Below are 72,089 nucleotides of genomic sequence, written 5' to 3'. Positions count from 1 at the left end.
TTGGACTTGCCTTGGCCTTAGAGACTGAGGTGGCCACGGCAACATGCCCTTACCTCCCAGTTCAAGTGAGTTGGGTTTACTTATTAGGTATTTTGTTGTTACAACCTGGTCATTCAACATCTGTCTCTCCGAGTGTCCTGTGGAAATGTGCGTGGATGTGGATATAATAGGAATCAGTCCCAGGGGACGTGTTCCCAGTTAACCAATGTGGTGACTCTACATGGAAAACAGTTGAGAAGAATTAAAATTCTATCGCGGCTCTTTGGATTGCACTGGGACGTGTCTCCGTTGGTAGCCTCCTGTGTGGAAGCCTGCTCAGGGCTCTGTGGATACAGGATTCTGCCCCCATGACACATTGAGTCCCCAGGGAAGTTGAAAGCGCTCCGCCGGGGGCGGCGGGATGCTTGCTAGCTATGAGTCTGAGATGTGGGTGAGAAAAGGGTATTTGACTTTCTGTGCTTGGTTATATTTCGGTGTGAGTACTTGCATTATAGTGTATTTCAAACTCCCAATGGTGAGTACATCTGTAGAATTCCAGGAACTGTGAAATCTGCCTTCACAGCCTTCTCCCCTAGTCTCGAGCACCCCTCTGCAGTTCTCTGAAGAGAGGACTATGGATAGGGAAGGTGGTGGATTCTGCTAAAAAAAAAATACCAGGTTCTGAGGAGCTGGGGAGATAAAGTGCTTACAAAGCAAAATATGAGGGCCCGAATTTGATCCCCACGTGGCTATAGTTGTGCATCTGTAATCCCAGCACAGAAAAGGTGGAGACAGTGGATTCCTGGGGTTGCTGATCAGACAGCCTACCTTACTGGTGAGTTCCAGACCATTGAAATATCCTGGCTAAAAACTGGGGAGCAACATTCCTGAGAAACAGCACCAGTTTGGTTTTCGTCGTGTTTATTTTGTTGCTGTTCTGTTTTGTTTCAGATCAAGCTTGTCCAAACTGAATAATTCTCCATTTGTTAATGTTTAGGTCATAATAAAGAACTCAGAAACAGAAGTAAAATGGTTCGATACGTGGGCACATGTGTTTGGGGGTGTAGAGTGTAGGGGTGTGGACGTGGGTGTGCATGCTCCACCTGCCTATGGAGACACAACAGAAACCACATTGGGCATTAGGGGAGTTATGGCTGGCACAGGAAGCGAGAAGCCAAGCAAAGTTAAACACGGAGTATTCTGGTCTTTGCTAACAATCTCTAGGGGCTCCGAAGTCCTCCATAGCGCTGGAATCAGGATAAACAGAGCTGGCGAAGTGTCTAAGACAGAGAACCTGCTGTGAGCTTAGCAAAGAATGTTCTGGTAAAGCTGCTGGCACAAGTCAGGGCTCCCTGGTACCTTGGGGAAGAGAGTCCTCCCAGAAGCTAGAAATACGACGTGGGGCAACCACTAGGTGGGGCTGTGGCTGTGGGGACTCCAGGGGCTCTTTTTACCCCTGTCATAATTTCTATTTTCTTATTTTAGCTCTCCCCCTCCATTCTCTTCCCTCTCTCTCGGTACTTACTCCTGTAGCTGTCTTTGCTGAAGAAGCCTGGGTTAGCCATCTCCTTGTGCACAGATCACTACAGCTTGCTGTGGCAGGGACCCTAGCTAGGAACCCCAGCTTTCTCCTGCTTGCTAGACACTGGGTGGAATGCACAACTCCACTTTTTTCCACTTCTGCTTTGTTTCTTTTCTTTTCTCTCCCAAAATTCTCAGCTCCGTTTCTTCAGTTTGAAGACAGACAAATAAACAAATCGAAACTGAAATTGAACGTTGGCCCCAAAGTGAGGACATCTGGGAAGCTTGTAGGGAAATTTACATGCTTGCTGGGTTTCCGGTTACATATTTTGTGTTGCCTGGTAACAGAGCCCACAGTTCACTTCCATGCTTTCTTCTCCTACTATCCCCTGTTTATAGTGTAATTACTGCCGTGACTTCATAATCCCCCAGTGAACAGCTGTCAGGGGGGCCCAACTGCTGAATAAACAGGGCTTTATAATCTCTCTTCCACTGGTTGGTTTACTAAATAGATCAATATTTGGTTTGTAGGCACAGAGATTAGGAGGTGGAAGCTCTTTTGAAAAAGCCTGTTGGCTTCCCAGGGCCTCCCAGCACACCTGAGAATGTGGGAAAGAAAAACCCGGTTCACATAGGGAAAAAAAAGACTCCTCCAAGACTTTCACCTGCTGGAGATTTCCCAAGGAGCACCGTGTCTTAAGAGGGCAGCCTTTTTGGATGATAGTTTAGGCTCTTAATTCGAACTCCCAGAGAATTCTATTTTCTTCTCCCTCTACTTCCCCCCAACTCTCTCTCTCTCTCTTTTTTTCTGTTCCCCATCACATACTCTTTAATCTTTCTAAATGGATATTATAGCCTCAGGGACTCCAAGAAGATTTGTGGATAAACAGGAACTAAGCCCCTGAAATGTCCTTCACCTCCCACCATCTTCTCTACCCAAAATCCCAGGTTAGACACTCCATCAAGAAAGCATCCTCTGAGGGTTCTTTGTCAGATTCAAGGTCTGAGGTAGTACTCTGAGAAATGGTAGGGCACCTGGACTTTTTTTTTTTTTTTTTTTTTTTTTTTTTTGTATAGTATGACTGAAACGCTGGAGCCTGGCTGGAGTTCAGAAGCTATACATTCTAACCTGGAGCTTGCTCTGGGACCTGGAACAAGCCCTTTGTGGATTTATTTGCATAAGACACAGGCTGCTGGGTCTAAAGATTTCTTCCAGAAAGGAATGAAGCCATGTCTGACTGAGCAGGAGACAGCCAACTACAAAGGCCCAAAAGACAGAAGTAATGCCACAGAACCACCCTACCTTCGTTGTAGAGAGAGAGATTATCAGAGGGGACAAGGGATAAGCATACCGCATCTAGGTTACGGTCTTTGTGTGTCTCTTTAATGCTAGCATTGTTTAAAGCATTGTTTAATTTCTCCCAAAGCCAAACCGCAAAGAAGATAGGCTTGGATGTAAAAAGTGGGACGGAAAGAGAAGAGTAGCCATAACTAACCCAATGCCTGTGCTGTTCCTTCACAGACTGGGCACTCCCTTCCCATGTATGGTCCCGGGTGGTGCACACATCCACCCCCATGGAAGTTAGAGGTAGTTGTTCACTGTCCAGGTGTCTCGTCGTATTGTGTCAGATCATCACTTTCCCTCTGTTGCAAATAATTGATGTTCAGAGGTCATCGTGACTATTGTTCAGGGTCACTGTGCAGGCGACTATTGGGCCCTACTCATGTGGATCTACTTATAAATTTTGCATTTATTCTTTCTTTTCCACAGACATGGTTGATCAATGGGGAAAGAGAATCAGCAAACCAATGAGGTGCTCAAAGTCAATGACCTAGAGGAGGCAAGGGACACTCACACAGCACCTGATGCCTTTGCCACTGTTGTCATATAATTAATAGTCTCTGTGAAAAAGAAAACCCTATGATTGGCCTTTGTCTATGGGACATGATGAGGCTTCTAGGGCAGAGCTAGGAAAGACCCGTGCATGTACGTATGTCCCATGAAGACCCATAACCGACAATGGAAGGGTGGAGTACTGTGTCTTAGTGTGAGTAAGGTCAGTCTTAGACACTCTCGAGAAATTCAGCTTTGTCTTTGCGCATTGCTGGGTACTAGCATCCAGGCACTCCACGGCTGTCGCAGGCTGGCAGCTTCCTCTCTGCTAGACGGCATGGTTTCGCTTCAGTTTCATGTAGATCCGTGTGTAGATCTGCACCATGATAACATGCTTTCGTGCTAAGTCGGTCCAAGACAACTAACCTGTTTGCAGGATCTAATTTTGTACGTGGGAATCTTGCCTTGCCCTGATTTCCAGACCCATAGGCAGGCTTGGCAGGCTGTAGCTAAGAAAGGCCCGTGCTTTACCCTGCTGCCCCGAACTAGGCAGCCTCCTCCTCCTGGGTTAGGTGAAAGCACCTGTGCTGTCACAGGTGCCGTGTGTGCTTGTTTGTGAAGCTCCTTGTGATTGATGGCTTACTGGATAGCTCAAAACCTGTATTTATTTGCTAACAAATAAAATGCACAAAGAGCCCATTATAACAACTTGTGATATCTATCTATATAAATATATACATATGCATGCACAAATGTATATACAAATACACACAGGCATGTGTATGTGTGTGTGTGTGTGTGTGTGTGTGTGTGTGTGTGTTTGAAATCCTCCAGCTTACTCCACCAGCCAGGACCTTCAAGCTATAGCGCATATCCAGCCACGGATATATCATTTTCCTGAATACATCCTTATAATTCCTGATTAATTGTGACTGAGAACTTGAGAATCTGCACCTTTAACCTGTCCCTGGATGACCGTTTCCATATATGAGGAGGCCTTGTCTTCAGAGTCCACCACAGCCACTTGAGTTCCCGCAGCCTCTGGAGGCTGATTTTTAAATCCTCTTTCCACATCAGTTTTTGCTATTTGCTGTTGGTTTGGTCCCTTCTGCCACCACAGGGGGCCGGGATTGCCTATCTCCTCATTAAAAATATGGAAATTGGGTGGTTTTGTCTGGTGCCGTTTTCCATATCGCACTGCAGTCTGTACCATGGCAGCCAGGAATGGTTTCTGAATTGTAGGTAGAAACAAGCAGAGTGGGCCCCTGGAGGACCATCTCTCCGCAAGACAAGCCAAAAAAAAAAAAAAAATGATAGTTTGTTTTCTCTTTCTATAATCTTGAAACTTCTAGAATAAGCTATCTCTCTAGGATTTTGTGATGTTGGGATCTGTTCTTAAGCTTTCTCTGGCAGCAGATAAAGGGGAGCATGAAGACAGAGACAAAGAAAGGTTCGTTGAAAAACTCTGAGTACAGCGTACGGAGGTATGGACTCAGGCTAGGCTTGGAGAAGTACCTGAGGGAGATGCGTGAAACTAGTATTTCCGCACACTGAGATCTCATCAAAAGAAAGCTATGATGGAGACCTGCAGATGCTGATTTCTTAGCAGGAACGTTCTGGTGGTGACTGTTCCATTCTGATTTTGTGCATTGGCTGTTCTGTAGCTTAGCCAGGAGGCGCACAGAATAGAGATAGACTTTCCGCTTTATAAGTGAAGGAAGTGCTCTAAGACAAAATCATTTGTGAACGATCTCAGAGGCTCATTGGCCATTTATTTATTTATTTATTTACGCATTTTTTGTAGTATTTACCATGCACATGTGCATATTGAGAATGATAATTTATATTATTGATGTTCAGCTTCTCAGTGAGTTAGATATATGCTATAGGAATATAAAATCACATTCCCAATAAGGGCTAGGAAGGACTATTTTGCTCAAGGGAGAGCAACTGAGGCCATGATGGGTTGAATGAATCTAGAGGCTAGGAACAGCTATCTTGGGAAAGGCTGGATATATAGATCAGCAGGACATGTCTTCTGGGCTTGGAAACAAAGAGAAAAAAGCAGTCTCCAGGAGCGGCTTCATGAGCATCCAGGTCTGGAAAGGTAAGTGGTGTCAATGACAGCGTGAGTTCACACACACACACACATACACACACACACACACACACACACACACACACACACGTATGTACAGAACCAAACTCACACCTCACTCATACATGGAAACACACAGAGATAGAGAGAAAGGAAGGAGGAAGAGAGAGAGAGTTAATTGGTTAATTGGCTTTGATCAGAGATGAATTCACTCCTTAGAGCTGTGCCTGAATGCTGCTACCCAAAGCTCCCTTTCTTCCAAATGCTCAGATGTTAGCAGAGGCTGTTCTTTGATTCCCAGCTGCCCAGACCAGAAATAATCACAGAGGAACTATATTAGTTGCAATACTGTTTGGCCAAAAGCTTAAGCATATCTCTAGCTAGCTCTTACATCTTAAATTAACCCGTTTCTATTATTTTATATTTTACCATGAGACTTGTGGTTTTTCTGGCAAGGTTCTGGTGTGTCTGTCTCCTGTGGTAGCTCCATGGCATCTCTCTGATTCCACCTACTCCCTCCTCCTCCATCTGCTTGGAATTCCCGCCTTGCTCTATTCTGCTAAGCCACTGGCCGAAACAGCTTTATTCATTAATCAATAAAAGCAACACATATACAGAAGGACTTCCCATACCATTCAGATGCTTTAAGAGTGACATTATATTTGTCTATTATCTTGTCACAAGAGATTGCCAAGAGTCTCCTGACAAAGGGTGGTCCTTCATCACAACAGCATAGAGGAGACTGGAGAGTTCTGACGGTGATTCCCATAATGCAAGATTCCAGAGCCCAGACACTTCGGTGCCTTCACCCTCTCCTGGCCTCAGTCAGGTTCTCACTTTTCATGTTTGAAAAAGGCCAGAGGAAGCCTTTAGATGCTCTTCTATGCTGCGCTAAGCCTTTTAGTTTGGAATCTTTGTGGGACATTAACATTCTCCTTTTGAGAACACTCCATTTTAAACAGTAGGGGGGGGATCTGTTTTATCCCACATAGTATATCACCAATATCAACTCGAGTGATATCACCAATATCAACTCGAGTGATACCTTGAGCATCTGTACCAGTAACAATTTGTGGATAGTATAGAGAAGTCACCCACTCTCATCCGCATGTTAGTCCGTCTCCTAAGCTTCTGTGTTGTAAAGATTTGTAAATTTAATTATGTGCTCTTGTGTATGATTGCGTGTGGGCAAGTGCCCGTGAGCACAGGTGCATGAAGAGGACACTAGCATCCAATACTCTGGATCTAGAAATACTGACTGTTGGGAGGCTCCCAGCCATGGACTCTGGGGAACAATGTGATGACCTCTACAGAATCAACAAGTGCTTGCAACCACTGAGACACTCTCCAGCACATTTCCCAGTGTTTCTGATGTAACATATGTGGAGTCGGGAACTAAAAGCAGTTGAAAACTGCATATCCTGATTGTGCAGAAATAGCAGAATAATGGAGTACGGAATGTTGAGGCAGCTAGGGGTGAAGCAGACTTCGCTAAGTACTGATAACAGCTACTGTTTGTTGAGGTCTTGGCATCACCATATAAGGTGACAGGTGTTTTACTTATTGTACCTGGGGACTTTTCAATTGTAAAGACAAACACCAGTGCTCAGGAAAGATGAGTACCATCTTTCCATTAGCTAGTGAATGGGATTCAAGGCTCCTGAATCTGCAGATCACAGCATGTCCCAGCATTTCGGTGTAGCGAGGCTCTGTGCTCATCTGTGTTCCCACCTATGAAAGGGATAAATCAATATCATCTGAAGGAATGAGGGCACAATAACTGTTATTAGTCATAATAGTATCTTCACTGTGTGTTGGACTTCAGCCTCCAAAATGTGTTTTGTGTACATCCAGAGTCCCACGTGAGGGAAACAGCAGCCGGGTGACATGGGATATCCATCTTCCAGGTGAGGTACCTGCGGCTCAGGGAGGCGAGGGGATTGGCCCAAGGTCACAGTCCTGAACATGGTCGTGCTAGAAAATGGATGCCGACCTCAGTGTTGGGCCTGCCTCATGTCAGCTGCCTTTATAATTACTAAGATAACTGTCGTTCACCGGAAGTTGCCCATGGATAGGAAGAACTTGCTACATAATGACTCACAGGTGGTTATTATCTTTGATACCATGCTTGTCATGAGTCTCCGAAGGACAACTTTGAAGTTGTCCTTTTGACCTTCAGCATAGCTTTTTTCTCCTATGAGTTCAGCCACTTTCTTCATCTCTTGGCCACTGTGACCACATCATTCTTCTCAGGGCTCTCCTGGGCTACTATGGCCTTGGCATCCATTAGGTCTGAGCTCTGTCAGCTTAGTTCTCTTCTCTCTTGAGTGGTTTGAAGGAAATTGGAAGTTTAATTGGCATCTTCGAACAACGTAGTGCATATGTTCATTACATTGTCCTCTTACACAGCTTGACACAAGAGAAAGACCCTGGAAAGCTGGATAACAATTCATGATCTTCCTGACCTTTGGGGTGAGCCAAACAGAGGAGTGAAGGCTATCAGAGGAAACATAAAGTCATCACTCTGGGGACAGGAGAGCTGTTTACTGGATCTGGTGAAAACGAGAACTCAGAGCATCAGGCCCAGCGTGAAGAAGGTTTTTCCATCGCTGGACAGTCTTTCTGAGTCTCACAAAGTCAAACTTGGACATAGAGGCTGTTTGTTAGGACTCTGTGACTCAGAAAATAGAGATGTTAAACAAGATTTAGGAATGAGCTCATTAGGATAGTCAATGGTTTCAAAAAGAAAAAGAGCGCACAGAAGAAATGAAGAATGCAGTTCAAGTTAGAATGGGCATAGGTGGCCATGGTCTTGGCTAGATTCTACAGGATTGTACTATACAGAGCATCTTCTCAGGGGAAGGAGAATAAGTGGCATCATTTATTGCTGCCTCTGCTTTCCAAAAGTTAGACTAAAGGCAGAGCCATCCCAAGGCTGCCGATCCTTTTCAACAGGTTATTAAACGAAAAGGATGAGCAGTGGGGAGGGGACTGTGAACATGTCATGCTTACAGGAAAACTGTGACAGAGGGCTTTCCTTGCATGGACACAGCAAAATCTTGGGCGATCATGAGGTTCAAAGTGAAGGAAACCATGGAGCTGAAACAGTTCAGAGAGATTCTCACAAGGTAGGAAGTGTGCTTGTTTGCACCAACAAGAAAGGAACAGGGACCATGTGCAGAGCGATCCTTTTCAGAGGCACTGAAGACAATCAACATTTCTGCCTCCATGCCCTCGCACTTCTATCGAGCATCGCAGCGCTGTGTTCCCCAGTACAGAAGGAGAAAGACGAGGCCACGAGTCAGGCACGTACCTCCATCTTGCTTAGTCCAATGTGTAGGGGTGTTTTTTTTCTAGATTACAGGAAGGAAACCACAGCTTAGCACAAGCAAATTGCTCTTGATTAAAGAACTTGCAAGTGGCAAAAAAACAAACTAGGTTCAAGTGCAGATACCCTGACTCTGAATTCCATTCTCAACTACCCTGAAAGCCCCCCAAAGTCTGTTTTCCTGTCTCCGACTCTTTTCTCTTTGCCTGGAATATCATTCATCCACGTAGTTTCTCATCCAACAAATATTTGCAGGACACTAACCGTGTGTCTGAGAATTGGCCTAGTGCTAGGAAAATTCTTCGATAGGAACACGTGGCTACCCTCCAAAAGCAGAAAATCTGGGGAGGGACAGGTATGGGCAGGAAGAGATCAGCACTGTGTGGCAAGTTCTCTGACTAAAACCCAGGCAACACACTGCAAAGCCATAGCTAATGAAGCAATAAACTCTAACAGCAGCTGGGAAGACAATGGAAGATGAGGTGGAGATGGAGAAAGGACATTGGAGGAGGTGTTTTGGAAATAATATGTGCCAACGTTTATCAGGTTGTCTGAAAAGTAACCCTCAAAGAATTCACCATAACTGATGTCCATTGGGAGGCTTCTGTATACTAGTGCCACTTTTGAGAAGTTCAAGGGCTCAAGTCCCTAACGCATAAAGCTTGTATTTTGGTGCAAGAGTTGGGTACAAGATAATGAAAAAGTCTAAAACACAATGGCGAATCGTGAGGAACACACTGATGAAAGAGAAAGCCAACTGGGGAAGTGGTGTGTGAGATATCTGTTCAAAGAAGCCCCTGTGGAGGCCTTTGGGATTAGAACAAGGCTTCAAAGACAATCACACAGCTAGGTGTGGAAGAAGAGCGAGAACAGAAAGTTTAGTCACAGAGGAGTATATTAGCCAGAGGGATGGAGTGGCTGGACTCTAGGTGAGGTAGGGCTTTAAACGTTGTCTAAGACATGGGGGAACAAATGAATCTATTTGTATACGTATCATTTATTACAGAAATACGTTACTAGGTAAAAGTTTGTTCAAGAGACATATATCACACAACAAATGTAAAATAAAATTCATATTAAGTGTGATTTAATGGGCTGGCTTTTCCCGTCCTCCATTTAATCAAAATGAATTTCTAATCTCGTGCTGACACATTCTGAAGAGCCTGGCCATTCACAAGGAACTGATTGTTTAAAGAAAACCTGAAGTTGGGAAAATATGCAACCGGTTATTTTAGGTGAGACCACGGGAAAACAGTTTGACATAGGTCAGAACCAAAAGCTGCCGTCAGCTGTTCACTTTAGCTTCTTTTCCTGATTCACTCGGAAAAGCAGATGGCATTAGCCAAATATTCCTGCCTTGAATTTGTCTACTGAAGCCTGGAACTAAAAGGCCTCTGTTATGGTTCAATTCATTTTTTTTCTTGTTCTGGAACATTCCATGTGGCCTTTCTAGGTAAAACCATAGCTTATGGAGATAGCTCTGGGGCCATTCACAAATGTAGAGAGGCCTGAATTCTACAACTCACATGAAGTAAGTGTATTGGTACCCAAGTCTGGTATCCACCCATTGTGAGAATCTTCTCCTGGGTCTTGGCTCTGGCACTGCTCCCTAGCAGTTCCAGAGACCTGGATACTACAAGGACCTAGACTTCCTGTTATCACTGAGGGACTGAGCCAACATGGAGATGTGGCAGAGGCTGTTTTGGTCCTTTGAGAACTATTAAGCCAGGCCTCTAACAAAACAGGAGCTAGGGGAAGGGAGCAAGAAGGGAAATCCTTATTGTTATCCAGTGGAGCCGGGAGCGCCAAACAGCGTCCATTTCCCAAAGATCAGGAAATGGTGGGGGATGAAGGTACCAGCCACCTGACTCCCAATTAGCCTCATTAGCCTCATCATCCACGTCAGAAGCTGGTCTGGTCAACTGGTGGTTTAAAGGCTTTCCACAAGCTGGCATCCTCTCCTCTTGCTACTGAGGATAAGGAAGGAGGATGGGCCTCAGCTAAAGAAAGTAGGTTGATTCCTTGACCAAAAGAGTGAGCTCAGCCTTGTGCTGGAATTTGCCCTTAGTGTCCTCTTTTGATGTTCAGAGTCAAGTGGGCTTGTTGCTTACAGCTGCAGTTTCTTCCCGGCACTCAGCCATGCTGAGTATTCAGTGGGTCAATTATTTTCCTCCTCTTTGGGGGATCTCTCTCTCTCTCTCTCTCTCTCTCTCTCTCTCTCTCTCTCACACACACACACACACACACACACACACACACTATAAATCTCCCTAGCCAAAGGTGTCCACTCTCATCTCTGCAGTCTCTCCTTTTCCCCAATGCTGAATATTGCTCCCGTTGACATTCCCATGCTCGTTCATAAAATTGAGGCTAAACACTGGAAGTGACCCATTCTAAATTCCCAGCCAATTTCTCCCCCACCTTTCCTTTCTTTGAGGGAGGGGGTAATTGTCGGAGGAATGCTATAAGCTAGAATTCGTCTACAATTGTTTTCCCACTCATATTTGAAGAGACAACGCATGTACTGGCTTCTTCTCATGTGCTCAGAGATGAATTACTCAAGCCGCAGCATTTCCTTTACCCCGAAGTCTGCTCAAGGGACCCTCACGCCACCCACCAGGGAATCACCCTACTTCTATGGGAAAGAAACAACAGAGCCACCCCTGTGGAGAAGGAATTCAAGGATGCAGAAAGGTTTTGAAATACTCTAATGGCATTTCAGAATTGATCTTGCCGAGTTGCCTTCATTCTGAGTTTTCCTTGAAAGTATTAGTATAATTTTAGACACGTAATCACAGTGAAAAGTTTAAATGCCTTCTGACTCATTTTCTTAATATTAGACAAATGCATATGAGCTGCGTGTGTCCACGCCCCCATCCTCATAGCCCTCACACACATGTCTTACTCATTTCACATGCTAGATTAAGTTTTACTGCTTCTTACACGATCTTGTAATTAAGAGCATTCTCTTTGAAGAGACAATTATAGTTGCAGATGGCAGTGAGCGGGAAGCTCAAAGCTTGCTTCCTGGTATTAACCAAAAGCCACTGCATTACTGCTTAGAAATCTCCCTGAAGTTTCAAAATAATAAAGTAAGAATGCTTATAAAAAATGCTGAGAACACTGCCTGAAGCTGTTGCAATTATTCAAATAATTGGTGTGTTTCCATGGGACTTCAGAATAGGTCCCCTCTCCCCATCTACCTCCACATCTGTTTGGAGAGCATGAAGCTGTCCTGGTGGACAAAGTCCCTCTATCTAGTTCTGTCGTTATTCACAAGCAGGGAACCCGTGTGCCCAGGGATAAAACTGCCTTGGCCAGGATCCTACAGGCAGCTGGGTGCAGAGCTGGATTAGGACAGCTGGGCTCTGCCTCTCAGTTGGGTGGTCCCATTATCCACCCACCTTCCATTAACTCACGCTATGAGGTGGTTTTGTAAAAGGATGCTTCCTTGGCCCAACTGAGCTCTAAACTGGAGAAGGCTAGCTAAGGTCATATAGTTATAGAAACAGCATGGTGTGTTGAGATAGTCAGTCACCTAACAACAACACTAAAAGGAGTCAGTGACCTTCAGAGGAGAAGGTTTCTCTGGGGCAGGGCTCATGCCTTATTTATTTTGATAAATGTAGCACTAGGTTAGCGTTTTTTAACATGGAATGAGTTCCTAATGCATACCCAATGTTTTAGGCATTGTAGTGCTTCTAGGAGCTATGGTATCTCCATTTAAATATTTAAAGAATATTGAGGATCTGGAAAATTGGATCTTGGAGAAAATCACTCAGTTAAGATGTGGTGGGGATGTAGCTCAGATCTGGACTCATCTCCAGCTTGTTTTTTTTTTTATGTTTTTATGCTGATGTACTTTCCACCAGGGCAATAAATGATAGCGACAAACCGGTAATTAGCTCAAGGCAAACAGAACTATCTAAAACCAGCGCCAGGTTCCTTGTTGCTGCTAGTGTAAGCGAAGTCTATTTCTGCCTGTGGTGGGTGTTTTGAGAAATCTCTCTCTAGAGGAGAAGCACAGGTGGTCAGTTAGGATGGAACTTTTTAAACTGTGTGCCGTGACCCTGTATGGGGTCATGTATGTGCATGGGAGAATCTTAAAGTCTTTGATATTAGTAAAAGGGTTCCGAAAGTGTATATAAAACTTAATTCAAAGCCGAATGTGTAATTATCCCAAGGCTTGGGGGGGCCGTACTCACCCACGTTGCATGTTAGTATTTCACTGCCACCTTGGTTCTAGACAGACAACACAATGCAGGTGAAAATATTAGGACTTGAACTATGGTAACACTAGCAGAAATATTTTAACAGAAAGAATGAAATACAGAAATTTGAGACTCAAATTAAAGGACTCAGGTTATTTTATGTAAAGATTAATCTGGAGTATAAATATGCTAGTCTGGGAATCAGAAACTTCAATACAAATCCCCCCAAGTCTCTTTTCCCCACCCCATCCACCATTTATCTACCTTCATAGTCTGTCTGCCCGTCTAACTATTTACCATCCATCCACCATCCACCTACCCATCTACCCACAGAACTAGCAATCGTTCTCAAGATATTGCTAAACCTCAGCCACTACTTTTACGAACACTGCAGTGAATATGATAGCAGCCACCAAATGTATAGTATACTCAACAGTGAAGGCAGACAGGGTCCCTGCAAACACTAGAGCTACATCATGGTGAATATATTGAAGAAAGTTCAGCAGGAAAAAGAGAAAGAACTTTAAGTTTCAGAATTTCCAAATTCCTTCCTTGACTTTAGTATTTGTAGACACCATGAAGCTAATTCTTCTCTTTTAAATTTTCTCCACAATTCAGCCACCCAAGTAACTCCCAAAGAGAGAGCAGGATATATTAAGCCCCAAAGTGCTCTAAAGACATTTTAAAATGTACTATCTCTTAATTTTGATTTAATAAGTAGGCTTTAATTTAAAATTAATATCATTTAATTTGAACAATTTAAAATCTAATAAAATTGTGACAATAAAACAACTTTAAATGCTTTGTGTATGGTTTAAATCAACATTTATTGAGTACCTAGGAGGTGGCTGGCACTGGGCTGGATGCAGGAGTTGCCAAGAGGGTAATAGATTCGCCTTCCACTTGAGAGCCTGGCTATCTCTTGGGACTGCAAACAAACAGGGACAGGAAACACAGCCAACTGGCAAGATCTTTCAGATAAATGCTCTCTGAAGTGCTAAGGAGAGAAACTGACTGACTTGGAGGCGGAAGAGGAGGTCGGAGAAAGCCCAGCAGCAGAAGGGCTGTTTTGAAGCTGAGTCTTAAGGAAGGAGAAGCTCTCGCTTTTATTTACAATCTGTCTGTAATGGAACGAAGTCGAGATGATGCAATGTGAGCATCAATCACTCTGCAATGTTCCTGATATGGGAATGGGTTAGTGGAGTTTGAGAAGAACACCGTGGTCGTTCAGCCACCCAACAAGCCATGGCACGAGAGAGAAACACGGCAGTTCTGGAAACATACAAGGAATGCATGCAACTTCCTTTTTGGAAATCAGTTTTAAAAAAGTTGAATCTCATTACAACTCTTGGGAAAGAAAAATGCCAAGTTCATAAACATTTAATGAATGCCCTGCAAGGGGCTTTCAACTTTGGGAACTGAAGGTAACCTCTGCCAGAAGGGACTTACAGAGTCCTGGGTCCTTTTATGGGGGCAACACCTTTTTTATCTCAGCAAACCCTGGTCAGAGGCCATTGTGGGGTGGGTGGTGGAGCTCGCTTGCAGGCCTTGACACAAGCCTTCCTTTGAACCTAAGGATGGTAGCTCAGATTCAGTCCATAAAGTTAATCCCTGCTTAGTTCCTAAGATACCACAAGGTAGAACCATCTTGTCTTTCATTTATGGACAAGAGAGCTGTGAGGAGGGCAGAGGAAGTAACTCAGCCTATTTATAGAGCTAAATCTGAAATTCTGAGTCTTAAAAAAAAATAAGACAAAACAGAATTCATTGGGAATTTCAGAGATATTTCAGAAATAATTTATTTACTGACATCAATATGCAATACTATGGGAAGGTAGGTATGCAGAGGAACATTCCTAGTTCAGGGGAACTAAAGAATTAAATTAGCTTGAGGGTAAATAAAACCACAAGAAAATGTGATTCCAGAGAGCAAAACAAGCTCACTGCATCCTGAATCTCCCAGTCCCATAGTCTTTAATGGGCAAGACGGACAAAGTTTAAGATAGAAAGCCTGGTCACAGTGGCATGTGACAACAAAAGTTATTAATTTAAGAATTGCCCAACATGTCCTAAATGTGAGACCTAAAATAAAACCTGTTCCACAGAAGAAAGGAAGAGTTTTTTGGACCATTTTGGCCTCTGTTCATGTGGAGTGTCTGGGCAGAATGGAGGGAGGCAATTGAGTCGCCAACCACAAATCTGCTTATGCCCCAAAGCAAAAATTTACTCTGGTCCTCATCTAGAACCAGATGCAATTTTTAATCAGTGTCCTATAATGAATAGAAGGCAAAGCAGATATTCTTATCATTGCTGTTACAACATGCACAACAAAAGCAATGTATGGAAGGAAGACTGGAGGATATAGTCCCTCCGGTGGGGAAAGCATGGTGAGAGGATTGGCTCCAGCCAGTGTATCCAGAGCCCAAGGGGGCAGGTAACACTGCTGCCGCTATGGGAGGCAGCACAAAGGGAAGATGCTGGTGTGTATGCATTATTTAGTCTGGGACTTCAGCGTGTGGGATACTGTCATCCACATTCACGGCTGGTCTTTCTGCCTCAGTTCAGCCGCTGTAGAAAGCTCTCACAGACATGCCTATGGCTGTTTCTCCTGGGTGATTCAAAACCCAGACACGTTTACAATGATGATCACAGAAGATAAACAAAATTTGCAAAGATAGTAGATGAGAACTCTCTGAAGTTGACTAGTGAAAGACACAGATCTTGGAGGAGCTAATACATCTCAAGAAAGGTAAGTTTCCATTTTAAATACCAAGTAACCAAGAAAAAAAACACCCTAAAAACAGTGAAATAGACCAAGTTGCACAACCGATAGAAGGCTTCAAGACCTTCTTCTCGTGACAATGACATTATTGCTACCAATGTGTTTACTTCTTGCTTCATCAGTTGTCCTCTTTGTTTGGAGTTCTGGAAGGACAAGGAGGCAGCCAGAGCTCAAACTGCAATGGGATTTTCCATGCTTCCAGGTGGAAATGCCATCTCTGGGGGAAACAGCAGGATTTCGGTATCTGAAAAGCATCGACTTCAGAAGCCAGAAGCACGACTCTTCAACTTGGGACCCTAGGGACCATGATGCTTGTATTCACTTCTGTTTCTTTTGCCTTCTAAACACATGCATTCACTTACTGAGAATTTATCATCATGTAGAGGATGTGGACTACCTTCCACAAGGTAGTGTCTCCATTTATGATGGTATACTCTCCAACATGCTAACTTCGTTGCCTCTTCAAAGAACCACTCTTCTATTCTATCACATAGTGGGATTTTGGGTGTTGTTCTTAATTCTGCGGGTTAGACGGTAGAAACATTACGCAAGGAAGAAGACACAGATACACGGCGGTCCCACGTGGGTGCACTTTAATGGGGGAGGGGTAACAGACAGGTAGGGGGCATGCAGACACGGTAGGAAAGGCGGGGAAGAAAAGAGAGGGAGAGAGGGGGGGGCTCGTGGCGGCCCCCGCTTTTTAACGGGGAATGCAAAAGCTTCTGGGAAATGTGTCCCGCGCTTGCGTGCGCTGGAGTCCAGGGGAACGCTGGGAGTTGTAGTGTTGCAAGAGAACAACACTGGGTAGTGTTGGTTAAGAATGGATGGAGTTCCCCTGACCTTACTGTGCCCACCAGCATATTTATTCTGCTAGAAAATGTCACTTTTATCTAAGACACTATTTCATGAGGTCTTACCCTTGAAGATGCTCATTCCGCATACTACAATTTTTTAAATCAAGTAGAATGAGATGGGGAGCCTGCCTGGGACCGAACTAGACCCTCTGAATGTGAGTGGAAGTTATACATTGGAGGAGCCCCAGGCAGCCACATCAGGACCTATCCCAAGTGCATGAACTGGCTTTTTGGAGCCCATTCCCTTTGGTAGGATACCTTACTTGGTCCTGCCTCAAGTTGGTATGCTAGACCTTGCTGACTCCCCCAAGGAAGGCCTTACCCCCTCTGAGAAGTGGATGGGATGGGTATCAGGAAGAGGGGAGCTAGAAGAACAGGAGGGGAAGGGAAGGGAGGGGGTTATTGGGGTTGGTATGTAACATGAAAAGTAATTTTTTTAATAAAAAAGATGAAAAAATAAAGTAGAATGTGCATTTTCCTGATGACTAAGGATGTTGAGTTTTTTCATATGTTTCTTGGCTATTAGTACTTCATCTTTTGAGAACTATAACTCCATTTCATTTGCCTGATTATTAATGGGTTGTTTGACTTTGGATGCTTTTTGTTGTTGTTTATTTAGTCTAAGTGCCAATCCCCTGTCAGATGTATGATTTGCAAAGATTTTATCCTATCCCATAAGTCGTCACTTTGCTTGATTCTTTCACCACACAGAACTATTAATACAATCTCATTTGTCTGCTCGGGGCAATATCTTCTAAATTACCTCAATAGAAATAACTCAGACATAGGTATGTCATGTTGTCTTTCATTTGGGGATCCTAGGATTCTCTATAGACAGGCAGACAGACGCATATGAAGAGAGACTAGGAGAGAGACTAGGAGAAGCAAGGATCCTAGTGGGAGGAAGAGGGTGCTAAGGTGAGGGAGTTGGAAGGGTGAGCAGGGGTGAAGATTGTCACTGTGTATTCTATACTTGAAAGAAATTATCTAATAAAATCTGATACCGTGTGTGATGAATATGGAACAATTGAAGTGTCTTGAGAAAATGGACCTCTTTGTGTGTCTGTCTAGCCTGCGTCCGGGTATTTGTGTGATTCCACAGTCTGATCCTCTCTTATTATTTCTACCTAGACCTTTAAGGAAGACTTTCTTTCCCTTGTAGCTCTGTTTGGAATTTAGAGTGAATTCCCACACCAGCCAGATTTGTTTTACTGTAGGACTGAAATAAATTTGCAGCAGGAATGCAATGTTTAGTGAGCTGCAGAACCCATGTGATGTTTATTTGTGACATTTCTTAGTAGTATATATAGCACCTCAGTTTTGAAAATAGGAAAACCATTTTGTATGGACTGGGGATGGGAGTGGTTGTGATGCTAGAGAGTGGAAGAGCTGAAGTTTGGGGAATAACATAGACACAGGAAGAGATAAGACTGAATGATTTCCATGGAAATTGGTACCCTGTAAGCGCCAGGCTGACTCATTTGCTCAAGCTTCTTTTGCCCGTTCGTGTGATTTTTGTAATATTTTCAAAGATAGCTGTTTGTAATCTGTGACTTAATTTCTTATTGTAAATAAAACCTAACTTTTATAATGTATGCTGTATTTGAGCTCATCCCCTCATATCCATTGCAGAAAAACTGAGTGCACACCTGAACCAGAATTTGAACAAAAAGAAGTTGCCCCCTTTTCAATGTGTTTGAGCTCTATAGAGAGGCAGGCAGGCTGGTACATGCCAGCCTGAGACTGCCTAGGCTGAGTATTTCAATATTAAAATGTTTCCAGGCGCTGGCTGACTCTGCTTATATAATAGCTCATGTTCCGAATCAGAACTGTGTTGCTAACGACTTACATATGAGTAGTGTAAATACTCCTGTCACTGCAGTTTGAGTCTGTGGACAACTTACAAATTAGATATTTACAGACAAGGAAACTAAGAATTAGGGAGCTTCAATAACTTACTAGATGTCATAGTGTTAGGAAATGACAAGCTGTAATTCAGCAATAGCCTGATTCCCCACCCACGGGCTGGTGGCTCTGCCCTAGTGTGTGATCAATAATTCATCTATCTAGATTTCCACGGTAGTGTTTTTATGCCTCGTGTGGTAGTTTGAATGAGAATGGCCCTCATAGGCATGGGTTTGAATGCTTGGTCTCCAGCTGGTGGAACTCTTAGTGTAAGATTGCAAGTTTGCCCTTGTTGGGGTAGATTTGCCATTGGAGGTGGGATTACAGGTTTCAAAAGCCCATGTCCTTTCCAGTTAACACACTCTCCTTGCATCATGCTTGTGGATCAGGATGTAAGCTCCCAGTTATTGTTCCAGCCCTATGCCTGCCTACTGCAATGCTCTCTGCCATGATGGCCATGACTTACCTCTGAATCTGTAAGCCCGTGATAAACTAGTTCTTTTATAAGTCGCCTTGGTGATGGTTATTAGCACAGCAATAGAAAAGTAACTAAGACGCCGCTCTATTAAAATAGCAAAAACCCAAACAACAACAACAAAACTCAACTAAATAAAATACTGTGACTCTTTGAATGAGCAATGTCTCCAGTGGGTTTAGGCATTTGAGGACTTGCTTCCAGCTGATCACACTGTTTGGGGAATGTTAGGAGTGTAGCCTTGCTAAAGGAAGTGCTGGGAGGCAGACTCTCAGAGTCACCACTTGCCCATCTTCCATTTTACTCTCTGCCTCATGCTTTCAGTTGAGAACATGAGTCCTCAGTTTCCTGCTCCTGCTCTGTCCCTTCATGTCGTGTCACCCCAGTGGACTCTCATCCCTCTGAAACTATAAGTCAAAAGATACTCTTCCCTAAGTTACTTTTGGTTGTGAGGTTTTATCAAAACAACAAAAACTAACACAAACTCCAAAGCATCCAGAGGTATGTGTGTGTCACACACACACACACACACACACACACGAGAGAGAGAAAGAGAGAGAGAGAGAGAGAGAGAGAGAAGGTGAGACTGCTTTGCAAAATCTGGTGATGATCAAGATGTTAAAACTAAAGAAAAAGCCAAACCCTTCTAGAACTCTAGTAGCCTGGGTAACCAGGTCAAGTATAGGGCCATTACTGAACAAGCAGACATTACTGAACATAGAAGACAACTAACGTGTCTACATTTTACTTCTTGACACCTATGGGATTTATCTTCCATGCAAGAGGGACTTTGAAGATACGGTTAAGTAAAGACTTTAATGCAAATAATCTGTAATAGGGTTCTTTTACCTCTCCTGTCTCCACTGTGCTTAAGTACTAATGCCAACTTTAAGGGTAGATACAAGGAATAAAACTCACCCAGTACTGGAGAGGCTGGAGCTCTGTAAGTCTAAAGCCAGCCTAGTCTAAATAGCGGATTCTAAGCCAATCAGGATAAATAGTAGTACCCTATCTCAAACAAAACAAAACAAAACAAACTCCAGCACATATGAACAGTTTCTGTTGGGGGCAGTAGCAAAAGTTTTATTGTAAATGGAGACTGCTTTTTTGTTTCCCAGCCAGCCAGACCTGAAATAATCACAGAAAAACTATATTAATTGCAACATTGTTTGGCTGGTGACTCAGGAATATTCAAAACAAAAATATTCTTTTTGTTTTGTTTTGTTTTGGTTTTAGCTTTGGTTTTGGTTTTTTGGTAGTTTGGTTTTTCAAGACAGGGTTTCTTTGTAGCTTTGGTGCCTGTCCTGGAACTAGCTCTTGTAGACCAGGCTGGCCTTGAACTCACACAGATCTGCCTGCCTCTGCCTCCTGAGTGCAGGGATTAAATGCCTGTGCCACCACTGCCCAGCTCCTAGATAGCTCTTATATCTCAAAATAACCCATTTCTATTCATCTGTGTATCACCACAAGGCTGTGGCTTACTGGTGAGGTTCTGACTTCTTTCTCCTTTGGCAACAACATGACATCTGCCTGACTCTGCCTTCTTTCTCCCTGTGTTGTTTAATTTACCCGCCTACCTATATTCTGCCCTGCCATAGGCCAAAGCAGCTTCTTTATTAACCAATGTTAATAAAACATATTTATAGTCTGCAGATGGAAACCCCACATTATATAATAGTGAGTAGTGTGTTTCTTGCTCATTTACTCATTTATCCATCATTCAACATTATAGAATTGTAGCACTTTTCTTACTCAAAGAAAGGAAAAATTCACTTTTGTTTTCTCAGAAGGAAACGGGAATCTCTGAGTCCTATGAAAACAGGGTCTTCTGGGTCCCATAATCTGACAGTGAGCACATGGAACTGGGGAAATGAGCCTGATTATGTCTTTTCATCCACTTGACACTACTCTGTTCCTTATAGTTGTCTTACAAACAACTCATATATTCAGAAGTTTCTCTCCCCTTTGGTTGGTTATGTTTTCCCTCCATTCCCAGCACCAGCTGCTCTGAGCCCTTCCTATCTGCATTCCTGCAGCCTGGTCACAGTAACTCCCAAGGGTAGTTCATCCCTCTCTACAATGTCCTTCATGTTTTCTTCTTAATCTGAAGGGCTTAATCAGTCTTCAACTTGTTTAATCTCAGAAGGCTCGAGCAAGGATTCAGGACTATGACAATTCTTTCTAGTCTTTAAAAAAAGTCTGATACCAATTGTGCTTGACCCAAATGAGCAGCAGAGCCTGGCAGCATTTTGGTTCTGAAGATTGGGAACAAACATTTTGTCATTTAGGCCTAGAACAGGGATGATTCTTAGTATGAAAACTTGTTGGTCTTTTTCAAACTTCAGAATAATCAACCCAAATTAAGTTATTTCTTATGACCAGGGTAAAAGTTTAGTTTGTAAAAGAAACATGTTATTTGTGTGTATGGATTTAAATTTGTTTGGTGGTTGAACTTATCCACTGTAGAATGTTGCTATGGGTATTAGTGGGACCAGTTCTAAGAGGTTTGGAGCCATTGCTAGAGGGGAAAAATCCTGACTAGGCATCAGGAGAGTTTTGGCCATATTGGTCACAATTACTTGGACAACTCACTTTACCCCAGGTTCTAGTGCCCAGTATGATAACAACATTGGATAACATTAGAGGTGATGTATCTCAATCTTCAGGGTAGCAAATGCCTAGCATAGCAGAAACATAATGGCAGTTACCGAAGTGACTTCAGTGATAAATCTACCTGGTCCCATGCATTCCTTTTATTGCAGAGGAAACAAGTGCAGAGAGAAAGAATTGCCCTCCATCAGATCTGGATTCACTTTGATTACTTAGAAACTGCAATGGCACTCCTTATAGCGGGAAAATGAACTGTAGACATATTCAGAAAAGGATTACTGAAAAGCAAGATGTGCTTGAGAGATCAAAGCTGGACATAGTATCATTAGTGAGGTATCCTGAATGGATCTTGAAGAAAGAGATGTTCCCAGGAAGAGAAATTGTTAAGTAGACATGCAATCTGCTAGAGCAGTTAGCACACTTTCTATATGCTACTGTTGTAGAGTAAAACCAACCACAGACAATGCATAAATGAAGTGTCATGGCTGTGTTCTGACAAGTATTCATGAGAGACTAAAGTTTGAATTTTGTACAATATTATATGTCCTGAAATAATGTTCTTTGTTTTTTTCTCTCATGGTTCTGAATGTTGAACTTAGGGCCTATGTATTCTATCAAGTGCCTTACCACTGGGGCATGTCCCCAGTTTTTTATTTAACCATTAATAAAAGGAGTTTCACAGGAGTGACAGTTAGCAGAATAAAGTCTCCAGACCCCCTTCTAGATCCTTCTGGAGTTGTAGAGGAGTATGAACCAGCCGGGTAAGTGTAGCTCTCACCCTACATGTAAGGAGCTTCATTGTGTAGCAGAAGTAAGCTATTTCAGAGACATACAACTGCTCAAACTGTTGATAATATGTGACCAAATGATCATGGGATGCCCAGACCCAATTGGTTCTATATTGCAAACTCTACACTGAAATCTTAGAGAATAACAGAGGTAGAAAAGTCATGGAAAGAGATAAAGGACCAAGACTCCTACTATAAGAGTTTCTAGACATGACATGGATGCTGCACACATGAAATGTCAAGAATATGACTGCCTGAACAAGGCCTGCATGATAGCAGCACTAGCTGATGGGTCAACATGAAAAATGATAAGGAACTTTCCCATGCCTCCCCCATAGATAAAGGCATAGAGGTGAAGGATGGCTGCTGAAAGGGGGAGAATTGGTTTTCTCCAGGAGTAAACACTCTAAGAGGTTATCTAATACCAGCAGTTAGCCCGAAACACACGTATCTGTGTGTAGACTTAAATGTATAACATAAATGTGAGCATCATAGAAGGTCATGGATTTGAGAAGGAGTTGGAAGACACAGGAGAAGGTGGAAGCGAAAGAGGAATGGGTAGAAATGATACAGTAATGTATGTAAGTAAATAAATACAGTTATCATGTATGGATGGCTCCAAAAAGAAATATTCACATTTAAAATGAGGGAGATCCATGCTAGCTTTATGTGCCATATAAACAAAGCAAGCAAGCAAATCATAGTGTAGTGACACCTAGAAAGGCAGTATGGTGACCCAAAAGACCCAGAGTATCTCTCAGGCTGGCCAGACATTGACATAAAGAAGCTATTGGGATTGCTGATGAGAGAACACACCAATTTGAAGGGGCTCTAGCTCACTGAAGAAACACAGAAGAAAGGCAACGTGTCATCTAAGACAGTCAGAGCTGGCACTTGTCCCTTAGTGACTTAAGCAGAATTATCCCAGCCAATGATCTCAGACTGGCACTCAGTTCTCTAACGCTCATTTTGGAATGGAAAAGGATAGCTGAACCTAAACCCTTCTTTAAGATTACAAATATGTCCACTTGCTGGATGATGCCGTACATGTCTATAACCCCAGATTTTGGGTAGGTGAGGTAGGAAAATAGTTAAGTTTGAGGTGGACTTAGGCTACACAGCAAGACCCTGCCTCTGAAAACCAATACCCCACCACATTTATATGTGTATGTACGTGTACTAATATACATAAAGGCTACATAATAATTGCTATCATAGTTTATTATTTATTTGTATAAATAATACAAATACATAGTTATTTATTTGTATAAAACCATACTCACATATATGCTTGCCTGCCCCAAGGCAATATTTATTGCTTTAGCTGTCTCTCCACGTATATTGCTCTGACTTTGGAGACTAGATGAACCAAGGGTGAAAGCATGGCTTTCGCATCCCACTGCTGGCCTGAGCCTTGGCTCCCTTATTGTCAGAGCTTTGCTAAGTCATTTCAGTTGTAAAGGTCATGGGCATTTTCTTATAATATGACGACAAAAATCGGTATCTACTCCACAGAGCTGCTGTAAGGACTTAATGAGAAAAACCAGTGGAAACCCTCAGCACACGCAGGCCCGAGTCACCAAATGAAATGATTCGCACGTGAGTCAGCTTGTAAGAGGTAACCGAACACTGTCTAACACCAAAGGGTTTATGCAAAAGAAATTATAGTGATCTGGATTATTTATTCAGCTTTCTCACAAAATTCTTAGCACGGCAACACGAGAGAAGACATGGAAAATAAATCTGAGGAGGAAAAGAGTTGCTGCAGCTTCCTGCAGAGGCAAAGACTCAGGAACACATGCAAGGTTGTCACTCCCCAGTGAGGTCCATGCCCAACAGCGCAGCATAGTCATAGAGAAGTTTCTAGAAGTGATGCTTTTGAAAGACATTCCTCAGCGTGCACTGGACCTTCTCCAGGTTGGCATGCTAATTACACCGTGGAAAGGCTTTCAAATGGTGACTTAAGGCCGATTTCGATCATAAATTTTCCACTTTCGAAGTGATCTCCCTAATATATGGAAATTTCTTCACAACAAAGACTCACCATTCCGGGTGATTTATGAAATCATCTTTGAAGTCAAAGCACTGGTGGGTTGATTTATTGCCGCTTGCGTTCTCGCTGGAATTTAATTTGTGCCTAGGCAATGTGAGTTCATTTCAGAAAAACGTGTCTGGAGGTACAACACAAGAGCAAGCGCTACTGTCACCAGAAGAGTTTGTCAAGGGGAGAATTTTAAATCATTCATCATTGGCCCATGGGTATGTGTGCAACGCTTGGGGACTGCTGGGGACACATTTTTCATGGAGATGAATTCATTAGCTCGAGCGATGATGGCAGTGAATGAATGGAAGGCAGCTCCAGTGAGTAGGTGCTTAATTGTGGTGTTCCTATCGGCTGTCCTCCAAGGCTTTGTCACATTTCAGAAGCTTCCAGTCACTGTGCAGGTTAATCTAAACCCACAAAACCCTAGGAGGACGGTGACGTCATCGCACTAGTACAACTGGAAAATTCTGCAGTCAAAAGACATTCCTCCGGAGATCACAGAGATGGAAAAGGGATGAATGAGTTCTCTTCTCTTCCAGGGGAGGAGGAGGATCAAGTTTGATACACTATTGTGTGCTTGTGTGTGTGCTGTGCATGGGGGTACATGTTCCTTTTTAATGAAAATGCCAACCCCATAATGAGGCTGATGAGTACATTAATCTCTATTAAAAGCATTTTAAAACACTCATTTTCTTCAAAGAGAAGTGAAGGGAGGGAAATGTGTGTAAATTCCACTGTGCGCTGTACTTATTATGTCAAAGATGCTTTTTAGATTCTACCACTTATTAGAGAGCAAGCTTCATTGAGTGCCATTTTTATTATATCCAAGATGCTTTCCAAACTGCAGTGCTCATTAGATTTTTCTGGATGTTGGAGGTACTTAGTCAAACATCTTCTTCCTGGAATTACCTATTTAAGTTGAAACCCACAGGGGTTTAAGAATAGGCTGGCCTCTTAATAATTCACTAGGTTCCAATTCTAACAGATACATTCTTTCTGAGTTCTCCTGTGGATATGCAGCCAAGACAATAGCGCACATAATACAGTAAGAAGACATTACTTTCCATCTGAGGAAGCATAAATGTTTGAAGTGAGGATCGTTGATGAGGAAAATGCTCACACATAGGTAATAGGCCAAAGTTTGGCACACAGTAGGACCGTGGAAAGCATATTCTGAAGCTAGGAACTCAGCACTAGGTACATGGAGTATCCTCAAGGAGCCTTATTATTATGCTTGAAATAAAAACGGTGTGTTGAGATTCAGACCAAGGCTGACTCAGTCTACCCATCTATACTGTTCCAAACATGAAACAAAAAATGACTGGAGAAAGATAGTTCATAGATAGGGGCAGATTTCTAATAAAGCAAATAAATATCCAAAAAGGCCTAAAGAGAAGAGAGAGGGGGGAGAACATGAGAAGGTAATAGGAAAATAAAAACAAATTATCATGTTTTCTATCATATGCAGTCAGATTTATTGATACAGGTGTGTATATATATGACAAGAAGCAGAAGGAGAAGAATGAAGACTAGCAAGAGGGACGTAGAAGTCTTGGAAGGTGGTTCAATGAGAGATTTACATCTACAGAAATATATATGTGTATGATGATATAATAATAAAAGTAGTATTTTATATGCTATCTAAAAACAATAATAAATCATGGATTTTTAAGGAGACACAATAAAAACTAAAATATTCTATAGTATAAACATAAAGTTTTAAAGTCTTCATAGGACCCTGGAACTCAGACTACACACCACTCCCAAATTCGAAAATATCTTCTACCCAAATCAAAAACTACAGAATAATAAACATAAAAGGTCTGGTAAAATACAGCAGCAAACACAATTTAAAAGGAGGCAAATTTACAAAAATAACTATGCAAAATAGAAAAGGAAAGAATAGTGATTAGAAAAATAGTCTCAGGGAAAAGTAGAGAAATAGAGTGATAATTCAGAAAGAAAAGAGAAAAGCCATCATGTCATTAAACATGAAAAAAGAATTTCTGCTTTTAATGTTTTTCCATATGATTTAGAGCTTAAATGATTTTACCCTCAGTGTTTTGAAGAGAGTCTAGTTTTCTAGTAGTTCTACATTTATGGCAAAGTTCCAACAGGAAGTAGGAAGTAGACATTTCTTACAACTTTCATTCCCACATGTGCTTGTTTACCTTGTTATCGTCATCAGATTGGTGTGTTTGGACCATTGGTGATGCTACAACAACATGTCTTCATTATGTGAGATGCATAATTTCCACTAGGGCTCACTCTTGATGTCATATGAACTTGGACAATTTTATAATGCCCTCTATCTATCCAATATATATTGTCCACATTAGCTTTATGCTCCCGAACTTCTTCTGTGGTGGATATACTCATCTTTCTCCTCTCTAACTCTTGGCAAATGTCCAACCCTTTAATATTTTCTGAAATTTTGTCTTTTCCAAAATGCCATATAGTTGAACTCAAAATGTATACATTTTCAGACTGACTTCATCCAGTAAGCAGTGAACATTTAAGTTTCCTCCATGTTTTTCCATGGACTAATTGCTCAAATCATCTCAATGCCAAACAGCCTTCCATTGTCTGTAATACTATCATTTATGATTCATCTACTGTGTAAAGATACAGTGGTTGCTGACATGTTAGCCCAATTACAGCTAAAGCTGCTATAAACCTATGTGCAGGTGTTTTGAAGGCATATGTTTTCAACTAGTTTGAGCAAGTCAGTGGAAGGACAGTCCATGTTCAAGGATAGAATGGCTCACTCTAAGGTTTGCAGGTATATAAGTGAAAAAAAAATCCCAGCAGGTTATTTTGTGATTAAAGAACAAAGTTACTATGTGTTTTACTATAAAGCTACAGTAAGCAGGACAAAAGTACTATTGGTATAAATATTCAGAAATATGTCAAAGAAAGAGAATAAAGAGACCAGGACTCAACTCACATGTACAGAGCCTTAGTTAGCCTAGGTGAGTTCCCTTGGCAAAGAAATAAAGGCAACACAATGGAGAAAATTGTGCATGCTCCTCAATAGATTGTTCTGGAACAACTGGATCGGCCCGGAAAGATGCTGTAGATGGAAACACACAAGCTACACCAGCTGGTGTTGCTGTTTGGTCGGAGGTGTACATCTCTGTTTGCTGGAGGAAGTACATCTTTGGGGTGGGCTTGAGAGTTTGTAGGCTTACTGCACTTCCAGTTGACTTTCTCTGCTTCATTTGTGAGTTTGAGAAGTGAACTCTCAGCTTCCTGCTCCCGTCAATCATGACTGCCTGCTGTCCTGTGTCCCCCACTATTACGGGTCCCTCCCCCCATCTAGAGGCATAAGCAGATGAACTCTTTCATACATTGCTTTGGTTCTTGTGGCATTTTTATCACAGCAGGAGCAGAAGTTTCTTCTACATTAATTAAGTTATATAACTGAGAGACTGCTTTGTGACGGAAGCATGGGTCATTGAATATCTACCTTCACTTTCATACCTAACGTAAAATTGGAGTAAAATGTAAAGACACACTAACAGCTAGGTCCAAAGCAACTGCGTTTGCTTTATGGTAATTTACACTATTATTCAGTACCATTTGCCGTTGAACTCATCTTCCGGAGCTTCTGAGTGTTAAAACAAGAGGACCGTGTTGCTCATGTTCTTCTTGGTACCCTGCTTGTGGTCCAGCTCTCAGAGTTCTCATAGTTGTACCTGTATCACTGTAGTCTTCTCCATGGTCTGGTCCTCATGTTGGTACCTTGAACATCTCTTGTAAGTTAACCAGCTTGTCTTCTGCCTCTGTCTGTCTGTCTGTCTGTCTGTCTGTCTGTCATCCCTCTCTCTGCATGTGTGTGTTTGTACACGTACACTAACATATGAGTGTTCAGTAGATGATATTGGGTGAACCAAAAACTTTGCCTTTCTACGTGCCATATTATTACTTAACATAAAAGACTGAAATTTTTATATAGATAATATATAGAGAGAAAACATATATTTTCTTCTGATATACACATATATGTATATATGTGTGTGTATGAATATATGTATGAAACAATTTAGGCACAGCTGTGAAAACATCAGAGGCCAGACATCTCTCTCTCTCTCTCTCTCTCTCTCTCTCTCTCTCTCTCTCACACACACACACACACACACACACACACATTCACGCACATTCACATACATTCTCAGAGAAACTGATCACTTCTTTTTTGTTAACGATTTATTTATTTTTGTTTTGTGCATATTGGTGTTCTGATACTCTCCAATCCTCTATAACTGGAGTTACAGACAATACAGACAGTTGTGAGCTGTCATATGGGTACTGGGAATTGAACTTGGGTCCTCTGGAAGAGCAGCCAGCGCTCTTATCCATTGAACCATCTCTCCAGCCCTACTGATCCCTTCTATATTAAGATCTTTAACTGAATAAATGAGTCAGGTGTGTTAAACTATTCTTTAAAGTTATTTTTTGTTTTTCAATCAATTTTATCAAATATATATTAAAAATGTATTAATATCAGCCCTATGACTGTTCTTACCATTTACTATTAGCCAGCTCTTCATTACTGCAACAAAATACCTGAGGAGGAATAAGTCCATAAAAGAATATTAGTTATAAACTCTTACTGCATTAATTAATTCATTAGTTAATTAAGTAATTGAGTGTGCACGCACTGAAACAATACCTTAGCACACCATGGAGGTCAGAGGACAACTTTGTGGAGCTGATTCTCTCCTTCCATTATGTGAGTCTCTAGTCATCAGGTTTGCTAGTACCCACTGAACCTTTACCCACTGAACCAGCCTCTGGCCCCAGGAAGTTTATTTAATACACAGTTCTGAAGATAAAAGGTTCAGAGCAATGCACAGTTATAAAGATAAAAGCTCAGAGAGAGAGATCACATCTGCTAATGTTTTTGTTGTTGGTTTTGGTTTTGCTTTTTCCCCCATACCAGTATACCAAGGCAGCATTGTGGCTCTACACTGTAAGAGACAGGAAATCTGCATGTTACCTGTGATCTCCCTCCTCTTTCTTGTAAAGGAACTGAGACCCCATTGTGGGAAACCTATTCCAGTGACCTTATCTAAGCCTTATCAATTCTTAGAAGGCCCATTCTACACACATTACCCTCTGGTGACATTAACATATAACTTTGGAGATTAGATTTCTATGTGAATTTGGGGGGCACATCATGGAGACTCTATCACCACAGAATAATGACCAGTCGACATTATAAATAGGTCTTGACACTCCTTTGTCTCAGAGTCTGCATCTGGCCTCAGACTCTTCTAGGAAGGAAGTTCCAGAAAACTGCTAACAACTGACCAGAGAGACTTGTAACATGAAAACAGTTTCTGTCTTTGTTTTGAATGCCATCCACATCTGAAATGAGTCACTCCGTTTGTTAAAGGACTCGCTCTAGAGACTTCTTCAGTCTTGGGCACGATCCAAATGGCTTTATAAACCAATGGCACAGTTCTGCTTGATAGCCTGTTTTTCTTTTTGTGCTCACACCTCTTACTTTGAGGTTTCTCTTATGAGACTTCTAGACTCGCCTAAAGAAAGCCAGATTCAGGAGTGTCTGGTAGTGTTTGGTAGTGTTTGGTAGTGTTTGGCGATCCCTACCAATGTAATCAGTGCAGACACACTTAAGTGCAACTGTGCTAAGCCCCACCCATTTAACAAATGATTATTGAGCACATAGGCCTTGCTGCCTTACACTTTAGAAAGAACACAAAAGATTGAGTTCTGCCTCCCAAACTCTTATATTTAAAGAAAAAGAAAAATGCTTTTATGAAATTATCTATTTGGTCTTCATGAAATCTGTGAGCTGTTAAAAACTCCTTCACAATTTTTACTTTTTGGCTAAGTCACAATCTGAGATATGAGATTTGAAACACGCAGTCAGTTGGCAGCATGTGTGAGGGACACCAACTGCTCCAGAGCTCTGGAACAAGGCAGGAGCCTGTGCGTGACGGAGAACCGCCTATGTGCTCTGAGTTAATCCACTCACTCATAAAACAGAGCCGATGTTTGCTTAGTGCTTGGCAGTACATTTTCTCCAATTTCAGAAAACATTAGAAATCTCACCCACTCTAAAACGTTTTTTTTTTTTCCTCTTAAAACTCTTCAAAGTATTCTTTGTAGAAGAGAAACTGCAAGCAGACCACGTGACCAGGACTGAAGCTCCTATCAGCGCTTGACATCTTTGTACACATCACAGTCTTTGATGTCAGAAGGGCCTGCCAGCCTCTTTCAGGTGAGCCTTGGCAAGTCAGTGGACATCACTGAGCCTTGCTTCTTTATCTCTTCGGTGGGGGATAATGGTATCCTTGTGACCAACCACGTCACAAGGACTGGAGACAATGGATACTAAAGTTGTAGCATATACTAAGGTCCCATTCTTCTCTTTATCAATAGTATAATAACACTGTTAAGGAATCCAAGAGCTTTTGTTTGTGCATGACTCATTTGTCTGCCCATCTGTCCATCCAGCCACCTGCCTACACAACCCAAAGTATTTACTGCCACTGGTCTGCTGCGCGCACTATGGACTTAGCTCTATCACAACAGAAGGCTTTTTCTTTGCACTTGGGAATTTATATTACATACGTAATGGGAATATAAAGCACCAAGCAGAGACACATTGTCCAAACTTGCTTTCCATTGCTGGATAAAACATTGACCAAAACAAGTTGGGGGGCAAAGGGTTGCCTTTAGCTTTTGCTTTAGAGTCTCACATCAAGGGAAGTCAGAGCAGAAGCTCAAAACAGGAGGCAGGAGGCTTGAAGGAGGCTTGAAGTTCCATGGAGGAACTTCACTTACTGGCTTACTCAGCTTGAATTCTTATCCAACCCAGGACCACCATCCTGGGTGTTGGCACCCCACTTCCTTCACCACACGCAATGGGCTGGGCCCTCACACACCAACTACTAATCAAGAAAATGCCCCCACAGAGTTTCTTACAGACCAGTCTGATGGAGGCAGTTCCTCAAGAAAGGTTCCCTCTTCCCTGGCTTTCTGGGAAAGATAAATCTGTGTTCTTCATAATCTCTAGATAAACTGGTTCTTCCAGGGAAGATTAGCAAATGAGGCCCTGAAATCTCTGCCTGCCTTGTTTTCCAGGACCTAGCCTTTCTACCTCTCCTGGACCCCCCCCCCCCCCCCCCCACTGAGCTTGCAGAAGCAAAATACATGAAAGATGATCTCCTCACTCCCTTTGAAGGATTCGATAAGCCTGGAAAAGTTAGTTTTGAAAGCAGCTGTTGCCTTCTTTCTGAGTGACGGAACAACAGCCTAGCTCTTACCTGCCCAGGACCTTTGATATTTTGATTTCCCATTAGAAGCCCCTGGGACAATGAGGTTTGAGGTTTTACACATAATTAGTTCATATTTGTTCAATTTCATGGTGCTCATTATGGCTTTCCTTGAACAGTTCCTATGTCATCATTCATTTTTTTATTTTAAGTTCCCTGAAGTTGTTTCTGTAACATGGTTAATACTGAGAGCCCTGGAGATGTGTGTTTACAGAATTTAAAAGAGATGTGTGCTTTTCTGTTACAGGCTTTGAAAACAGCATAATCAAGGTTATTCTCTGTGAGTGCGCGCTCGTGTGTGTGTGTGTGTGTGTGTGTGTGTGTGTGTGTATGTGTGTGTGTGTGTGTGTGTGTGTTTGTGTACATCTGTCCATATTCACAGGTCTATGTTGGTCACAGGTCAACCTCGGGTGTCCCTCTTTAGTTGGACTCCATCTCGTTTCTTTTTGCTGGGGATACAGTCTCTTGGTTTTAAGTGAAAGGCACTGATTTGGTGAGGCAGCTGGTCAGCAATTCTCAGGGACCTGCTTGTCTCCCACTCCCCATCTCTGGTGTTACAGGTGTATGCCACCATGCCACCTTTTTAAAAATGGATCCTGGGGATAAAACTGAGTCCCTCATGCTTGTGTGGCAAACATGCTGCCAACTGAACCTTCTCTTTAGTTCTATCCTCTTTTGTTTAGAAACTCTGCCAAATAAAAATTCAGTTGCAGGAATGAATTCTCCGTGATAGGTATCAAGATGAGATTTACAACCTTTTCTCTTAAGCAGAGAAAAGTTAATATGTCATTTTCTTTTTGTGATGAACATACATGTGTACAGACTTTTGCACACATTACCCTACAAACACAGTTCACACAAAGTATGTGACTATTTACATCACCAATATGTAATTTGGTTGTAACTACTTTGTTGCAATTATCCATAATTCTGGAAAAACTAGCCATGCAAATAACCAAAAAGATAAAGAAACACTAATACAGAGAAGTCATTGCCAACTTTTTCAATTTCTTCAAGGCTCTTAGATGCGAAACTCAATAAGGCAGTTTGCTTGAACAGCAATCAGACAATCTCTTTTTAGGTTTTTGACTCAGGCTGAGTTTGAGAAGGGAATACAGAAGCTCATAGTTACCACTGAATAAGGATGATCAGGCAGGAAATACAATAGAGAACATTTCAATGTAGAAATATGGGTTAATACAAAAAGCAACTTGGTAGAAGCTGAAAAAGTAAAGATTTGAGGCTTTCATAATAATTATTAAACTCCTTTGAAGACCACGATAAATGAGATCAGGATCTGTCCTCAGGAACATTCATTGATACTGTTCTTTTCACCAAAATAATTTTAACACTTGAAGTTTTTAACTTAAATTACCTTAAATTCTTCTTGTAGATTATTGACCCTAACTCACACCCTAACAATATCACTTTTGTGTAGAGCTGGAGCAGGTTCCTCTCTCACACACTGCCTGGCCAACATGTCCCAGAGTTTGTATTTCAGCATCTTTCATGGAGGGACCTCCCTCAGCTCATGCCTTGGCCCTTGTCTCCCAAAGACTCATATCTGGACAATGAGACCCCACAGGGAACATTCTTTCTTCTTTTGACATCTGCTCCTTTTTCTCCACTTCCTCTTCCTCATCCTTCTTCTTTTTCTTTTTTCTCTCTTGTTCTTCCTCTTCATTTTTCCCTCCCCATCTTCTTTTCTGCTTCCTCTTCCTCCTGCTCTTTCTTTACCCAAACAATCCCAGCACTCAACTCATAGCGATGAGTCTACATGCACCATCTGTCTTCTTGATTGGTTAGCTGTGTTGGGAAGCTTGTAGCCAGGCTGGGATTACTGTTATTTCAGTGAAAAGCCAACATTCGTGTGTGTGTGTGTGTGTGTCTATCAAATTAATGAGAATTCTATAGCTGAAGAGTGCTCCCAAAGGATCCTTCTTACATCCTCCCTACAAGATATACTGATGGTTCTAACTCACATTTCTTAACAGGGAAGTAACTCCTGCATGACAAACACACCCTAAAATAAAAAACAGATGAGCCTTATAAACCACTTGGCACTCAGTGGTTGCAATAACTGACAGATAGATTTGATAAGGCAGGTAAGAATGAAAATAACAGAAAATGGTGGCCAAAATTCACTTAACAGAAATTTTACAGGAGAAAGAGAGAGATGGCTGAGTTAAGTTCATAAATAAAGGATGCCAACCCAGGACAAGTTAACTTGCACTTGGTGACGTTGTAATAATACATGTGACCCATATTTGTAAAATGTGCATTTTCAAATCCAGCACATCAACTTGTTCCCCCATACCTCTGAAGCTCCTTTTCCCTTCCCTCCCAATTTCTCCTATTTCCCTTGCCATGATTTCGGTGACTGTAAGTATTGTCAGCAGGTTACCATGCCCCACTGAGTTATTAGCACCTCTTAGGATACTTCGTGACTTCATCTCCTCGCTATGTGTTCTCATGGAAACAGAATACAGTGTAGCACAACTGAGAAGAGGCTGTGGCTTTCCTGTGTATATCTTCAAGCTCGATATTAACTAGGGGAGTGGGGCAGTAGGTATAAGGTTTTCTGTGGACTTTCGCAGCGATTTCCTTTACATCTCTCAAAAAGTTCTGTTTTTAATAAACTTTACTAGAAATGTAACATGACCAAAAAGGATAATCAAGTACATTGTATATGCATGAATCATAATAAATGGGGATTAGATAATGCTTTTGCTTATATGAATAGGCTGCTTCACAGTTGATATTTATTTCTTAGTGGGAAAATTGTTTTGATGAAGCAAGCAAGTCAGGGTAGAGTAGAATTTGTGCTTATCCATGCAGTTGACCGCACGGTTCTCTCGAACCACGAAGGTTAACTTGGTCTGAGATGCATCAGGATCTGCTTGGGCTGAGCTGGGATCTCTGGCCTCTAAGGATGACATTCTTCTGAAGCCACAAGGATGATCCTCCTCAGAGGTCTTTCCTTTCGGCTCTTAGCCATCTGATTCTGCTGAGCCCTGGGTTTCTTCTCCATCACACACAGTGGAAAGGAAAGCACTTGAGACAGAGAGGCTCTCTGCTCGTGGTGAGACTCTCTTCTATGTGACATATCTCTTCAGTCACATATGTGAAAGGAATAGATAATAATAGATGGAGAAAAAGAAATGCAGACAGTGAACATTTTCCCACAGACACGTAAGTGAAAAAATACTTTGCAAAATAAATGGAACAACAAATGGATCAATTTGGAGTATTTGTAGACAAAGGAAAACATATGGACAGATAATATGACAGTCTCTCTCTTATTTTGAATCTTCTACAAATTGCTCAATAACTTTATCAAACTTGGTTTTCTATGCCTGTTTAATTTGGTAGATAGCTAAACTTTTCAATCTATCTTTCCTCTATGCTTGGTCAATACTGAATTATTTTATTTGTATTAAGTTAAAAAGTTTTCTCGCAAAAGAACAGATATACACACTAAAGTATTAATATGCAAATGAATTTTCCAAATTCATAAAAATCCTAAAATGTATTATTTCACAATTAGGCCTATGGATTTTGATGCAGTTTCTGGCCATGTCTTTGTTTCTTTGAGATTAAATACTTCAGATTTCAAAGATGTTTTTCTAAACATTAAATGATTTTTTCCCACCAATCTACCCTTACCAGAAATATTACCTATTTACCTATCATTTCTCATAAAATCTGTTTTAAACATCAGAGGGAAATAGCTTCATGATAGCTAATATTAACACCACCTGACTTATGGCTTTAGAACAAGAAAGGATCCAGTTAATTCCCTGTGTAAGTGGCAGGAAGCTGAGCATCCTGCAGCCTTTGGCCTTTTCCTGGTAGCGTAGGCCCCGAATCTTTGATCATTCCACTTAGCACAGCCTTGAAATTTAAATGTTTCACATTCTATTGCTGACTATTTCTCTGCTGAATTTTGAGGACAAACTTTAAAAGCTGTTACTTTACTGCTTTGTTTTAGAGGGCTGATTCTTATTTTATTTGTTCATGGAATTTTGAAGTCCATTAATATCATCTAAAACAGCACCACATCAGAAAACTCAATTTCAGAATATCTTGCTTATGAACTCATAACTTGGGCCTCAGGGGCTGAAGAGATGGCCTAGTGCCTAAGAACATTTGCTGTGCTTACAGAGGACCTGGGTTGGGTTCCCAGCACCCACATGGTGGCTCACAACCACCTGTGACTTCAGTTCCAGGTTATCCAAACCCTCTTCCAGTCTCTTTAAGCACTAGGCATGTAAGTGGTACGTACACATACACACAAACAAAACCCTCATATACAGAAAATAAAAATAAATAAATCTTAAAAACATCAAACCAACAAAGAAGAACATAACATTCTGTACCTTTCATTCTGAGTCACTGTTTTCAATTTTAACTGCAAATTAATTACTCAGTTAGTCAGACAATGTCAGGAACGAGCTGTCTCTATTGCTGTTGTTTTGTGTTTTCCAATCACTGGGCTATCACTTTCATGCAGAATCCCCTGTTGCTTATCACAAGTATGGGCACCTGACCTGCACTTAGAGCCAGCTAGGAGGGGGTCAAATTGTCATGATGTATCAGTTAGCAAGAAAGCCCATAGCTGACCCTGTGCATGTTGGTAGCTGATGGAATAACAGACACTTCTCAGAGTTAACTTCTTTCTGTGTAGGGTGTGATGTTTGCTAAAGAATAAGTTAAAAGCGTATTTATTTAAAGTCACCCGATTATCATTAAAAACTCAGTCATAACCAAAATAATTGTTGCCAACTCAATACTAATAGTAACATGTTTTTCTTGCAGGTGTTATTTTATCCCAGACATTGTTTAGAATTTCTACCCCATAGCAATAATAAAGACCACAGTAACATTTTCTTCTCTTGTCAAGTTCTCTATGTGCAGTAGAGCCCTCGGTATCTAGGACAGTATATGGCTCATACCAGCCTTCCCTTGGCATCAAACTGGTATGAGAAATCAAAGACTGGTTGCTCTTATGCTCTCAGTGAGTTCTAGTTGTTCTTCTCTTAACTCTGGGCTGGATAACTCCCACGCAAACTTTACCATGACATTTCCCATGTAGATATATACATACATCTGCTTCATGCATTTGCTGAGTTTTATGATGATTACCTCTACGGATCTTGGAAGAGAAATTCAAGTATGAATGATGGAGAAGGCCCTGCACTCAATGAAAGAAAAAAAGGTCCCGATAACAAGTAAATCCTTTCTCAAAGGTTTTGCTATCAGTGAAATTTTCTGTTTATTTTTAAAATAGAGTCAAATACAGGTAGCACAAATTCACACAAAAAATGGCTCAGACTTCAAGATTATTGTTGTTAGACCAGTAGGCTGTTTAGAGGTGTGAAGATCCAGCTTTGATCTCCAGTAAACAATGCCATGCAGGACACCAGTTCCTTTGATCTTTTGTCTCTACCATCTTCAGTTAGTTGGCAATTTATTTCTCATCGTCACCAAATGGCTGATGCGACTCTAAGCATTGTGTTCTCACAGAATGACTTCAAAACGAGGGAGGAAGCAAAGATGACGCAGCGAAATGACACTCTTCCTCTGTGTGCCGTGTAGATGGACGTGGGGGATTCTTTTCATGGACCTTCCCGGAGACCACTTGCATCTCACTGACCGTAAATGGCTTTTGCTTACTCAACTCTGTATAAATCATTCCTAAAAGAACATGGGGTTGTAGTGATTGGTTCACACCGATCATGTTCATCTGTGCTTAGACACCTGGTCACAAGAATAGAATCAGTTTTGTTACCCAAGAGCTGAGCTATGATAACTGGCTTAGGCAACCCCTACTGTTGGTGTTCTCTATATCTGTGTGGAAAGAAACCTAGTGAGGAACTACACGTGGGAGCCTTGCTTCAGTTACTGTTGTGCCTATGAAATGCTTACCGGAGTCTACAGAGTCTGGGAAGTATTCTGAGCCAACACTTCAACTTTGGATGAGGGAAATTCCAAATTGCTTTTTCTGAAATTTATTGTTATAATTTACACACAAAGTTCTGCTTTGTATAATAAATTATATATTGTATATAAAATAATACACAATTCTGCAATATATTATTATTTAGGATATATTTAATGTCAACATACATGTCAGTTATACAATACACATTAACTATGTATGGTATGTAATGTTATATGTAATGCTAATTACACAATATATGGTATCATGCACAATGTATGTAAAATGATAAGTATATTATACCTCTAACTAATAAGATTATGGTATATATAACTATAAAAGTCTATATGATAAATATAAATAAATTTGTATATATCTCTTATAAATCTTTCATAATCTTATGATCTACCCCTTACCCAGTTTATAACTGTGATAGTTACTGTCTTAGTTAACTTTCCTATTGCTGAGAAGAGATCATGACCAAGTCATCCTATAAAGGAAAACATTTAACTTGTGGGCTTGTGGTTTCAGAGGGCCATAGAATCCATGCCCATAACTGTGTAAACATAGCAGCAGGCAGGAATAGACCTGGAGCAGTACCTGAAAGCTTACCTCTTATCTGCACGTTGGAGGCAGAGGAGAAAGAGATAGAGAGATAGATAGATAGATAGATAGATAGAGCGAGCAGAAAACCACTAACAAGGAATGGCTTGGGATTTTGAAACCTCAAAGCCCACCCCCAGTGACATACCTTCTCCAAGTCTACACCTCCTAATCCTTCCCAACCAATTCCATCAATAGTGGTCAAGAATTCAGACATATAAGCCCACGGGGGCCATCCTCATTCAAACCACCACATTTGTTTGACAGTATAATCATCACACTGTATATTAAAGCTAAGATTTGTTCAAACAAAAATTTGATTACTTTTACCAACATCTTCCCATTCCCCTCACCCCTTGGCTTTTGGTTGTGCAGGCTGACCCAGAGCTCATTGTATAGCTCAGTGCTGGAGTGAAGCTTGTGATCTCTGTCTTCTCCTCTCTAGAACTTGGATCCCAAATATACACCAACAGTCACACTTCCAGCTAGCTCCTCTCCCTTTGAAGGATTAGTACTATTCCATGGGTAGTACAACCATACTCCCTGAACCATTTGTTTGTTCACATTTATCTTGAGTCTATATCTAGACTTTTGTTCAATGGGAATAGGTGTGCAGCCCTCTCTTTGCCATGCTAACTTCATTTCTCTCGATTATACATCTAGTAAAGGTTCTGACCTGCAACCTCCATTTTTAAATTTTTAAGGAATTGTCATGTTATTTTCTACCATAGCAGCACCAATTTACATCTCATAGGCAACATTCAAGGATTCCTTATCTCCATTTTCCGAGAATATTTATTGTCACATGGCCTTTTGAGCACAGTCAATCTCACCAGTTAAACGGTGGTTTTGATTTCATAGCCCTGATTGTTAATGATCTTTCCACGAATCTGTTGATTAATTGTATGTGTTTATGGGGAAAATGTTTATCCAGGACTTTCATCCATTTAAAATCAGATTATTTTAGCTTTTACTACGGAGTCATCTGAGCTTCTTATATATATTTTGAATATTGCTTCTTATTGCATATGTGGTTTCTCAATATTTTCTCCCATTCTGTAGGTTTCCTTTTCATTTTGTCAGCTTTGTTCTTTGCTTTGCAGAAACATTTTGGTTTGATTCAGTCACTCATGTTTAACATTTGCCTGTATCTTGGGAATCATGTCCAAAAAGTCACAGCCAAGACAGATAGTCTGTGATTTCCCCTTTATTTCACAATTTCAGGTCTTCTCCTTACACTTTTAACATAGTTTCTGTTACATGCAGTAGGAGCATCCAACTTCTTTGTATATGTGTAGTATACATGCATCCAACTGCTCAATAGCATTCATCCAAGAGCCCATCATGATCTTGTTATAGATCCCTGGTAACCTGGTGATCAGTGGATCATCTACTTGTAGTTTTTCTTTTTCTTTTCTTTTTTCTTTCTTTCTTTCTTTCTTTTTTTTTGAGGCAGGGTTTCTCTGTAGCTTTGGTGCTTGTCCTGGAACTAGCTCTTGTAAACCAGGCTGGCCTTAAACTCACAGAGATCCACCTGCCTCTGCCTCCTGAGTGCTGGGATTAAAGGCATGCACCACGACCATCTGGCTTACTTGTGATTTTATCTCTCTTTTCTCCCTATTTCTGCAGAGTGGGGAGTGGTATTAGAATTTCAATAGAGTTTTCATCAAATTTCTAAATTATTTTGCATAATGTGGTAAGTTCTTCAGACTCATAAAGCAAAAAACTTGTTTGTTATAACACAAGAGAAAACCCTCTTCATGAATTAGTCTACTTCAACTTTTTAATGAACAATTGCATATTGATGAGCTTCCAGGTTCTATGGCATTTGGGCAATGCATGGGAAAGTCTGCTGGTATCCAGTGTGCACTAATGATGGCCTCCTGCTTCCCTGTGCCCTTGTCATCATTCAGGCAGTAATTTGTTGTGGCCCCACTGTATGCCTCGATCAACAGTCATCCATGCCATTTGTCCCAGCCATTTCCAGGGCTAACTTTCTCGTTTCGTGGTATGCCAGTTAGTGAAGAAAAGTATGCCTCGTCTCTGAATCATTTCAGTCTAGCTGCCGTCAAAAATAGCACAAACGTGTGACCAATTTCCCCAGCTATGCGAAGACTCAGGGCATTGCATATGATTCGGACACCAGAAGGCATTGCTGCAATTGAAATACTTCACTCTGCCTGCAGCACTTGAGTCATATAAATTACAATCTTGCCATGCAAAATCCCTTGAAGAATAACAGACAGTGATCCCCATAGAGCTATGCTTATTTTTATGGGGATTGAGTGTATTATGAATGATTGTTTTAGATGTTTAAGAGGGTAGCAAAATACATCTCCTTAGATAGTCCAGGACACTTCAAGATGCTTGAGAGATAAGTTTCCTTCATGAGACATAATCATTTCATTGCATTGGCCTGTTCTTCTAGGTTCTTCCTAAGGTTTTACAATGGGGTGTAGTGGGTAAAGAAGAATTGTAGAGCTGTGGTTTAAATACACCCATTCGCCATGTTTAATCTCTAGCATCATATTGAGCGTGTTAAACCCTCTGCAGGTCTATTGTGCCATTTTTGGGATACAGATGTTAACAAAGATAGACTAGCTAGACCTAAATGCAGCCTTGGATTTAAGAGGCAGGGGGCTATTCTAGGGATAACTAAGCCTCCCTCACTACATATATTCTTAATGAAGTCCCATCCCTTGGTGAGGGTTTAAGGTCCTATGTATGTTCAATGATGGATTGCACTTGGCTTGTAGGTAGCCCACAGATCAATACTGCAGTGTTCATGTAAAGTATAATGAAATGAGGCATGTATAAAAGAAAAGATCTACAGACTCTTCTGGAAATTATAGCATGATCAATGGTAATTTTTTTTTTTTTTTTGATTTGTTGAGACAAGGTTTCTCTGTAGTTTTTGGTTCCTGTCCTGGAACTAGCTCTTGTAGACCAGGCTGGCCTCGAACTCATAGAGATCCACCTGCCTCTGCCTCCCGAGTGCTGGGATTAAAGGCGTGCGCCACCACCACCCAGCTAATGGTAACTTTAAGACGATTTTTTTTTTGATAGCTTTGGGGCTATCTAGAACATGAAACATCCTGTCTTGACTTTTAGCTTTTAAAACTCCCCCTTATTCACTACAAAATCCTCATGTTAACCTCTGGTCTCACTAGAGAGTCATTATAAGTGTATAAGCATGAATGTTTGTTATTATGTGCATCTTAAATATCTGTCCAAATTTATGTATGTATAGCTGTTAGAGCTGAAGGGAAGTGAAGGGAATTTTAGGAGGTGTGGCTTGGTACAAGTAATTGAGATCATTGAGATGGCAACTTAAGTTGGGATATTGGAACTCTGGCCTCTTTTCTCTCTTTTGATTTCCTGGCCGCTATGAGAACAGGGTCTTTTGTCATGCAGTCTGTTACCATGATGTACTACCTCAAGACAGACCCGAGAGCGATTCGGCCAACTAAGGACTAATACCTTGAACTAAAATCGACATTATCTTTTAAAGTTGTTTATCTCAACTATTTTGTAATGGCAGTGTATAGCTGTCTAAGGTACCCTACAAACCCAAAGCTCTCTAAAGCAGCCTGCCCACTGTAACACGGAGAGAATTGTTTCCTGGTGGAGTAGGAGCCTGGCTCCACACCAGGGTAAGATCAACCTAACTTGATGGGGTGGAGAAAGTGGAGTGTCTTTTCTCACCTTTGTACTTTGAGAGACTACCTGAGTTTAGTGAATCATTTATTAAAAGCCTTGACTAGCAATAACTAAAATGCGTTAGTCTGTGGGTTTAGACTTGAAATGGTGCTTAACAGTACTGGGAGAGACAAACAGGTAAATACAATCTGCTAAGTAGATTAGATTAGGAGATAGAGAGAAGTTGTAGAATGATATGGGGTTTGTGGAGGAGGAGAGATACGAGCTGGTTTTATAAAACAAAGAATCCAGGAGAAGACAAAGAGCGCAGACTACAGAGTGAAGTGCGCCATGAAAGTGCGGACCGGAGCGCGGACACCAGAAGTGTGGTAAACTGGGACCATGGTGAGAAATTCTATAGCCTAGAAACAGAAAGACAGGAGCGGAAATGGACAGTGAGTGATCTGATCTTTTCAAAAGAGAAGGAACCCATCATAAAATGCCTGGGAAGTGAGGGAAAGAACTTTGTCTTTCTGGGGAAACCCCAGGAGATTCCTTGAGTGCGGTGTGGTTTACCCCGGGGGATAGAACATGTTCCTTAATGCTGTTACAATTCCCCTGCGGTTTCAGTGTTCTATAGCCTGGACTGTCATTTCTTGAGGAATGTAGAGGAAAATCCTATGCGTAAGTAGACCATTTGAAGGAATCACTGTTTAGAATTATGGATTATATTTGACATTAGGGGACTGGGGAAAACCAACAAAAGATCAGAATGAAATTACATCTTACACACAATTGCCATCTTCTCATCAATAGATCCAGCAGGAACAGAGTCTCCAAAGAAAGGATGTGAAGGAATGATGGGGTTGGAACCACTGAACCAACCACCGTCTAAGCTAAGGAGTAGAAATAGGCAGCAAATGGAGGGGCTCCTGAAGAGGAAGCTGGAAGTTAGAAGGAAGGTGAGAAGATAAGAACAAGGGGCAATCTTGGTTCCACATCTTGCCAAAGTCACACAACTGGAACTTGCCCTTCATCAGAGATAAACTGAAAAAATAAACAAAACAACCCCACAACTTGTGGGCTTGAATCTTAAAAAAGAAAAAAGCCCCAAATTCCCTTGTTATGTGTATATGTAAAACATAAAATACAGCAGTAGGTAAAGTGTTAGCGTCAAGAACATTATCAGAGTTTTGTGTGTCTGAACAAATTAAGGGAAATGAAAGGTGAACTAATATTCTCAAAAAACACTATTAGTAGATACTGTATTTTATTAGGAAATGATGAATATACAAGATGATGATCTGTTAATTTAGCTTGATTTAGCTATTTCACAAGTTATCTATATTTGAGAAAAATCATTTCAAATCTCACAGATAAGTGCACACAATTCGTTAAGAGATTATCATTTAAAAGTTTAAAGGACATGCTGATCAGGTTATGGATAATCACTTCCCACGAAAGGAGACAGAGTGGCGGCTGGGCTCTCCTGCTCTACAGACAGTGGTGGCTTTGCAGGGTAAAGGACTATGGTGTTTTAGTGTTAAGAGTGGTGGCTTTTAAAATTGCAATTTAAGGGCTGGGGCTGTAGTTCAGACTCAGAATACCTGCTAGATTTGCCTAAAGTCATGGGTTCAAATCTCAGTGAAATATTTTTTTTAAAAGATTAAGGGAAAAAATTGTTAAAATTGCACTGTAAAATCCAAGGGTAATTTTCACACGTTTACAAAATGCTGAAGACAATGGAAAGGTTGTATGTGAACTCAGCTTTCTGTAGAGAGTGGAAGAGTCCTTTTAGTGTTCTACTGATTGCAACATGCTTTGAAAAGTTACCTTTGCCAGAAGAATGCATCCTGAACACACAGGTATAATACCGGGATAATAGAGTTGGTGGATATTTATGAAGATTCCATCTCAAAGAGCATATTACAAAAATGTGCCTCTGACTTATCCTTGTGAACTAATAGAGACATGATTAGTTGTTTCTTTTAGAAGCAAGCCCTTGACTAAGGTCAGCTTCCTACCTCTTGCTTGGATGGCGGTGGTTCACATTTCTATGACTTCATCTAACACCCAGCAAGGACCCACCAAGGGGACATGTGCTTGGTAGCTGGCAAAGGAGCTTGGTATCCTGGGGGAGGAAGTCAATTACCACTCTAGGACTTCCACGTAGCTGCTGTCCAAACCACAGCAAAGATGATAAACTGTGTGCGAGCCTGAACGCCTGCTGATTGCCTGGGACGCCACCAGAATCTGGTTCCAAATATGCCAGAAGAGACCATGTGGAATCCTCTGGCTTCTGTGGCATCAAACTGACTGAGAAACCTGTTTTGTATTATGGTTGGGAAATATGTATGTATATATGTACACACACACACACACACACACACACACACACTGTTTAACTATTCTTTGACTTTAATGGGACACAGATTTGGTTTGTCTTGGAATGGCTGGTAGGCATTATAATTACAATTTGCTCCCAGCGTCAGTGACGGCACACAGTGGAGCTGGCTTCCAGACCACAGAGGCCGAGAGCAAAGAGGACGAGCACCGAGATGCCTGTGTGCACACATGGACACACACGCATACACATCACCCATTCGTTCATTTGTAATTCATGATGCTGTGGAACTGAGAGGATTTTCCCCATTAGAAGCAACATCCGTTCTCTGACAAACTCATATTTCATTGTAGCTCTTTGCTATAACGCAAAAATCCATTTTTAAGGCCAGTGCAATCTTCAAATCTGTTCATTTGGCAAATGCATCTCATGCTGAACCAAAGACATGTCAAGCTTGACAGGAAGTCTGCATTCCTGGATGGACATGCTCCATAAGGTCTATCCAGTGGCCCGCCATTTTGGTTAATATCCTCATGAAGAGTCTCCTGCCAGACTGCCACACTCAACATTTTTTCTCGTCTCTTGAGATCCTGCCAATATAGCCTTTTCACCACTCTGTGGGGCTTTGACGTCTCAGCCAAGGCTTCAGTGCGATAGTAGATTCTGGCAAGGATCCAAATGGGCTGGAGAAATAAAGCAGCTCTTAGCTAATGAGGGCCGCCAGGCACCATGTGTTAACTCTGGGACTTCCCTGCTTTCTCTATGAAGCTCTAATCCCAGGCTGAGCGACTATTGCAGGGCTCAAAGATCTGAATTATTCAGTGCTTCCTTCTCACCAGTGGGGCCTTTGTGCTCTCCTTTCACATGTCCTCCACAGCTTTGTGCGACTGATTCCTCATCCTTTAGCTCAAAGCTCATTGAATTCTGTGTTCTGTATTTTTATAATTTTTTTAAAACCTAAGAAACTGGGCAAAGACTCTAGATTGCTGCTGGCAAGTAAGCAGGGGAGTCATGATTAAGTCCACGGATCTGAACTCAGAATCTTTATTCTAAGATCACATTATATGGCTTAGTGCTTTGCTCTATGAAGGGACTTAGATTAATGCAGAAAGAAAGTTAGTTCTTGGTGATTAGGGAAGGAATGGAGATGCCTTTGAGACGTGGCTTAGTGAAGTCACCTTCAGATTTCTTAAGGTGCTTATTTTTCTAGTTGAGTATCGGAGGACTGCCAGAAGGAAAGAAGGCAGTTAGTACAAAAGAATAGAAAAGAGGGTGGAATGGCTTATGTTGGTAGGGTACCAGTTACTGTAGAGAAATAACTGCTTAGCATTACTGCTGGGGTCTTTGTCATGTGCAGAGCAAGATGACACAGACGTAGAGAATCTGGCAGGCAGACAGGTGAGATGCCAAGTGCTATCCTTTCTGTTGTCATAAAGCACCGACTAAAAGCAACAGATGCCCAGGAAGACTGCACGGGGCTGACCTAGGCTCTCAATATACATGTGACAGTGTGTGGCTTGATTTACTTGTTGGACTTCTAACAGCGGAAGCCGGGCCTGTCTCTGACTAATGCTTTGCCTTGCTTTTGGGAACCTAGTTCTCATACTGGGTTGCCTTGCCTTGCCCAGCCTTAACACAAGGGGAGGTGCTTAGTCCTGCTGCAGCTTGATATGCCATCATTTGTAGATGCCCACGGGAGGCCTGCCCCTTTCTGAAGAGAAACAGAGGAGTGAATGAGAGTGGGGAGGGAGTGGGTAGAGAGACTAAGGAATGGGAAGGGGGAAGAAGGGGAAGCTGCAGTCGAGATGTAAAATAAATAAATAAATTTAATTTAAAAAAACATGGGTTGAATTCATCCTCCATCTCAGCCATAAGTTATATCTCATTTTGTACCAAAAGCAATAAATGTTCCTCTCCGGCCCTGATTCCATTACGTTCAATGAGCAGGTTCCCACCATGCCCTAAGTGTTCTGTTTTGTTTCAATGAGTCTGGGGAAAGCATAACATGTTGATCCTGTTACTGTCTATCAAGGAAGAAAGTCGGTGTAGGAATTCAAGCGGGAACTTGAAGCAGAAACCAGGAAGGAACACAGCTTATTGGCTCACTGGCTCTTATGTTAAACTAGTTTTCTTTTCTAGCCCAGGACCTGCCCAAGGAATGGTGTCACCCCTTACAGTGGGCTTGGCTCTCCCATATCAGTTAACAGTCAAGACAGTCCCCACGGTCCCCATAGGCTAATTTGACCTAGGCAATTCTTCATTTGAGACTCCATTCTCCATTCTCGTTGACTCTAGGCAGGGTCAAGTGGACAGCTACAACTAACTAGGAGACCAAGTTATCTTACCTACAACCCAGGCAGCAAAGTGTCGTGGTCACACTTGCCTATTAGAGATTTCACTATAGCTGCCATGTGGAAGGCAGCTTGAAGTTCAAGGCTAGAAAGGCCCATTAAGGAATGTATTTGTATGATCCCTGAGAAAAAATAGATGCTGGGTAATGGGATACCTGAAAGACACTTTCAATTCCCAAGACTCTAGACAAGTCAAGAAAGCCACGAAAGAAACTAGAGTGGACGCCCACCAGAACGCGTGCATAAAGGCTACTTAGCAGGTCCTTTACTCATTCTCCTGTGTGCTGGGAAGGGATCGCACTAGTGTTTCCTAGAGGAGAACCTCTCCCGACATGTACACTTAGTGAGCTATTCCTAGGAATGCTGGCCATTCATTCCAAGCTAGCAAACCAGTAGGATCACTGCTTATATAGTCTAACCTGGGAACCTCTTCACTTGTGGTAGCTTTGCGACAAAGGAGCACGGGGAAGAGGATTAAAGGTTTTTGTTCCAGCTAGAATTTAGCAGTGTCATAGAGAGGACAAGCATGGCTGGACACCATGGATGAGAGGTCTAGTCTGGGACTTCCTGGGGGTGAGGGGATTCTGTGAGATAGGTGCTATTTGCCTGGACTTCCTAGTTGGTGAAAGAGTTCACTTCTGTTAGTCTTGCTAACACTGGCTATGTGATATGTTTGGTAGGTTTGTTTCCCTGCAGGCTTCCCTCTTACTATCTTACTAAGTTACTTCCTGCCTCGTGTTCTGCCTCAGGTGTTTCGTCTATCTTTTGGCAATCTAGCCAATGTTTGGATGCAGCTGGTCTGCGGATATTACAATATTAGCTATAGCACGAAGGAGATCCCGTGAATCTGAAGACAGGGAAGCCTAGCGCTGACTCATGAAGATTTGGAAGATAGGCCAGTAAGACTTGGACTGGAGAGCTAAGGAGAGTAAAAGGTGAGTTTAGGTCTACTTTCCTGTTTCTGACTCTGGTTCCTGGATGAAGGGAAGTATTGTTCTTGGAGAGATCGAGTCGGGTATAGTGAAGAATCAGAAAATACCTTCTTTGAGTATATAATTGAACTTGGTATCCTAGTGTCTATCATGGCCTGGCCCTAGGGTTCTGATGAAATGAAAGGGGTGGGGAAGTATCTTGGATTCATAGCCTTCTGGGAGTTTGTCAAGACTGGTAGAGCAAGGACAGTATTAGAAGGAAAGAAGCCCCTTAGGTAGAGACGCTCCAAGGTCATCAGAGCAGGGGAAACTTGAACCCTGAAGCAGGCAGAGCAGGAGGTCACCTCTGCAGCCAGGAACTTCCAGGACTTCTGTGAGTCTCAGCTCAACTTCTCTTTGGAAATGAAGAGCTACTGCCTAAAGCATCCGTGACATTCTCATAAGCTCATCGCCCTTGCTAGTGTCCGCTTTTCCTTATTTCTCAACGTTGGACCTCAAAACGTTATTGGTATTTTTTAAGGGGTGGAATTTGTAATATGCTTTTCTTAGAACAATCCACAGGTTTGGGGGTTTATTTTAAATGACACAAGTGTTTTTAATGTAGTAGTTTGTTGTTTTATAAAGCCAGCCTTAAGTTTCCATGGCAGCATCTTTGAAAAGGGAGCAGCCCCTACTGCTAACACTATACTCGCTGTGATTTGAAAAGTAAAGAGGCAACACAGTTTTGCTTTTTACTGCCTATCATTCAGAGGCTTGGCTTATGTAATTAGTTTCAATCTGAATTTCTTTGGGGCAGCCGTTCTCCTTTAAGATGAGATTTAACCACATTGAGTGACTGTCTGCCATCTGCCTAGAGCTCTGGGAGGCACTTTGATGGGCGATGTTCCCTTGAAGCCTCATAACAAGGCCAGGGTGAGTTCATAGGACTTTGATCCATTTTACAGATTAAGAAATTAAGGTTTTAAGAGGTGAAAAGATTGGGTTTCCTGAGCCAATTAAGGACAAGTGTTTGAACACATGTGAACACACACACACACACACACACACACACTTACACACTCATTTTAAATTCCAAGTCTAGCTTTTTTTTCTGGTAATACATTTGTTCTGTTTTTAATACTAAATGTGGTTCACATCTTGGTGTTTGTTCCAATGGAGTAAATTTTTTTCCTTTAACTCCTGAGCATCCCCAACTTGGCTGAGCAAGCATAAAGGGAATGAATAAGTGAAATTATTAGCTTTCTAATGTAGCTATTTCTAGATCATGTGCACAGATGGTGTAACCTACACATTTACTCTTACATGATGGATGAATAATAGATACTTTTGCTTTCTAGTCTGGGCAAAGTCAATGGGCAGAATGTAAAGTCAGTATCATAGATGTTTCTCTTCAGCTTCCTTTAAATATGCTCAAATTATCCTTGAAGCTTAGAGACAAGGTCTGCTTCTGCAGGAATAAATGGCGACCTCCCTGAACAACACAGAACATGAGTCTGAGTGTCTTCAACATTTATAGTGCTCCCCACACTTATCTCTGAAAAGTACACAGAATTGCTGTTTATTGTCCCTCCTTATGTTCATATTCTAGTGAATACTAAGTCTGCATATGAGAGAGAGATTCCTGTGAATTTTTTAGTCCTCTCAGAACAGAAAAGCAAGTGACAAAATCAAACAACACAAGCAGAAGAGAAATAGTCACATGGCTACCAGAGCAATAAACCTACGCAAGGGCATTTTTGACAAGCGTGGTGCCTTTTAGAAAATCTAGCACTGATAGTCTGGGGAGGGTTTGCCTCCTGGATTATATCATCCATTACTGGTGGACGACCTCTGAGCTAGGCCTCCTCTTGGATGTGAAAGACATAAAAATCCAAAAACAGAAATGCCTCTGCTAGGACTGACACAGATATCAGAGAGATTGCTGTGCGAGCCCATTATGCGCCTGTGTGTTTACTTGTGATGTCGGCAGTGGCCATGTGTAACACCTCATAATAGAGGCACTGAGGAGGATAGCAAGCTTGGGTTGGAAGATTCCACTCCCTGTAGATGCATAATTACTGGTGAAGAATCTCTGTTGTAATACCAGGTAGGTGGGAAAGGCAAAGGAGATAGAGTTGAGGAATGGGTCTGAAGAATCCAGCAATGCCTGAAATAAATTCTGTATGCATAGTATAAACCATATCTACTATATATATGTATATATACTATATATACACTATATACTATATATAGTATATAGTGTGGACACACACACACACTGTCTTTTCTTGTCATATCCAGAACTCCAGCATCATAACCTTGCTTTGGAACTGTCTTGCTTTTCTTTTCTGTGATTAAATTACTGACAGGAAGCATCTGAAGTGAGGAAGGCCTTATTTTTGTTTCCATCTTATAGAGCTATAGTCCATCGCAGTTAGAAAGGTCAGGAGTGTGAGACAGATGGTCTCATTGTATCCACAGGCCAAAAGCAAAGGGAGGACCAAAAGTGGACCTGAACTATTAAGTCTGAAGATGTGAAGGCTTCAAGTCCAGCAAGGTTTTACCTCCTTAAGGTCCCATGACATTCAAAGACAGTGCCATCAATTGGGGACCAAGTGTTCAAACACATGAACCTCTGTGTAGGCCATCTCAAATTTAAACCAAAACAGAGACTATTAGCAAGATATGTAAGAATACAAACACTGCTGAATCACCGTAGCTGATTTGATAACCAAGATTTGTTAACCATCTTGGTTATCAAATCAGTAACAGGTGGTGTTGAATTGTCAACTCGACACAATCTAGAGTCACCTAAGAAGAAGGTAGCAGTGAGGGATCATCCAGATAAGACTGGCTTGTGGGTACATCTATAGGGGGTTACCTTGATCAAGTTAGGAAAATGAGAAGACCTGCCCACTAAGGGTGACACCATTCCCTAGGAAGAGGATGCTGAACTATATAAGACTAGAAAGACCAAATTGGACACTAGCATGAATACATTTATTGCTGTCTCTTCCTGGTTATGTGATATAAATAATTTCCTCAAACTCCTGCCGGACTACAACGCGGAGCAATTAGTTAAAATAAACCTTTTCTCCCCTAAATTGCTTGTGCCATGACATCATCACACCAGCCGGAAATAGAACTAAGATAGATGGGCACCATATACAGTAGAGACACCTGGTAAAATGGCTGATCCATCTGCTGAGCAGCATGTAATTTAAAATGTATGAATTATTTATTTTTGGATTTTTTTCTTTTTAATATTTGGGACAGTGAGTGACTGTAACTGAAACAGAAAAGAGAGTGTGTGGCCAAGAAGGGCCAATGGGCTAGGAAGCAGAACCCTTAAGATCGTTTTTGAAACTGGCTATTGTGCTACCTACTTGTGGTAGCCGAGTAGACCTGGGTTACTCGGTGTTTAAAATGGAGACAGTATTCAGCTTTCTGCCCTTGTGGGAGTTAAACAGGGGGGACTACACTATGCATCTGCCATCTCCACACTGCGTCTGTGGATCCTGGCCTGGGGCAATCTATTCTGGATGGTCCCTCATTTGCTGAGATAATTTACATAAAGAGTCCCAAAAGAATCTCCTCTCTTTGAATTATGTGCAGAGGGAGAAGCAAGGTGGACACTTTCTCTTCACCATAAATTCGAGGAAGCCTTCCCAGGGGACTTTTCATTATTGGAGTCTTGAGCTGTTCTTCTCTGACATTTCCATGCTAATGAGGCTCCCAGAGGGGTGATATAATTGATAGAACACTCCTGTGAGCCTGCTCTGTGTTCTGCTGCCACCCGAGGTGCAGAGATACATCTTCTCCATGTCAGAAAGCTCAGAGAGGATGCAGAACCGAACTCTGGCTTGAGCTGCAGCGCTTCCTTTGAAGAAGTTAGTGTACTGGGGAGGCTGACTTCAGAGTCGCCTGGCCATGGGGCTGGCCTGATAAATGTCCTGCAAGTGTTACAGTGGCTTTTCAGACACCCGAATGTCACTGGGAGGAAACATGCAGAGGAGATTGGAGGTTCTCAGCAAGTGCTCTGTGTGGGCTGTCTTGTCATCACAAAGTTTCCATTTCTGCAAAATCACAGAATCTACTGGAAAGTCCATGGGCTACAGAGTCAGCCAGAACACACTGCCTGGGCTTCCAGCTGTGCCTCTCTCTAACTGCCTCGGTGAGACCTGGAGCAGAAAGCATCTTGAAGACTCTTAATAATGTCCAACATGAAACCAAGTAATAACCACTGTATCAGAAGGTTGCAAGGATGCCAGGGACCACACCAAAGGCTCTTAATAGACTCTAAATCCCTTAGAGCTTGCTTTCAAGCTGCTGGTGGTAAAGATTTAACAGCTAAGTCTCCAAAGGAGTGCCAGGAGAGCCCGGACTCGCAGCCTTTGCCTGTGTGTCTGTGTTGTAAACTGTCCTTTGGGGCTGATGTCAAGTGCTTAACCTGAGCTGATTGACGGTGAGGTGGGAAGAGCTGTGGTCAACATGGAGGAGTTCCTGGTCACTCTGCCTCTGCAGGGTCTTGTCTTTCTTTTATGCTTGATTATGCCTTTTGGTAGTGTCTGTAACTCCATGTTGAATAATAAAAGATTTTAAATGTATGCTTGTGGTTTCCTGTCCCTCAGACAATGAATGGACAACATCCACTTTAGGTTAAGGCTTCATTACCAAGTACTATTGCTGTTTAAAGTGAGGAAAACCCGTTTTCCTTTCTCTGAAGGGAAGTGGTCTCAGGTTGGAACACACGTCTAGGCCAGAGGCACGACATGATGGACTTCACAGCCCGTTACTGCCATGGCTGAGTGCCCTTGTGTAGGACACACATAGCTTTTTAACATTATTTGGTAGCCTTGTCTCGTGCCCTCTCTCTTTCCAGGATATGGAGCCTCCCTAGATGCTGGGAAGTAGCTGCTTACTGAGAGACAATATTTCCCAAGGTAAACAAGCAAGCAAGGAACAGCAAAAAAAAAAAAAAAAAAAAAAAAAAAATCTGTCATCACCAGTATTGGTACTTTGACAAATACAGTAAAAAGAAAGAGTGTCGTGGCTTTTATGGTATTGAATTTTAGTCTGCAGTGAGTATGTAGACCTGTAAACATGGAGAAGTCAGGAAGGATGTGGGAGATGATCCTGATCATTAAAACGCTTGCCTTGGAGTCAGCTGTTGGACTGAACGCTGAAGATGTTCACATCTGTACTGTATGGGGCAGATTAAAAGCCACCTTTAGAAATGTTACCTTATAAAATCAGAAGCGCTGTGATCAGATTTAACAGACGTGAAAAGTGGTTCAGAGAAGCTAATAACAGAATTGTGAGGCTGGGCCCAGATCCCAGGTATTAGGCTATGCAGAGCGCTGGCTTTTAAAATTACATTATCTTGATTGTGTGCTATTAACTTGCCCTTCTAGACATCATGCCCTGACTGGTTTCTCTTCTGAACCACAGATGAGAAATGTTACCTTGTAAAATAACACAGAATACGGTATATAATTTAAATGTCCATGATGATGCCCAGCGACGTATCTGGTGTGTTCTGAAGGCACTGGGGAAAGTTATCTCATTACAGTGAACAAGTGCAAGCAGTTACAGGAAAGGATTCATAACCTATGACCAGAGGCTTCCCGAAGCCATAGCAATGAAATAGAATGACCCAGACCCTTTCAGGGCTGCACTCAAGAACACGCTCCTACTGGAGCCTCCACTCTTTCATCCAAGCCCTTGGTACACATTCACTGTCCTTTAGGAAAGATGACACAAGAGAAGTTGAGCTCTTAGAACATCACTCGGAGCTGGGGAGATGGTCCACTGGATAAAGCACTTGTTCTACAAGCTTAAAGATTGAAGTTCAAAGCCCCAGAACCCACTTACTAGCCAGGTATTCGTGCAGTACTTTGTACTCCTAGTGGTCCAAGGAAGCAAGTCATGGGTGAGCTGAGTCAGATAAAAGCCCAGAAGTGCACCTTTGCCATTTTCAAATATCAATAGAAGAACCTGTGCTGTTTCCACAGTCTGCGTCCAGCCTTTCAGTCATCCACCCCAATCAGGGTCTCACCGTCCTCTGTCCCACCTATCTACGGTCTTCTGTGCTCATTCCTTTTTTGCTTGCTCAGTTTTGCTCTGCATCTCTGCGTTCTTTTCCTCTGCGCCCCACGTCACAGCCGGGACTTTGCACTGTTGACTGTATCCTTACTGCTCTTAAAGCAGCTCTTCAGGCCATGATTGCATTTCAACTCCTCTGAGAATTTTCTCATTTCGTTGAGCCCCCATTGTTCAAGCCTGACTCTCAAGCTCTAACTGAGAAAGAAGACAGGAGTGCGAAAGGGGTCCCTTCGGTGGCCAGTTCAGTCCACCTAGCTGCTAGCTGTGTCCCCCATTAGACCGTGTCGCAGTCGTCTCATTTTTCCTCATTTGCTTCATAACCCCATTTTCCAAGATGCTTTCCTAAATTTAGTTGACAGCACAAAGGAGAACCGGTCCCCATTTCCTTACAATACTTTTAGTCTGAGGCGCACATTTCCCTGTCTCTTCAGTGCGATATTTATTACCCCTGGCCTTTATTTCACCAGGAATGTTCTCAATTTACAATCGTTCAACCTTAAAACTAGGTGAGTGGATGAAGCCGGCTTCCCTTTGACCCTTGACTACAGGTGAGTAGCTGACCCTGCTGTCCCCTCCTTGTTCACCTGGCTGCTTGCGCTGTAGGCTACAGGAGACGTGGTCACACTTGTTCCTTCTCATTTTCAGCTGACTGATGAAGCCGCCAGAGGGGAGAAGAAAGAGAGGGGAGGCCACGAGCCAAGTCCCTGTTACTTAGTCTTCGTGTTTGCTTAAACTCTTGTCCCAAGGCTTGTCGCTTTTGTGTTTGAAGTCTCATTTGTCCTGTTTCTTGTTCAGGTACAAAGGGTAGCTCTAAACAAATATTGGAGCCTTGTGAAGAAATTCCCCATATAGAAGCATTTCCCTATAAAAATATCACATGTTTTCTCTCATCTGTAGTACCTAGATTTTATATAGGCATAAAATCATATATGTATCTAGGATACAAAATTAGAAGCAAAACTGTCTAGGAGAACAAAGGAAACTAATGGGAGGGGTAGGGGGAAGAAAGGAGAACAAAAGGAAGTGCAGGAATATGTATAACATATAAGACATACGCATATGGAAATACCCTTATGTAGTACAGTGTTGTACAATAAGTATATACTATGGCTTTTAAAACCAAATCCATTTACTCATAAAAGAGAAAACATTGATAGTGTGCAGCATGCAGATCCAGTAGGATAAAAGAGTGGTCAAATTAAATAATTTTATATAATGTATGACAATTTTTTCTTGGGATTGAGAAATTCCAGCTCTTCTTCTGAACACAACTGACTGGGAAGGTAGCTGAGCTACGTGGGACCAACAGCTTCGTGTGATATCATGGTGGGCAACTTGACCGATGAAGAAATTTCTTACTGAGTGGTGGCTAGCTATAGTCATCGGCTTGTCTTTGTGGAAGTACAGTTGTAAATCTAGTTAATTAAGTAAAATATACTGCCTTTAACTCACATTGCCACCGCAGCAAAGCCACGTCAACCATCATCTACCCCACTCAAAAGTTCTGGGTCCCAGGAGCTTGTGGGCTGTGACTCAGAAGCCAAGTATGTGGCTTTCCCTGCACCATGATTGAATAGCACATATATAGCTACCAAGCAGACCAAGTGTTACAGGAGATGGGAGAACTTTGCACACTGTTCAGACAGGACAATGCTGTTTGGACAAACCCTTTACGTCTTCTGCAGGAGAAGCCTTCAACAGGGTTTCCACTTTGCCAACTCCAGTCTAGTGTCAGAGTGAAACACACATTGAGGTCTAGCTGAATTAAATCCAGGCAAATGTGCTGTTGGTCTTGTATGAGAGTGTTAGCCTCCTCGGATACGGCAAGCTGCCCTTTGTTCAGCTGAAGACAGCTTAGAAAGCTGGACATGGTTCCTGTTGACAGTATTAGCTTGGCACGGGATGCCGGATTGCATATCCAAGCTTTGGGAGATTGTTTTATGACTAACATTTGGGTTAAATCTATAAAGATTGTTTATCTTTGACATTATTTCCCTTCAGAAAAGCAATAACAGCCGCATTTGCCCCCTGCCACGTTGCCTGCACCACGGTGAGGAGGATGGTGGAATGAGGGGGAGGAAGAAATGATGAGGAGATGCAGAGATGCTGTCTTGCCCCAAGTCTTCCAGTTCTGTTGCTAGAGGGAAAAAATATTGACATGACCCAGAAGGTCTTGCCTCGGGGAGTCCAGAAAGTGAAAATTGATGGATGTTCACCACCAAATCCCTTTCCTTTGGAAATGCTATCATGTCACATTTCTGAAAATATAGAATGCGCTCTGGATAATATTTTCACATATGCTGATGAACGCAGCTGCCAAGAATAGCATGCTTTAAAGCAAGAAGCCAGGGGATGTTGAGGTTGCCTCTCAATAGAATTTATGAGCTCTTGGTGGTCATTCTCCATTCCTTCAGGGATGTTCTGTGTTTTACCTGCTTCCCTCTGTTGTATCCTTCCATTGACCCTCCTTCAGAAAGTGATGACTGCCAATGACAAAAGCTTGGTTCTTAGCTTTATGAGGGTTAGAGATGGCAGATAATAAAACTGCTTCCTTTTGAATGAACAAAGACACATACACACAGAAAGAGAGAGACAGAGAGAGAGACAGAGAGAGCCAAGCCAAACTGAAAGACAATTTAAAATATAGGAACCAAAGTCATGCATACTTTATCCACCAGAAAAAAATTTCAAATTTTATTTCACCCATCAGTGAAATCTTTTGGAATTCTACCTTCTAAATTTTGAAGAAGAAACGGAGCCAATGTGGGCGTGCTGCCCTAGTCTGCTTTTCTATCACTGTCATAAATTATGTGAGCAAAAGGACCTTGGGGGTGGAATGTCTTTATGTTGTCTTTACTTCCAGGTCACAATCATTCCTGAGGAAGTCAGGGAAAGAGCTCTAGCAGGAACTGGAGCATGCGCTGTGATGTAATGATGTTGACTGCGCTCCTCCCCGCATCTGACTCCTGCTCAGAAGGGTTTTTAATATAGCCTATGCCCACCTTTCTAGAGATGGTGCCACCTACAGTGGGCTGGGTCCTCCAGCATTAATCAAAGTCAAGACTAAGACTAATCCTTCACAGACATACCCACGAACCTTCATCACTTACAGTTCCCTCTTCCAAGGTGACTTTGGATTGTGTTAAATTGACAATAAAACCTAATTACAGGAGTTGCTATTATCATTTATTAAGCATTCAAAGCAATCAATGGAATATTTATATTTCACTTAATTATTTCTTTATTCTTACATACTTGGTTATAGATAAATAGAATCAGTCAGAGGTACAACTGCAAACCCTCTTTGTTATCCCTTGGCCTTTTTCTTTTGATCACTCTGTGAGGAACACACTTAAGAATATTGGATATTAATTGTTCACAGTATTAAAACTTCGGCTAAGTTACCATCCCAAAGAGATTTAGCAAATAGCCCTACAGAGACCAGTATCTGCACTTTAATGTGGCACAGCATTCTTTCTTGAGGGCTTCTGAAAGACTTTCAGAGGTATAACGAGTGATTGTGGAAATTCAGCCCCTGTCAGTCTGATGCAATACCAATGAAGAACACTTGAAAAACCTTCTGGAACCAGGTGCTCTTCTTTCTGCATTTCTGTCTCCCACTATAACACTTCCTCTGCCATCTCCTGCCCCTTTTTCTCTTCTTCCTCCTCTTCCTGCTACTCCTCCTCTTTCCCTTCCTCCTGTTTCTCCTCCTCCTCTTGAGACAGGATGTCTCTATATAACCTAAGAGGGCCTGAAACTTGCTATGTAGCCCAGGCTAGCCTCAAACTCAGGATTTTTTTGCTATATTTATTAGCATGGCATGTTCATCTGCCCTTCTTCTTCCTAGCATTCTCCTAGCCTGGCTCTTTTGTCCAATCTCTTCCTGCCCAGCTATGGGCCAGCCAGCTTCTTTATTAAAGCAATCACAGCAACATACATTCACACAGTGAAAAGGAATACTCCACAGCAACAGAAACATAGGACATCATCAATGAATCTTTATATACACATACATGCCTACATACATACACACATACATAAAATAGTTATTTATTTTCATAGAGTTTTCCCTCTAACGTAACTTAATAGTAGGCTAACCTGCAATGTCATGTGGAATGGAATAGCTTCACACTCACAGAAATCCATCTGCCTCTGCCTTCCGGTTCCTGGGACTAAGTGTGTACCACTGTCCCTAGCTGTCATAATCATTTTTAAATGTCAGAATCTGTCTCTATGTTGCATTTCTTTCTCTTTATTCATGGAAAATGTGAGAGTCCGGTGATTTTTCATTCTTCACGAGCTCCAGCCAGGATGTAACTACTGCATGGGATGTAAACTTGATGTGGGATCCCCTCTGTATGCCGTAAATATCATTAGTTAATAAAAAAAGCTTCTTTGGGCCTATTGCAGCACAGAATAGGGCAAGGAGGAATTTCCAAACAGATAGAGGAGGAAAGAGTAGGCAGAGTCAGGGAGAAGCCATGTGGCCTCAGCAGGAGACAGATACCAGATGCTGGGCACTGGATGGAATCTTACAGGTAGACCACAACCACGTGGTGATACACAGATTAATAGAAATGGGTTGATTTAAGATATAAGAGCTAGCCAATAAAAAGAGTGAGCTAATAGGCCAAGAAGTGTTGTAATAATTCAGTTTCTGTATGATTATTTTGGGTCTGGCCGGCCGGAAACAAATGAGCAGCCTCCGCCTACATGAACTCAACATGCTAATTCAAGGTTGTCAGCCAACTGCCAGCCAACTGGCACCTGTGATTAAACCTTCAGGCATGCACTTTCCAGAGTTGCAGAGTCTTGTTCCCGTAATGTCAACCAAGATCCCAGATGGAACTAAGAAAACTCACACCTTTCTGGGGTCTTGAGACAGATGGTGAACACATAGACCCACTAAGATTCCGCATGAGAGTCCAGCAGCCAGGGATGGCATGCTATCTACTTTTGCATAGCCACCAGTAGCAGCCAGGGCTGCATAGCCTAAGCCAACACAATAGAGGGGCACTAGTGGGCTGATGTCTTATGCTCTGTCACACCCCAAGTATAGGAGGCTGTCTCCCAAAAGCCTAGCCTGGAGGACGAAGGTGAGGAGCTGTGTACTATAAGAGAATCTAGAATGTAGAACACTGGACAGAAGCCAGACTCAGACAACACAAACATCTTGAGCCTATTTATATAAAAGGTGTGTGCTTGTGTGCGTGCGTGCGTGCATGTGTGTGTGTGTGTGTGTGTGTGTGTGTGTGTGTGTATGTGTAGGCCAGAAGACAACCTCAGGTGTTTTTCCTCAGACACTACAGACCTTGCTTTTTGAGACAGCATCTCTTACTGAACCTGGAGGTCACCAAATAGGATAAGCTTGACCCCAGTGGCCCCCAGATCTCTGCCTGTCTCTGTCTCTCCAGGACTAGTATTGTAGAACTTACCACCATGCCCAGCCTTGTTACATGGTTACAGGGATTGAACTCTGTCTGCATGCTTTCATGGCAACAAATCCACAGCAGACAGAGCAGCTTCCCAGCCCCATCCATATAACAGTATAAAAACAAAGACAAGCCTGCTTCAGAAGATAGAGAAAACAAAAACAGAAGATGAGTCTTTGGATGGAGAGGGAGTATCATTATTTGGAAGATACCTTTTGGGGTAGGTGAGTGTCACATCTTATGAGCAAACGCTAGACACCCGGTGACTCTTTATGACCTACGTCTGTAAGTTTAAACCCCTTTATTTAGACACATATGTCATGTCACCAAAGTCTGTAAACGTGGAATAGTGAGTGGTTAGGGAGAAAATACAGACTGTCATGTGCCTACTGCCCAAAGCCACCTCTGAAAACTTCTCGCTGTGTCTCCCTGCAATCGAGAACATATCCTCCTCCCTCCATCTGTTTCACTCATGGCCTGTGTCGAGTACAATGGGGTGGTGGAGGGAGAGCTTTTGTTTGGTTGCCTTTCGGGATTTTCCCTTGTGTTTGAATGAACCACATTGAATAAATAACGACTTGCTGGAGCAATGTGTGTCTAATTAAGCTATTGCTTCTCTAATGCCTCTCAGGGCCCCAACATTTCCCAAGTTAGAGCTTCGGTTGTGTTAGTGGGGACATGCACCTCTCTTCTCCAGGGAGCCCCTCTGTTTCTGAGGTGGGAAGCAAACCACCGGGCTGCAGATTTTATTAGTAGCGGGAAGTAGTGTCTGGATACAAGACAGAATCTGTGTTGATCCCTCCAAACGCCTGTCAGCTCTGTTCTGCTCTGGGTGGAAGGCCAGGGCCTTGCTTCCTCTGTGTTATATAAGCTCAGCGACTGAACTAGGATGCATAGACGGGCTGCACAGGTCCTCAGCTGTCCTCTTGCTGAGTGTTCCAAGGCATGTAGCTGCTCCTTTCAGTGAGTCCCCAGAGGAGAATTGGATGTGCTCTACGTTCCCTCACCGACCCCTGCATATATGCAGAACATTTCTGTTACGTTTGGGTTACAGTGTTGCCCTCACGTTTGTCCTTATTTTTCTAAGATGCGTAGAAACCAGAGCAGACCGAGTATGAAGCCAACCAGGCCTGTCTAATTTATCCAGGCTACTCATTAATTAGTCTCCCATTTTGGGTCATTCTTCTGGTGACAAACAAGGCCTGCATACAGCAATAGTCAGCAGAGCCCACATCTCTAGTAGGTCCCTCTACCAAAGGAAGGAAGCTTCCCACACTCTGAGTGATCCCAAGCTGCTCTGACTCGTCTGTCTTCCAGACTCTCTAGTTGCTCTCTTGAATTAGACAATGCTTCAATAGCAGAGACACATTTGTGCCTGATTAAATTCATGGAGAACCACACTGAGACACCACCCACAGCGCACCAGGCCCCACAGTAGGTATTGGGGCTTAGAGGGGAGGTCAATTTCACAACTGTCATGGAAGCAAATTTGTCTCATTCAAGTGAGGGGGGGGAAACACCAGTGTTGTGCATGCTTATATAGCACATCAACGAGAGAATTTTTATTTATTTATTAAAGATTTCTGTCTCTTCCCCGCCACTGCCTCCCATTTCCCTCCCCCTCCCCCAATCAAGTGCCCCTCCCTCGTCAGCCCAAAGAGCAATTAGGGTTCCCTGCCCTGTGGGTTTGGATGCTCACCTTACTAGACCTGGATGGAGTTGGGTGGTCCTTGGACTTCCCACAGGGCAGGGAACCCTGATTGCTCTTTGGGCCAACGAGAGAATTTTTAATGGTTGACATTCAGAAGAACACAGGCCAGGCCTGTGGCCCAGACAGTATTTCCACACTGGAAGGAGGAGCCACTATACTATTGACAGGCAAATAAGAAAGCAAAATTGAACTGTTTTTGACTAGGTAAGTAACTGACTTCTAGATGATGAGATACCAGCAATATTCTTAGTTAAAAAAATGCAGACCAGGAGCTGATGAGGTCACTCAGCAGTGAGGAGCTCTTACTGTCCCCACACCCCCCCCCCCCCCCCCCCGCCGAAGGACTTCTGCTCAGCTCCTAGCACCTACATCGGGTAGTTTACAACCACCTGAAACTCCAGTTTTAGGGAGCTGATGCCCTCTGCTGGCTTACTCCGATGCTTGCACACACATGATGTACACACACGTGCTCAGACACACTCACTCATACAAGTCAAATAAAGTAAACAATTAAAACAAAGCCTAGTAGGTAGCTGTGAGACACAATCTCACTGGAATGATATCCAAACATCAAACCAAGCAACAGAGAAGCAGGGACAAAAAGACTTGTGTGCTTCCTCAGAGCAGAAAGGCAGCATCCTAGGTTCTCCACCATAGTGTGTTTGTTGAATTCTAAGCACACCGTAGCTCACTACAAGCTCATCGATGGAGCAGATGCATTGATGAATTATTATATAAACTGAAAATACCTGTGTGCACATACGGATAAAGTGTGAGTGCTGATGTTTGTGCAGAACACGTGGACTGACACTGGCCCAGCAGCGAGACAAAAGGTGCCAATCAAGACTTTCAGAGAGTAGAGAATGCAGGAACGCAGGATCTAAGACATGAAGCTACAGAAACTCAGCTAGAGCCAGACGTTGTAATATCTACAGGACGGCTAAAAAGGTTAGTGTTTCACCCTTCATTTCTTGCACCCTGGGGAAATGGTCTTGGAGCATGAAAAGAGGCCATCAGGATTCCAGGATAATCAAGCAGGGAAGACAGTGTCAAAGTTGCGGGTACCAGGCTCTGCTTTTCCTGATGCTGTGCTTGGACCATATTGCCTGGCTTTCCATGTAATTTTATAATGAATAATTTATCACTCCATCAAAATTTTATTCATTCAGTAAATGTTACTATACATGGGGGACGGACACTGAAAATCCTCAGGGATACTGCTGTTGTAACCAAGCTAAGCCAGGGCTTTCAATTCATAGAAATATTCACCCTTATCATCCTTTCAGGGTGGCAGAAGGGAGTCAATGATAAGATGGTGACCAGGAAGTAAGTTAATTTTAAGTAATGGGAAGCTCGGAAGAAAATTAAATGGTGTTTTTCATCGAGTGTAGAATACAGACAGTGATTGCTCAAAAGTGATGCTGGTTAGGCCTGAATGATGGGCCAGCCTGGCAAAGGTCCAGAGAGAAAGAGAGAGAGACAGAGAGAGAGAGAGAGTCCACACACATCTGGAGAGAAGGAATAGCGATTGCAGGACTATTGGGGTGAAAATTCCAGTGCTTGGGGACAGAAAGGAATGCTCAGTGCAGTTAGGTTAAAAAAAAATAAGGTGGTGGCAACTGAGTCACAGGGATTTTCATGCCTAGGGTAAGGAGTTTGGACCTTAGTCTAGGATCTCAAGAAATCATTGAAGGGTACTAAAAAAGTAAATACCAACAATACACTTCGATTTTATAGTACTCAGTTGACTGCTGTGCCGAAAATGTACTGCAAAAATGACCCTCAAAAGGACAGCAATGAAGGTTGACTGTGAAATCTATATAAGGGGGTAACTGATGAACACTAGCATCAGAAGATGAAAGAGTGAAGAGATCAGGACACTATTTAAAACTGGTTTATGCAGTGGTGTGTGTGTGTGTGTGTGTGTGTGTGTATGTGCATTCATATGTGAATGTGTAAACTAAGATAAACGCCAGAAATCAAAGCAATCACGCTCATCTCAAGTCTTGGCAAGTGGGCAGCTCTAAATGTATTGGTTGCAATGAAGGCCACATGTTTCTCCTTACTTAAAAAATGATCATCCTTTGAATAATGGCCTCGTAACTATGCAGCCTGTGCATCATGCAGGCTTAATGAAAGCGCTTTGAGAGGTTTTTCAACAAAATCACATTTAGAAGTAAATATTTACGGCGGTACAACTCATTTGTGAAATTGAGTCATCCTTCTGAGCCGTACTTGATTATTTTCGTAACTAGCCGACAGCATAATATCTATGGAATCATACCATGTGAGTTTCTGACTAATTATCTTACTTAGGAAACATAAATACAGGCTTCTTTTAAGAACAGTTACAAGCAAAATAAATTTCCTGGTACTTCAACAGTGTCTAGCAAGGGTGTAGCTGAGCCTGAGGGGGTGACATTCAGGCATCCTTGAAAAGCTGAAAGTTATGATGTCTTTGGGGTCTCTTTCTGGTTACAAAGCAAATTACGGGGATTCTTGGAAGAAAAACATGCAGTAGCATCAACAGCAATGATCAGTAATAATACGACCTAAATCTGATTTTCTGACAGAGTAAATCATTTCTATTAACCAAAGCCAGGACATTCATAATAAGGCAACATAATGAGAAGTACACTGTGAAAGCTACAGAGGAGTGGAGAAGGGGTGGAGTAGTCTTGGCCTTCATTTGCACAAATCCTGAGCATCACTGAGATGTATTAATCCCCACAGTGCCCAGCACTGTCTACTTGCTCCGAGTCCACGGCTCAGTCTGGGGATTGTTTTGAAAACCTACTCTGTTTTTCCTATCTCTCCATCTTCCCCTGTTCCCACCCTCATTCCAGCCTCCACATTTCACACCCTGACTTGTCTTTCTTCTTCCCATCTCCCCATCACGTCCTGACTGACACTTAAGGATGCAAAGCTGATACTGGCTCACTCTTCCTTAAAAATCTTCACTCACGCCCCATGAAAACAAAATAGAAACTCCTGCCGCTCTATAAGACCTAGCCCATGAGTGTCAAATCTGCCTCCACACTAGAGCCACCTAGGGGGTTTTTACAATTCTTTTGTCTAAATCCTACTTCAGTGTAATTCTTCTGGTCCCTAACTAGAAGGGTTTGGGCACAGGTGGTTTCTTTCACCCCCACACATGCTATCAGTGATTCGTTGGTGAGATCAAGATGAGAAACAGCAAACTGATTTCAACATAACTTTTCCCTAATCTTTAACAACTTTCCCTCTTAGGAAAGAAAGGAAAAAAATAAAAAAGAAAAGAAAAGAAAAAAGATCCCTTCCACTCATATGGGAATTTTCAGTTTTGCGTTTGCCATATACAGACCCTAGAATGTCTCACTTTAGGTGCAGCTAAACTGGACTGACACATTAAGTCTCTACCTGTGTGCTGCATTGCAGGAAATCCCTTGGTACCCACTTTTCCAACCCCTTTAATTTTAGCTTCTCCAAACTTGGTTATTAATCTTATTGTGTCTTTATTTATTTAATGTGTAATTGAATAACCTATTACAGGGATATTTATTTAATGTTTATCTCTCCTAGTAGTCTGTGACATCCTTGAAGGCAGACAATCAATCTGGTTGACTGGCCCCACTTCCTTAATACTTAACTAACATCAGGTCATCTGTGGCGGTGGAGTCAAGAGGGTTGAGATTGACTTAATAGCAATTATCTAGGTCATTACCTGCCAAATATAAATTATCTTTCATCACCAGAAGATTGTTTGTGGGATTGGTAGGTGCTCACAACCCTCGTACAAATACCTAAATATTTGGATATAGCCTACACACATGCCCTCCCCTCCATATCATGTCATCTGACATTCCTTAGGCAACCTAAATGCTATGTGAACAATTTTTCAACATTTTCTAAGGAGTAATGACACCAAAATCTGTGTATGTTTAGTAAAGAAGTCATAAAAAGTTGACTCAGGTCCAGACGCGCAGAGGTGGAGAGGCGTGGTGTCCAGATGTGCAGAGGTGGAGAGGAGAGGCGCGGCTTCCAGGCGTGGCAGAGAAGCACTGAAATCAGAAAGAGGCTTTAGGGGACCAGCACAGTGGCAGACACAAGCGTCGGGGACTGGGCGCAGAGGCAGATGCAAGCAGCCGGGACCGGCGCGGATGCAATAACGAGAGCAGATCACCCCACTACATTTGAATCAAAGAGGTAGGTCTTTTGTTGGCGAGGTCACTGGCAAACGGGGAGCCTGGTCCTGTCCTGAAGACCCTTCGGAGGGGCGAGAGGGTTCTTGGCCTGTGGCAGGAACCAGGAAACAGAGCAAGGGCATTATGTAAGTGGAGCCCTTGGCCGGCAGGGAAACCTGATCCGGTTTTTAAAAGACCCATTAGATAGGATCAACAGGAGGAGATGGGCAGGCGACGAGGCAAGAATTCACCCAATAATCGGAAAAACAACATGAAAACACCAGAACCCAATGATCTTGCAACAGAAGTATTTGAACAAACTAACACAGAAGAAGTGGAAAAAATTGACTTTATGAAAGCAATAGAGTACCTTAAACAACATGTAAAAAACGCCCTTATAGAAATGGATGAGAAGTATAACAAAAAGTTTGAAGAAATGAGTAAATACGTATATGATACCCTGGGAAACCAAGAAAAAACAATCAAACAGGTAAGGGAAACAGTTCAAGAATTGAAAACTGAAATGAAGGCAAGGAAGAAAATACAAACTGAGGACCAGCTGGATATGGAAAATCTAGATCAATGAGCAGAGACTACAGAAACAAGCATAATCAATAGAATACAAGAGATAGAAGAAAGAATCTCAGATTCTGAGGACACCATAGAGAAAATAAACGAACAGATCAAAGAAAACAGCAAAGCCAACAAATTCTCAACACAAAACATTCAGGAAATATGGGACGCAATAAAAAGATCAAACTTAAGAATAATAGGAATAGAAGAAGGAGAAGAGTCACAGCTCAAAGGCCCAGAAAATATTTTTAACAAAATTATGGAAGAAAACTTTCCCAACATAAAGAAAGATATTCAGTTAAATATTCAAGAAGCATACAGAATACCAAACAGACTGGATCAAAGAAAAACATCTCCTCACCATATAATAATCAAAACACAAAATATACAGGTTAAAGAAAGAATATTAAGAGCTGCAAAGGAAAAAGGGCAAGTAACGTATAAAGGTAAACCGATCAGACTTACATCTGAATTCTCTATGGAAACCATGAAAGCCAGAAGGTCCTGGATAGATGTACTGCAGAAGCTAAGAGACCATGGATGCAAACTACTATACCCAGCCAAGCTATCATTCACTATCAATGGAGAAAACAAGACATTCCAGGATAAGAACAAATTTAAACAATACGTAGCCACAAATCCAGCCCTCCAGAAAGTAATAGAAGGAAAATCGCAACCCAAGGAATCCAACAATGCCAACACTGCCTACAATAACTCAGGCATCTAGCGACCCTTCACCAGCACATCTCAAAGAAGGGAGACACACAATCTCTACTACCAAAAACAATAAGAATAACCAGAGTAAACAGCCACTGGTCATTAATATCACTTAATATTAATGGGCTCAATTCACCTATAAAAAGGCACAGGCTAAAAGATTGGATATGAAAACAGGAACCAACATTCTGCTGTTTGCAAGAAACACATCTCAACCACAAAGACAGGCACCTACTCAGAGTAAAGGGTTGGGAAAAGGTGTTTCAAGCAAATGGGCCTAAGAAAAAAGCAGGTGTGGCCATACTAATTTCTAACAAAACTGACTTCAAACTAAAATCAATCAGAAGAGACCAAGATGGTCACTTTATTCTCATAACAGGAACAATTCATCAGGATGACGTCTCAATCCTGAATATCTACGCTCCTAATATAAAAGCACCCACTTATGTAAAAGAAATATTACTAGAACTCAAGGCAGACATCAAACCACACACACTAGCAGTAGGAGACTTCAACACACCTCTCTCTCCAAAAGACAGGTCAATCAGACAGAAACCTAATAGATAATTAAGAGAATTATTGGAGGTAATGAAGCAAATGGACTTAACAGACATCTATAGAACATTCCACCCAAATAGGAAAGAATATACCTTCTTCTCTGCAGCTCATGGAACCCTCTCAAAAATTGACCACATACTTGGAAACAAAGGAAACCTCCACAGATACAAAAAAAATATCAGTGTCCACCTGTGTCCTATCTGATCACCACGGATTAAAGTTAGAAGGCAACAACAATGCTACCCACAGAAAGCCGACAAACTCATGGAAACTGAACAGTCAACTACTGAACCACACCTGGGTCAAGGAAGAAATTAAGAAAGAAATTAAAGTCTTCCTTGAATTTAATGAAAATAAAGAGACAACATACTCAAACCTATGGGACACAATGAAAGCAGTGCTAAGAGGAAAGTTCATAGCACAAAGTGCCCACTTGAAGAAAACGGAGAATGCATACATTGGGGACTTAACAACACACCTGAAAGGGCTAGAAAAAAAAGAAGCAGACGCGCCCAGGAGAAGTAGAAGACTGGAAATAATAAAACTGAGGACAGAAATCAACAAAATAGAAACACAGAAAACAATCCAAAGAATCAATGAAACAAAAAGCTGGTTCTTGGAGAAAATCAACAAGATCGACAAACCCCTATCCAAACTAATTAAACGACAGAGAGAGAACACGCAAATAAATAAGATCAGAAATGAAAAGGGAGATATAACCACAGACACAGAGGAAATTCAGAGAATCATTAGATCTTACTACAAAAGCCTGTATGCCACAAAACTGGAAAATACAAAAGAAATGGACATTTTTTTAAATAAGTACCATATACCAAAGCTAAACCAAGACCAGGTGAATGATCTAAATAGACCTGTTACTCGAGAAGAATTAGAAACGGTTATCAAAAATCTCCCTTCGAAAAAAAGCCCAGGACCAGATGGTTTCAATGCAGAATTCTACCAGAACTTCCAAGAAGAACTAATACCTATACTCCTTAATGTATTTCACAATATAGAAACAGAAGAGTCATTGCCAAATTCCTTTTATGAAGCTACAGTTACCCTGATACCAAAACCACACAAAAACCCAACCAAGAAAGAGAATTACAGGCCTATCTCACTCATGAATATCGATGCAAAAATTCTCAATAAAATACTGGCAAACCGAATCCAAGAACACATTAGAAAAATTATCCATTATGATCAAGTAGGATTCATCCCAGAGATGCAGGGCTGGTTCAACATATGCAAATCTATCAATGTAATCCACCATATAAATAAACTGAAAGAAAAAAAAACATATGATCATTTCATTAGATGCTGAAAAAGCATTCGACAAAATTCAACACCCCTTTATGATAAAGGTCTTCGAGAGAATAGGGATACAAGGGTCCTACCTAAATATAATAAAAGCTATTTACAGCAAGCTGACAGCTAACTTTAAATTAAACGGAGAAAAACTCAAAGCCATCCCACTAAAATCAGGAACACGACAAGGATGTCCACTCTCTCCATACCTCTTCAATATAGTGCTTGAAGTTCTAGCAATAGCAGTAAGACAACATAAGGAGATCAAGGGGATTCGTATTGGAAAGGAAGAAGTTAAGCTTTCGTTATTTGCAGATGATATGATAGTATACATAAGCGACCCCAAAAACTCTACCAAAGAACTCCTACAGCTGATAAACACCTTTAGTAATGTGGCAGGATACAAGATCAACTCCAAAAAATCAGTTTCCTTCCTATACACTAAAGATAAGGAAGCAGAGAGGGAAATCAGAGAAGCATCACCTTTCACGATAGCCACAAATAGCATAAAATATCTTGGGGTAACTCTGACCAAGGAAGTCAAAGATCTATTCAACAAGAACTATAAGTCTTTAAAGAAAGAAATTGAAGAGGACACCAGAAAATGGAAGGACCTCCCTTGCTCTTGGATTGGAAGGATCAACATAGTAAAAATGGCAATTCTACCAAAGGCAATCTATAGATTCAATGCAATCCCCATCAAAATTCCATGAAAATTCTTCACAGATCTGGAGAAGACAACAATCAACTTTATATGGAAAAACAAAAAACCCAGGATAGCCAAAACAATCTTATACAATAAAGGATTGTCTGGAAGCATTACCATCCCTGACTTCAAACTCTATTACAGAGCTACAGTATTGAAAACAGCTTGGTATTGGCATAAAAACAGAGAAGTCGACCAATGGAATCGTATAGAAGACCCGGATTTTATCCCACAAACCTATGAACACCTCATTTTCGATAAAGGAGCTAAAAGTATACAATGGAAAAAAGAGAGCATCTTCAACAAATTGTGCTGGCAAAACTGTATGTCAATCTGTAGAAGAATGAAAATAGATCCATATCTATCACCATGCACAAAACTCAATTCCAAATGGATTAAAGACCTCAATATCAGTCCGAACACACTGAACCTGATAGAAGAGAAAGTGGGAAGTACTCTACAACACATGGGCACAGGAGACCACTTCCTACGTATAACCCCAGCAGCACAGACATTAAGGGCCTCATTGAATAAATGGGACCTCCTGAGACTGAGAAGCTTCTGTAAAGCAAAGGACACTTTCACTAAGACACAAAGGCAACCCACTTACTGGGAGAAGATCTTCACCAACCCCGCAACTGACAAAGGTCTGATCTCCAAAATATATAAAGAACTCAAGAAACTAGACCGTAAAATGCTAATCAACCCAATTATAAAATGGGGCACTGAGCTGAACAGAGAATTCTCAACAGAAGAACTTCAAATGGCCAAAAGACACTTAAGGTCATGCTCAACCTCCTTAGCGATCAGGGAAATGCAAATCAAAACAACTTTGAGATATCATCTTACACCTGTCAGAATGGCTAAAATCAAAAACACCAATGATAGCCTTTGCTGGAGAGGTTGTGGAGAAAGAGGTACACTCATCCATTGCTGGTGGGAATGCAAACTTGTGCAACCACTCTGGAAAGCAGTGTAGCGGTTTTTCAGGAAATTCGGGATCAACCTACCCCTGGACCCAGCAATACCTTTCTTGGGAATATACCCAAGAGAGGCCCTATCATACAACAAAAGTATATGCTCAACTATGTTCATAGCAGCATTGTTTGTAATAGCCAGAACCTGGAAACAACCTAGATGCCCTTCAATGGAAGAATGGATGAAGAAAGTATGGAATATATACATATTAGAGTATTACTCAGCAGTAAAAAACAAGGACTTCTTGAATTTTGCATACAAATGGATGGAAATAGAAAACACTATCCTGAGTGAGGTAAGCCAGACCCAAAAACAGGAACATGGGATGTACTCACTCATATTTGGTGTCTAGCCATAAACAAAGGACATTGAGCTTATAATTCATGTTCCAAGAGAAGCTAAATAAGAAGGTGAATTCAAAGACAAACACATAGGCATACTCCTGAATATTAACCTTCATCAGGCGATGAAAGGAGACAAAGACAGAGACCCACATTGGAGCACCGGACAGAAATCTCAAGGTCCAAATCAGGAGCAGAAGGAGAGGGAGCACGAGCAAGGAACTCAAGACCGCAAGGGGTGCACCCACATACTGAGACAATGGGGATGTTCTATCGGGAACTCACCAAGGCCAGCTGGCCTGGGTCTGAAAAAGCATGGGATAAAACCGGACTTGCTGAACATAGCGGACAATGAGGACTACTGAGAACTCAAGATCAATGGCAATGGGTTTTTGATCCTACTGCACGTACTGGCTTTGGGGGAGCCTAGGCAGTTTGGATGCTCACCTTACTAGACCTGGATAGAGGTGGTCGATCCTTGGGCTTCCCACAGGTCGGGGAACCCTGATTGCTCTCGAGCAGATGAGGGAGGGGAACTTGATTGGGGGAGGGGGAGGGAAATGGGAGGCGGTGGCGGGGAGGAGGCAGAAATCCTAAATAAATAAATAAATAAATAAATAAATGAAAAAAAGTTGACTCACAGATGGTCAAATCCACAGATAAGGAACCTTGAATATGAAAGACTGATTGAAGACTAATTGGTACATCCATAACTTCAGAGCCACTGAAGATTCAACAAGGGTGATCAAGAAGAATCTGCCAAGCTTATCATAAAGTATTACATAAATGTAGTCAATGTTTAGTATTTTCCACCAATTAGCTCAATCATTTAGAAATTGGGGTTTTTTTTTTCTTTATGCATCAAGGAAATAATTCAGGGAGCTCAAACTACTTGTCTCACTTCCCAAAGGTACCAATTTTCAAGGAGAGAGTAGGCAGCACCTCGAATGGCTTGTCTCCTCTCTTTCCCACTCCTCTGCTTCTTTCTTCTTTCTTGGCTCCCCATTGTCTCAACCCTCACTTCTATCTCTCCACATAATTACTTATTAACACCAATAATCCTCACGACCTCATCCTCAAAAAGATACACAGTAAGGGGCTAACTCTTATGATGCCCTGCCATAAGATAGGGTTTTAGGGTGCCCCAAGTATGCTGTTCAGAGTCAACATACTCCCCCAGAAGATGGGGGATCAGCACAGGATCTGGCACCTGGATGTTCTCAGACCATCCAATTATCCTGCTTTCCAACTAAAGGGACAAGGAATAAGAGGACAACAGAAGACTTTATTAACAAGAGGGATTTAAGGTCCTCATGTTCCTACTGAAGGGACAAGGAATAAAAAGACAACAAAAGACTTGATTCATGAGAGGAATTTAAGGTCCTCACGTTTCTGATGAGGAGAGAGAAGACAGCACACATTACAAAGTTATACCCTAATGCTCTTAACTGACCTTTCTCTGCGCATCCTGTTTTATAGACAGGAAAACTGAACTTGAAATGCTCTATAAATGTGGCCAAGGTATCGAGTGTTCTGTCAGGGTACTTGTGTGACTTAAAACTGCAAGGCCAGATCTTAGTGTTTTATTTTGCTGTTACAGCACGCTACCCAGTGTGGCCACAGCTATCGTGAGAACAGGTGAGAAGCATTTGATTTGTGGTTGTTCCACCTGCCAGCATGTTTGCCACCACTATGCCAGCCTCCTAGTGGCCTCTTCTCAAGAGGCCCTGAAGAGTCCCCCACTCCTCTGCTCATATGGTGACATTCTAAAGTGACCTTCATTTTCCTTTCTGAGACTGTTCTTGTGTAAGGACAATGGTCCTTTGGACTCAGTGAGGTCTATGGAATCCCTTGGCACACAGCCCAGGACTCTCTTTTGTCTTTCTCTAACTCTGGCTCCTTGAACCATTCTCTAGACTTCGAAAACAAAGATGAAAATCAACCAAAGAGTGACAGCTCTTAACCCTTA

The 72,089-nt window shown here is 42.0% G+C and overlaps 1 pseudogene; it reads right to left on the bottom strand.

Moving 5' to 3' along the window:
• Positions 1-42,251: 42,251 nt before the first annotated feature.
• Positions 42,252-59,510, bottom strand: LOC121451671 (annotated as a pseudogene).
• Between the last annotated feature and the right edge of the window lie 12,579 nt (positions 59,511-72,089).

The sequence above is a fragment of the Microtus oregoni genome, unplaced genomic scaffold, assembly GCF_018167655.1.
Source record: "Microtus oregoni isolate MIOR12 unplaced genomic scaffold, Mior012 000008F_ref0000371, whole genome shotgun sequence".
Taxonomy (NCBI): domain Eukaryota; kingdom Metazoa; phylum Chordata; class Mammalia; order Rodentia; family Cricetidae; genus Microtus; species Microtus oregoni.
The sequence above is the reverse complement of the archived record's forward strand: the minus strand, read 5'-3'. Positions and strand labels throughout refer to the sequence as shown.